This window comes from Mobula birostris, chromosome 20, assembly GCF_030028105.1.
Source record: "Mobula birostris isolate sMobBir1 chromosome 20, sMobBir1.hap1, whole genome shotgun sequence".
In the NCBI taxonomy this organism is placed as follows: Eukaryota; Metazoa; Chordata; class Chondrichthyes; order Myliobatiformes; family Myliobatidae; genus Mobula; species Mobula birostris.
The window spans coordinates 7,642,133-7,714,220 of record NC_092389.1 but is presented as its reverse complement, the minus strand read 5'-3'; the positions used below and the strand labels follow the sequence as shown (position 1 = coordinate 7,714,220).

The window sequence follows — 72,088 nt, the reverse complement described above, 5'->3', positions numbered from 1 at the left end:
TGTGGGCGGCTAGTTTGTCTTGTCAAGATTTCCCTGGGAGCAACCTGCTGGTGGAAGGCTAGAGCAGCCACTTGCCATCCTTAGGCTGCGTTGGAGAACCATTGCTTCATGAAGCCTTGCTGTCGGTAGTCGGAGCTGTCTTTGTGGTATGGATTCGGCTGTTTACTGGGCCAGCTGAGTGGCTGTCAGCCACTCTGAGCTAGGTAGGGATCCGGCTGTTTCCATAGCCAGCTGAGGTTGCTAGCTGTAACTGTGACTTGGAGCAACCCCAATGCAGATGTGGAACTGTCTGTCATTCTTTGGTGTTTGTCTCTTCTTGTCCTTGCCTCCATGGGGTAGGTCAGGCCATTCTGCCATTACCCTACGGTTGGATCTGTCCCCTCTTGTCCTCGCCTCTGTGGGGTAAGTCAGGTCATTCTGCTGTTGCCCTGTGGGGGGATGTCTTGTCTTTGCCTCTGTTGGGTAAGTCCTGCCGTTCTGCTGTTACCCGACGGATGGACCTGTCCCACCTTGGTGTGGAGATAAAGTTGAATCCTAGCTTGTCTAAGGATAAGTCCCGGCTCTATGTCTATGCACTGTCCAGTCTCATGTTGGTGTCGTGTTAAAGATGAGTCCCGGCTTTTCAAAGGATAAGTCTCGGCTCTATGTTGATGTACAGTTCCCAGTATGTCTCCAAGCTCCAGTCTTGGAGTTATCAGCCTCCGCATCCCAAGACCCCAGCCTGCAGCCTCGTCCAGTCCCATAGCCGTGTCATGTCCTTGCCTAGTTCTGGGGTCCGAGCCCGAGGCAAGACCCAGGTTCTGGGTCCTTGTCCAGTCTCTGGCTTGGAGTTCAAGCCAGGCTCTGAGTTCATAGTTCCTTGTCCAGATTCCCTGTTTCTTGTCCATGTCCTAGCCCAGGTCCTTCATCCTAGTCCTGTTCCTTGTACTTCAGTGTCCGTCTTGCATTTGGGCCCATTCCCAGCACACACCTTGTGACACCTAACAGGCTTTCCTGGACTATGAACGACCTAGGCAGGTGGGGGGTATTCAACAGGATGGCGAGAGTTAAATGACAGTGTCTGCATCACTGGGTCTATGTAGGACTGGGTTGTTCTGTCATAAGGGGGCATTGGGAGCAGATCCAAATGCAAGACACACACTGAAGTACTAGGAACAGGACTAGGTTTATTGAGATAGCAAGGTGAGTAAGGAAGAAATGACACTGGGCATTGAGACAGGCCCTGGACAAGACAGGGACACTGGGCCTGGGCTAAGACTAAGACTAGGAAAGCAGGACCAGGACAAGGAACTTGGAACTAGGAGCCTGAGCTATGACTCCGAGCCAGAGACTGGACAGGGACCCAGAACCTGGGTCTTGACTCAGGCTCAGACCCCAGATCTGGGCAAGGACAAGACATGGCTACAGGACTGGACATGGCTAGGCTACAGGACTTGACAAGGGACTCCTGGACTGGACAAGAACACAAAGCCTTGACTTGGACAGGACTGGAACACACCACCTGGAACTTGGAACACACAACACAGAGCCAGATCCCCTCCTTGGGAACAGGACTTTACACAGGGTTAGGACCCCTCCTTGGGAGCAGGACCTAGGGCCAGGACTCTTCTTTGACACAGACACTAAACACAGGGACACAAAGAGATAGTTCCTTATCTTGGTATGGCAAGGCTCCAGCCTCACTCCAGCAGTTGACAGAGATGCACGCAAGGCTTCAGAAGGGTAGGGAACAGGCCAGCAGGGAATCCTTGGTTTGAGAGGTATTTATGTGCCAGCCCAAAGCAAGAACCAGGTGCCTCAATTAAGGCACCCAATGGAACAAAGGAAAACAGGAAAACCCGAAATAAGGAATCGACGGACCAGACCGTGAACTGGAATACGATCTTCACGGAGCAGATCATGACAAATATAATGCATCATGTTAGCATTCATTTCAAGGGGTCTGGAATATAAGAACAAGGATGTGATGCTGAGGCTTTATAAGGCACCGGTGAGGCCTCACCTTGAGTATTGTAAACAGTTTTGGGCCCCTCATCTTGGAAAAGATGTGCTGGCATTGGAGAGAGTCCCAGAGGACGTTCACAAAGATGGTTCCAGGTTATCATATGCGGAACGTTTGATGGCTCTGGGTCTGTACTCGCTGGAATTCAAAAGGATGAGGGGGGATCTCATTGAAACCTTTCGAATGTTGAAAGGCCTAGACAGAGTAGATATGGAAAGGATGTTTCCCATGGGAGGGTCTAGGACAAGAGGGTACAGCCTCAGGATAGAGGGGCGCTCTTTCAAAACAGAGATACGGAGAAATTCTTTAGTCAAAGGGTGGTGAATTAGTGGAATTTGTTGCCACAGGCAGCTGTGGAGGCCAGGTCGTTGGATGTATTTAAGGCAGAGATTGATAGGTTCTTGATTGGACATGGTATCAAAGGTTACAGGGAGGATGCCAGGAACTGGGGTCGAAGAGGAGAAAAATAGGATCAGCCATGATTGAATGGTGGAGCAGACTTGTTGGGCCAATGGCCTAATTCTGCTCCTATGTCTTATGGTCTTGTGGTCCAAGTTATGTGCATGCCATATTGATGCCAGAAGCATGCAACATTTGCGGGCTGCCCCCAGCACATCTCAGACTGTGTTGGATATTGATGCAAATGATGCATTTCAATGCATGTGTGACAAATAAAGTTCAGCTCTAATCTATTCAGTACTGGTACGAAAAGTAGCCAATTGCACAATGTAAACTTGTGAGTGAACTTGACTCTCCATTGCCAGAAGAGACATCCTGAGACTCACATTGTGGAATTGCAGATCACTGAGAGATTTAATGTTCTTAAATGAATTAGTCTCAAGAGTGAAATCATTCTACAAGGCTCTGAATCTTAATCTGGATTGCAGCTGCAATTTTACAAAACGCCAAACAATTACAGCGTTGATTGCGCTGGAAACAAGATACACACAGGCTAAGCAACTTTCTTTCTATATTGTTTGCCTTGATAGATCTGCATCTGTGGTTGGATGCTGATTAATATTTAAATAGATCATCATCCATTAGTTTTAAAGACACTAAACATTTGACCTAAGAGATTTCATAAACTGTCAAGAAAACAGAAATGTTATCTCGTTGAGATGGTCCCAATAGAAACAGTGAGTCACTTACCAGGAGACTTTTAATGTGAAGCGGATGAGGTACATGATTGCAAAATCACCCCTGACTGAACCTTATTCTGGCATTGCCTAAATCATTCTTCAAGGACAATCTGAGTATATGGCTAGTTGTCGAGTGTTTCTGAGATTGTCAGAGGTATTTGAATTCACTACCTGTTGGATTCTGATGTAGAATAGTTATTTTTCTTGTATTTTCTATGCTTGCTTGTATTTTTGTGTAATCATCTATTTACATGCAATTGTTCAGTGAATTTTCTGGCAGTTACAGTACAGTTACTTCTATATTTTTCCAAAAGCTCCTTGGTTTTCAGTAGCAGGTGCCACGCCACTTGAATCTGGCAATTTTTTAGGTCAAACAACAGGAATTCTGCAAATGCTGGAAATTCAAGCAACACACATAAAAGTTGCTGGTGAACGCAGCAGGCCAGGCAGCATCTCTAGGAAGAGGTGCAGTCGACGTTTCAGGCCGAGACCCTTCATCAGGACAATTGTTATCTCTAGTCTGAGTTTGAGACAACCACGACTGATTTTTCCTTTATCTTTTCTTTGTACTCTCAGCTCCTCTTTCTTTGTTTGTTCTTTGTTCTTGTAAAACTTAAAATGGACAAAAGCAACAAGTTAAGGTCAAGGGTGGTTGAGAATAATGATGTTTGTGTGAATGTACCTATAAGAACCGTGTGTGTATCATGATATGGCCTTTCTACACTTTTTTTTAACCAGAATTAGTTTGAGAAAGGCTGATCTGATAAAGGATTGGTAGATGTGTAGAGTCATGGTCATGGCAAGTGAAGCAGCCCTTAGGAAAGCCAACAAGCGTCTTACTGGAAGACTTCCATTCACAGTAGCAATGGTTAACAGATATCAGCTGGTTGATGTATGATGGAAGAGAATTCTGAAATGAATATCCACAGAAGTCCTCTGTGCATTACCCCCACCCACTCAATCTAACAAAGTTAACTCCAACAACTGAAACTCTTGGATGTGTGGAGAGCTAGAAGACAGCTCAGATTCTAAATTGACTGAAGGCTAATGGTGGTCATAACGGCAATATCTATGATCTTTTATAAAGCATAGAATACATAATTCATTGAAAGAGGCATCACAGGTAGATAGGGTCATAGAGAAAGCTTTTGGCACATTGGGCTTCACAAATCAATGCATTGAGTACAGAAGATGGGATGTTATGCTGAAGTTGTATAAGACATTGGTGAGGGCTAATTTGGAGTATTGTGTGCAGTTTTGTTCACTTACCCTCAGGAAAGATGTAAACAAGGTTAGAAGAGTGCAGAGAAAATTTACAAGAATGTTGCTGGTTCTGGAGGACCTGAGTTATAAGGAAAGATTGAATAGGTTAGAATTGTATTGTTTAGAGCATAGAAGATTGAGAGGAGATTTGATAGAGGTATGCAAGATTATGAGGGGTATAGATAGGGTAAATGCAAGCAAGCTTTTTCCACTGAGGTTGGGTGGGACTATAACTAGAGATCATGACTTAAGGGTGAAAGGTGAGAAGTTAAGGGGAACATGAGGGAAAACTTCTTCACTCAGAGGGTTGTGACAGTGTGGAATGAACTGCCATCTCAAGTGGTCCATGTGAGCTCGATTTCAACGTTTAAGAGAAATTTGGATAAGTACATCTATAGTAGAGATATGGAGAGCTGTGGTCCCGGTGCAGGCCATTGGGAGTAGGCAGTTTAAATTACTTTGGCATGAACTAGATGGGCCGAAGGGCCTGAATCTGTACTATACTTCTCAATGATTATGATAGAGGAGTACAATGAAAAAAAAATCAATAGGTTGGTTCCAGGGAGGAGAGAATGTTCTTTGGGTAGACTGAGAAGGATGATTCTACCTTCTCCAGATTTAAAATAGAGATCATCTCAAAGAAGATAAAATCCTTACAGAGATTGATGGTTTATGATTTTCTTGCCTTTTCTGTTTTGATGAATTCCTTCATTTTTTTAAACATTGAAGAAGTTAAAGAGCTTGTTTATTCTTTTGATGGGGAAAAATTGGACATGTAGTGCATTTTTGGTATTTGTGCTGGGTTGGGATAACTGCAGATTTGTGATGTTCCTGAAACAACAGAACATAAATGTGCTATCTTATGTTATCAATATTGTTTCCAGAAATATACAAATGTTTATTTATTTATTGAGATACAGTGTAGAATAGGCTTTATGGCCCTTCGAGGCACACCGCCCAGCAACCCCCGATTTAACCCTAGACTGATCACAGGACAATTTATAATGCCCAATTAACTTACTAAGTGGTACGTCTTTGGACTGTGGGAGGAAACCGGAGCACCTGGAGGAAAACCATGTGATCATGGGGAGAATGTACAGACTCCTTACAGGTGACGTTGGAATTGAACTCTGAACTCCAATGTCATGAGTTGTAATAGTGTTGTGCTAACTGCTACACTACATCTTTAGATGTAAGCTTTGGAAATGTGGACAGTCCAGGTTATTATATTATTTTGAAAGTTAGATCAAGTGCATCTTTCTTCTCAATTACTTATTATTATATGAACAAGGCCATTCGGGCCATTGGGTGCTGCTGACTCACAACAGAGTCATCCCATCAGTCCCAGTCTCTCTTCTATCTTTTTACTTCAGTTGATTATGGAAATCAGAAGATTCATACACTTGGTGGCCACTTTATTAGGCACACCTGTACACCTGCTCATTTATGCAAATATCTAATCAGCCAATCACATGGCAGCAACTCGATGCATTAAAAACATGCAGACATGGTCAAGAGGTTCCGTTGTTATTCACATCAAACTTCAGGATGGGGAATAAATACGTATCATCTAAGTGACTTTGACCGTGAAATGATTTTTGGTGCCAGAAAGGGTGGTTTGAGTATCTCAGAAACTGCTGATCTCCTGGGATTTTCATGCACAACAGTCTCTAGGGCTTACAGAGAGTGGTATGAGAAACAAAAAACATCCAGTGAGCAGCAGTTCTGTGGGTGAAAATGCCTTGTTAATGAGAGAGATCAGAGGAGAATGGCCAGATTGGTTCAAGCTGACAGGAAGGTGACAGTAACTCAAATAACCACACGTTACAACAGTGGTGTGCGGGAGAGCATGTCTGAGTGCACAACATACCAAATCTTGAAGTAGATGGGCTACAGCAACAGAAGACCACGAACATACGTTCGTACAATCATTGTCCATTTTATTAGGTACCTCGTGTACTTTTCTAACCGAGTGTATTTCTTTAACTTCAGCTAAGGTTGTTAAAAGAAAATAAAGTATTTCAAGATGAGCTGAGGGAAACCGACTGCAATCCCTGTGTTTTATTTGAAGTTACAAACAGGTTTCAGATTGGAGAGGGAACATCTTAGACTTTAACAGTATCAGGTAACAATCTTAAATGTCCTTTGCATCTCAGTAGCATGCTAAAATAGAAAGCCGCACAAAATATCCAGTATCTCATCTTTCAACTTCCAGGAAAACACCACAAGATATGAGATTACTTTTAAGATGCAGCAGATCTATTTTTTCCTTCCTTGCTTACCTGAGTTAATATATTGGGTTAATATATTGCAGGTATCATCTGGCATTGTGGTGAACTGGCCACTTGTCATGCACTCAAGTAGACTGGCAGACTCCACTGTCTCTCCCCTCCAACCGATTTGCCACAGACTGATTTGATGGGGGAACAGTTATAATGAGGGGCATTGTTTAATTCCCCTCCCAATGCTCACCTGACATTGAGCTACTTTTTGGAGCTGGTAAATAGGCTAACCAGAAGTCTGTTCTCTGGATGCCAGTCTAAATGTGTTGGAAGTCTATCCCTGCGTGTGAGTGCGGGTTGGTGGGAGGGAGGGAAAGTGGCTTGCTTTGCTGTTGTTGTTGCTTGTGTTGTTCTGCCGAGCATTGTGGGCATGCTGTGTTGGTGCAGAACGTGTGACAACACTTGTGGGCTACTCCCAGCACATCCTTGGGTGTATTGGTTATGCTTCAATGTTAGATTTAGATTTAGGTTATGAGGACACGCAGTCCTCTTTTATTGTCATTTAGTAATGCATGCATTAAGAAATGATACAATGTTCCTCCAGTATGATATCACAGAAACACAAGACAAACCGACTGAAAAACTGACAAAAACCACATAATTATAACATATAGTTACAACAGTGCAAAGCAATACCGTAATTCGATAAAGAACAGACCATGGGCACGGTAAAAAAAAGTCTCAAAGTCTCTCGAAAGTCCCATCATCTCATGCAGACGGTAGAAGGAAGAAAAAAAACTCTCCCTGCCATGAACCTCCAGCGCCGCAAACTTGCTGATGCAGCACCCTGGAAGCGCCCGACCACAGCCGACTCTTGAGTCCGTCCGAAAACTTCGAGCCTCCAACCAGCCCTCCGACACCGAGCACCGAGCACTATCTCTGCTGAGCGCTTTGACCCCGGCCCCGGCCACAGGCAATAGGCAAAGCCAAGGATTTGGGGCCTTCCCCTCCGGAGATTCTCGATCGCACAGTAGCAGCGGCAGCGAAGCAGGCATTTCAGAAGTTTCTCCAGGTGTTCCTCCATGTTTCTCACAGCTGTCTCCATCAAATCAGGATTGTGCACAGCCCCTAGTTAACACATACGATATCATTCGGAGCGGCCGCGCGCATTGCGTTGCACCGCCATCTTTTCCTCCCCCTTTCATGTACACGTGATAAATAAATCTGAATCTGAAATATGCAGAGGAGCCTTGAGCTCACGTAAAGCTTACCATCTCCCCACTACCAACACAGTCATAGATCCCTGTTGCTCCTACCCTGCTCTCTGACCACTGCACCAACCACAGTTTGGACAGCTTGCCACCATTTAAAATTGAGTCTCGAGTGTCCATGAGCTACTTCTCTGTGACAAGCAGTAGGATTGGTCTGTAGAATTGTTATTTTTCTTGTAGTTTCACTTTCTTATGCTTATTTGTATTTTTACGCAATCACCTACAGTACATACATTTAATTGTTCAGTAAACACGAGGAATTCAGCAGATGCTGGAAATTCAAGCAACACACATCAAAGTTGCTGGTGAACGCAGCAGGCCAGGTAGCATCTCTAGGAAGAGGTATAGTCGACGTTTCGGGCCAAGACCCTTCGTCAGGACTAACTGAAGGAAGAGCTAGTAAGAGATTTGAAAGTGGGAGGGGGAGGGGGAGATCCAAAATGAAAGGAGAAGACAGGAGGGGGAGGGATGGAGCCAAGAGCTGGACAGGTGATTGGCAAAAGGGGATACGAGAGGATCATGGGACAGGAGGCCCAGGGAGAAGGAAAAGGGGGAGGGGGGAAAAACCCAGAGGATGGGCAAGGGGTATAGTCAGAGGGACCGAGGGAGAAAAAGGAGAGAGAGAGAAAGAATGTGTGTATATAATAAATAACGGATGGGGTATGAGGGGGAGGTGGAGTATTAGCGGAAGTTAGAGAAATCAATGTTCATTAACGGAAGTTAGAGAAGTTTGGAGGAACAAGAAGCCACACACAGATTGGAGGAATAACACCTTGTATTCCGTCTGGGTAGCCTCCAACCTGATGGCATGAACATTGACTTCTCTAACTTCGGCTAATGCCCAACCTCCCCCTCGTACCCCATCCATTATTTATTTATTTATATACAAACATTCTTTCTCTCTCTCTCCTTTTTCTCCCTCTGTCCCTCTGACTATACCCCTTCCCATCCTCTGGGTTTCCCCCCCCTCCCCCTTTTCCTTCTCCCTGGGCCTCCTGTCTCATGATCCTCTCATATCCCTTTTGCCAATCACCTGTCCAGCTCTTGGCTCCATCCCTCCCCCTCCTGTCTTCTCCTATCATTTTGGATCTCCTCCTCCCCCTCCCACTTTCAAATCTCTTACTAGCTCTTCCTTCAGTTAGTCCTGACGAAGGGTCTTGGCCCGAAATGTCGACTGTACCTCTTCCTAGAGATGCTGCCTGGCCTGCTGCGTTCACCAGCAACTTTGATGTGTGTCGCTTTAATTGTTCAGTGAGTTTTTCGGTGGTTATAGTTGCCTCTGTATTTTTATGGAATCATCTTGGTTTCACATTACATAAATCTGGCTATCCGATTGGTTAACATTATCAATGGAATTTACAGTTATCAATTGAACAAAGGTGGTCCAGTATAAGAAGACCAGACCATCTTTGTTCTCTCTCTCTTTTCCTTAGGCTCTTTCTCTGCATGCTCTTTCTTCATTCTCTCTCTGCATGTTCCTCTCTAGTGTCTTCTTTGTTCTTGTTACACTTTCAGATTGGCTGCAGGTGACTAGTGGCGCTCTGCAGGGTTCAGTGTTGGGACCACTTCTTCTTACGTTGCATGCCAATGATTTAGATGACAGAATTGATGGCTTTGTGGCCAAGTTTGCAGAGGATATGAAGATAGTTGGAGGTCCACATAGTGTTGGGGATGTAGGGAGTCTGCAGAAGGACTTGGACAGATTGGGAGAATGTGCAAAGAAGTGGCAGATAAATATAATGCAAGGTCATGTATAGTCATGCATAGAAGGAATAAAGGTGTAGACTATTTTCTAATTGGGGAGAAAATTAAAAAAATTAAAGGGACTTGGGGTCCTCATGCAGGATTCCCTGAAGGTTAACTTGCAGGTTGAGTCAGTGGTGAGGAAGGCAAGTGCAATGTTAGCATTCATTTCAAGAGATATAGAATACAAGAGCAGGGATGTGATGCTGAGGCTTTATAAGAAAACACTTGGAGTATTGTGAGCAGTTCTGGGCTGCTTATCTAAGTAAAAATATGCCGGCATTGGAGAGGGTCCAGGGGAGGTTCATGAGAATGAAAAAGTTAATGTACGATGTAAAGAACATTGGATGGCTTTGGACCTGTACTTGCTGGAGTTCAGAAGAATGAGAGGAGATCTCATTGAAACCTACCAAATATTGAAAGGGCTAGATAGAGTGGATATGCAGAGAATTGTTCCTATTGTGGGTGAGTCTAGGACCCTGGGGCACAACCTCAGAATAGAGGGACGTCCATTTAGCAGAGATGAGTTGGAATTTTTTTAGGCAGAGGATGGTGAATCTATGGAATTCATTGCCACAGACAGCTGTGGAAGCCAAGTCGTTGAGTATATTTAAAGAGGAGTTTGATGGGTTCTTCATTAGTTAGGGAATCAAATGTTACAGGGAGAAGGCAGGAGGATGGGTATGAAAGGAATAATAAATCAGCCATGATGGAATAGCAGTGAGACTTGATGGGCCAAATGGCTGAATTCTGCTCCTATGTCTTATGGCCTTATGGTCTTAATAAAACAGGTTTTATGCCTCATTCTTAACTTCTGAAGAACCTTTGGATCCAACAAAGCCTTGTTGTGTGATGACCTCCTGCATGCATCCTCTCTGAAATTTCTGACTTTGGAGGACTGTTTCTATCCCCAGGCCTAATGTAGGAACGTTGGATCAGTTTCAGGAATTTTGGGAATGGTCCCTGTCCACATTATTCTACACAACTCATTTTAAACCTTCTCAACAATAGTGCAGGATCAAGCTTATCAACCGGTGCTTTTTGCTCATCTGACCAAATTTTATCTTTGCATTTGCATTTGCATTTGCTTTACTCTAGTGGTTGAAGATCATTCATAGCACAACACATCTTTGGTTAGGTATGTTGAGGGAGAAGGTATGCATTTAAACCCAATCTCCTTTCGCTGAAAGGTCTTAGATATGTGTAGCCCCCCTGGCCAGCCTCAGGGTCGCTCAGCTCGCTGTCGTCTAGGGAAACAGCCCTCGGCCCCGCCAAACTGGGTAATTAGTTTGTGTGGATGCTGTGTGAGGTACCCCACCCCGCTCAAATAACAGACAATACACCAGATACGATTAAATGATTTACAGTTTATAGATATTACCGGAACTATAAAATTAATAGAGAATAAACTATAAAAGGAAAATAAAAGGCGCCACACTTATCAAAGTTCAATCTCTTCGTGCACAAACAGTTGGAGCTCAGGACCCTTCTTCTTCACCCTGTGACCCCTCGGACCACCTCAACCGGCCGCCTGGGACCAACAACGGTGGTCGACCAGACGCTCCACACGAGTCCGTCTCCGTCTCCTCTCCTTGCCAAACACCTTGCTCGGGGTCCAACCCCGTTAGCAGACTCACAGCACCCGGTCCATCCTCTGTCTCTCTCTCCCACCTTCTGCCCCGAAACCTCACGCATACAATATCATCAGATACACAAAAAACATAACAACTATCCCAATTGGTTTGTAACATCTTCTTATCATAGTCTAACCCAAAACATCTGCTAGCGCAAGAACTTTCTCAGCGTTTAACATCACAAAGAAGCATTCCCAAGTACAACATAACAAAGAAGCCATTTTAATTAGCCTACGCAGTAGCATAAAAGACGAAACCCCCTTACATATGCTTTGACAAAACCTAGAATCTCATATAAAGCGTGGATAGAGAAGAGCAACAAAAATTCAATAGATTGATTCCAAGTAGGAATGGGTATCCTATGAGGAAACATTGAGTAGAATGGCCCTATCTTCTCCTGACTTCAAATAAGGAGCAACACACGCAAAATGCTGGAGGAGCTCAGCATGTCAGGCAGTATTTATGGAAAGGAATGAAGAGTCAACATTTCAGGCTGAGAGCCCTTCATCAGGACTGCTGTCTGACCTGCTGAGCTCCTCCAGCATTTTGTGCATGTTACTCTGGATTTCCAGCATCTGCAGAATTTCTTGTGTTTAGAATAAGGAGAAATGGCCTCAAATAGAATTTCTTGGAGGGAATAACAATTTAGATTCTGCCTTCCTTAGCTCAAGTGTGCTCACTAGAGTCCCTAAATGTCTGGGTGAGGAGTTCATGCAAAATTTAAGAAACTCCTTTGCTCAGACGAATGTTAGTCTTTGGAAGTTTAATCAAATTGTTGGCTGCTAAGGTCAATAAGTTCTTGGGTGCTATGAGATCTGGAGGTAGCTCAAGAAGTAGGTTTTGAGGAGAAGTTCAGGCATGGTCTTACTGAGTGATGCAGCAGGTTTGAGGAACAGTTTGACCAATTCCTGCAGATAGATTTAAATCTAGAAAAGTATAAGGTGATTCACTGTGGAAGATTGAACTTGAAGGCAGAGTACAGGATTCTCAGCAGTGTGGAGGAACAAAGGGATCTTGGGATCCACATCCATAGATCCCTCCATGTTGCCGCACAAGTTGATGGGGTGGTTAAGAAGGCATATGTTGTGTTGGCCTTCATTAGTCAGGGGATTGAGCTTAAGAGCTCAGGTAATGTGGTTAAACCACACTTGGAATATTGTGTTCAGTTCTGGTTGCCTCATTACAGGAAGATGTGGAAGGTTGAAAGAGAGCGCAGAGGAGATTTACCAGGATGCTGCCTGGACTAGAGAGCATGTCTTATGATGATAGGCTGAGTGAGCTAGGGCTTTTCTCTTCGGAGTGAAGGAGGATGAGAAGTGACTTGCTAGAGGTGTATAAAATGATAAGAAGTATATACACAGTGGGTAGCCAGTCATTTTTCCAAGGTGGAAATTACTAATACAAGGAGGCATAATTTTAAGGTGATTGGAGAAATGTGTAGAGGGGATGTCAGAAGTACTTTTTTTGTACGTAGAATGTATTGCTTGTGTGGAACACATTGCCAGGGGTGGTGGTTGAGGCTGATACATTAGGGACATTTAAGAAACTCCTAGATAGTCAAATGGATGATAGGTCTATGTGGGAGGGAAGCGTTAGTTTAATCTTGGAGTATGTTGAAATGTCAGCACAACATCAAGGGCTGAAAAGCCTGTACTGTGTTGTAGTGTTCTATGGTCTCTTAAGTTGTGCATTATGTTTTGATTTAACTGATTCCCAAGAAATAATAAACAGTGGGTTGGATGTTGCATCTAGCTGGTTTTTATATTCATTAACATTTATATATTCGTTTCTGGGATGTGGGTGCTGCCGACAAGGCCAGTGGTCATTGTCAGTTGGTGAGCTACCATCTCTAGGGCAATAACTATATTCCCACATGCTCGCTGTTCTTGCCTTTCTTTGTAATAGAGCTTGCAGGTCTGGGAGTCCTGTCGGAGAAAGCTCGGTAAATAACCAGAGCACATTTTGTAAATGATAGCAACTACAGTCACTGTGCATTGGAAGTAGATAAGATGAATGTTTAATGGGGTGGATGGAGTCCTAATCAGGTGGATTGCTTTGGCCCAGGTGGTGTGGAGTTCCTGTGGCGTTGCTGGAGATGCATTGATCCGGGCAAGTGGAGAATGTTCCAATACACTTTTCACTTGTGCCATGAAGAGGGTGGAGTACCAGATAATGAGTCACTCATGACAACTTTTCAGAGATTGTCCACTTAGCGTCAATGGTTGCGTAACCAGGACTTGTGATATGCACCAACTGCTCATACGATCACCCGTCATCTTCTCCCGTGGTTTCACATGACCCTGATGGGGGGGGGGGGGGTGAGGGGGTGGGAAACTAAGCAGGTGCTACACTTTGCCCAAGGTTGACCTGCAGGCTAGCAGAGGAAAGGGAGCACCTACACCTCCTTTGGTAGACACGTACTCCACCATGCCACCCGAATGGACCATAGCTGCCGAATGAATCATATGGAGGAGTATCAAAATACATATTTTAAGCAAAATATTAGTAATAATAATTTATTTAAAATGGCATTGTGGAAGAACATAGATTTTTGCTGGAAAATATTATAAGCAAGTTTGCAAGAGATTTCTTGATGCCTATCAAGTATATTTTTACTAATAGATTCTGAAAATTAGTTAATAGCATTTCCTTTCCTGCTTCAGGTAATGAAACAAGATTTTTCTTTCTTATTCTATGCAATAAACAGATGTCAACAGACTGAGCAGATTTAATCTTCACTGGTCATCAGCAGAGTTCTTAGAGTAAATACCAGAAATGAAAAATATTCAAGAAAAGATTGAACTAGATAACAGTCTCACTGCTTTATCAAGTTTATTTGAAACAGCATTTAGGGTGAATAAAAATAAGTGTTTATTCAGAATGTCCATCCTAAATTTAATAATGCTGCAATCCATCCAGAACATAAAGAATGATGTCTTTGAATTTGGTATTAAAACATATTAGAGGAAAAGACACTGTTGCTGCCTCGTATAATTAAATTATTGTTCATCTATTGTCGACGTCGATGAGGACCTCGACACCATTATGATGATGATGGTGTCGAGACTAGCGCGTGATTTGGATTTAAGTGAGGGAAAGTTGCGCAGCGTCAGCCTCACTCTCTCTTCCCAATTCCCATCTGGATCCAGTGGCAAGACAGAGTCTAGACGGCTGGAGATGGGACTAGGCGCAGTGGATGACCAGGACGTCTTCTGTGTCTTGTCGTGCTTTACACGTTCCACGACGCTTGCAGAGACCGCCTTCTTGACCGTTGGACCTTCCATTGGTCTCGTCCGCTCAATCCGCCGGAGTCTGTCTTCACATGCTGGGATAGACAACTCCCTATCTCACCGAGGGTTTGAGACCCGTCGGCTACCCTCACCTGGTTTAGCCGGCTTGTCGAAGCCGTTGCCCGGGGTATGGCCGCTGTCGCATGCAAACAGTTACGGAGAGCCACAGGTGAGAGCTGAGTGCCAGGTGGGGACCAAAGGTGGACTAACTGCCTTGAAAAGGACGCGACATGTTCCCCCACCAGAGGTGCTACCCCTCCCTGACACCCCATACACCCCATTATTATTAAATTATAAACACACATTCAAGTCAGACCCCTCTGAGCTTTCCATCTCTCTCGCTAATTTATATTGCTTTAACTCAGTAGAATTCCAGGATGTTCCAGAACTCAGGCGGAGGGATCCTGACATACAGTAACTCCACCAAAGGCAGTCTCAAGCTCGGCTGTGAAAGGAGGAGGGGTTGGGCATGGGGTAGCAACCCCATCCCATAAAAACCCAGTACTACAGAAATGCCAACGGAAGCTCCAAAGGCTTCATCCCTGGGAGAGGAAGGAGAAGATGGATTACATCTGGTGACAACCTGACAGACTGACTCAGGATAGAGGACTCTGGTGAGCTGCTGTTGGCGGCCTATGCCCTGGTAGGGGTGATGGGCTGAAGTAAATAATCCTGATTTACCTTGTTCCTTTACAAAAGAAATTTGATTCACTGAACCACTTTTGCTGAAGACTTTCAGTCCAGTTTATTGAAGCAGTTTTAGGAATGTATACTAGTACAATCACACACTCGCACTGTTGTGCACGGGCGCAATAGTACACCAACCCAATGGTGTAGGAAAAGCAGGAAACGCAGTAAACGCTCAGCAACTCAGGCAGCACCTGGGACAGAAAATCCATTTCAATTGGACGCAAAGAGCACCTAATAAGAGTGGTTAACTCTGCTCCTCCTTCCTCTACAGCAGTTTGATTTGATGAATGATTCCAGCATTTTCTGGTCTTATTTAAGATTTCAAGCAGCTGCATTTTAAAAAACTCTGCCTCAATAATACATATGCTTAACAGTACATCTGTACTACAGAGCATTAATGTGCTTGCCCATCATCCTCTTGTACTAAAGTAGAGAAATGAATGGTGCATTAACCCAGTTATACACTAAAGATTAGCTTTATTTGTCATATGTACACTGAAACATACAGTGGAATACACCATTTTGCATCAACAACCAGCATAGGCTTGTGCTGGGGGCAGCCCACAATGTTTGCAGCACTTCCGGTGGCAACATAGCGTGCCCACAACTCACTACCCTTAACCATACATCTTTGAAAAGCGGGAGGAAACTCACGCAGTCACGTGGAGAAGTTGGAAACTCCTCACCGACAGCAGTGGGAATTGAACCCTGATCGGTGATCGCTGGCGCTATAAAGCAATTGTGCTAACCGCAATGCTACTGTACCACCCCAGGATGCATTAGTCACATATCAGGCCAATTGTGAGATAATACACATATTGGTCAATTAAAAGACACAAACCCAGTCCAAGATTCAGTTCCAGCTGAGGACTTGACTAAGTTTTTGAGAAGGTGATGGAGGTGATTGATGGAGGTAGAGCAGTGGATTTTATACATGGCAGGTAGTAAAGCTTTTGACAAGGTTCCTTATGATAGGCTGATCCATAAGATTAAGACACATGGGATCCATGGAGACTTAGTAGACAGGTCTTAAAATTGGCTTGGTTACAGAAAACAGAGTGTTGTGGTGGAGGGGTGTTATTCTGTCTGGAAGTCAATGACCAACATTAGGGTTCTGCAAGGGTCATCACAAACAACACTGCTGTCCAGACTAAATGACACCCCCATGATATGGATGAAAAAGTACGTGGGCTGATTAGTAAATTTGAAGTGACACAAAAACGATCAGAGTTGGGGATCATGAGGGAAGTTGTCAAAGGATTCAACAGGAGAAAGACCAGTTGGAAATGTTGTACATTGGGAGGTCACAGACAAGAGGAATGTATGCGGTAATTGGCATTGGGAGCATTGATGTACAGAGAGATCTTGGGGTGAAAGTCCATAGCTCTCTGAAGGTGGCAACGTAAACAGATAGGGTGGTAATGAATGTGTACGACATACTTACCCTCATTTGTCAGTCTGTATCACACTAAAATTGTATAAAACTTTGGTTAGGCCACTTTTGAAGTATTACGTGTACCTCTGGTTGCTGCATTAGATTATGTGCCGGCTTTGGAGAGGGTGCAGCAAAGGTTCATTAGGATGTTGCCTGGTTATCCATAAGGAGAGGCTGGCCAAACTTGGAGATGCTAGAAAGTACGAATGCTGGAATCTGGAGCAAGTGACAAACTTGTTTTCTCTGGAGCACCAGAGGCTGGTAGATCTGGTAGAAGTTATAAAATTGAGAGATATAGAGAGGGTAGATAGAGACCTTTTCCCAGAACTGAAATATAAAATACTAGAGGGCATAGCTTTAAGATGAGAGGGGAGAGTTTAAAGGAGATTTACAAGGTAAGTTTTTTTAAAAATACAGACATTGGTAGATACCTAGAATGCTCTGCCAGGGAAACTGGAGGAAACGGATACAATAGTAATGCTTACATAGTCATTGTCATACTTTATTGATCCCGGGGGAAATTGGTTTTTGTTATAGTTGCACCATAATTAATTAAATAGTAATAAAACCATAAATAATTAAATAGTAATATGTAAATTATGCCAGGAAATAAGTCCAGGACCAGCTTATTGGCTCAGGGTGTCTGAGTCTCCAAGGGAGGAGTTGTAAAGTTTGATGGCCACAGGCAGGAATGACTTCCTATGACGCTCTGTGTTGCATCTCGGTGGAATGAGTCTCTGGCTGAATGTACTCCTGTGCCCACCCAGTACATTGTGTAGTGGATGGGAGACATTGTCCAAGATGGCATGCAACTTGGGCAGCATCCTCCTTTCAGACACCACCGTCAGAGAGTCCAGTTCCATCCCCACAACATCACTGGCCTTACGAATGAGTTTGTTGATTCTGTTGGTGTCTGCTACCCTCAGCCTGCTGCCCCAGCACACAACAGCAAATATGATCGCACTGGCCACCACAGACTCATCGAACATCCTCAGCATCGTCCAACAGATGTTAAAGGACCTCAGTCTCCTCAGGAAATAGAGACGGCTCTGACCCTTCTTGTAGACAGCCTCAGTGTTCTTTGACCAGTCCAGTTTATTGTCAATTCGTATCCCCAGGTATTTGTAATCCTCCACCATGTCCACATTGACCCCCTGGATGGAAACAGGGGTCACCGGTACCTTAGCTCTGCTCAGGTCTACCACCAGCTCCTTAGTCTTTTTCACATTAAGCTGCAGATAATTCTGCTCACACCATGTGACAAAGTTTCCTACCGTAGCCCTGTACTTCAGAGGCATTTAGAAAGGTACGTGAACAGACAGGATATAGACCATGTGCAGACAGGTGGAATTAGCTTGGAATGGCATCATGGTCAACGTAGGTGAAGGGCCTGTTTCTGTGTTGTCCTGCTCTATGATATACACATGGCTTACTGCCATTCATTATGTTGTGCACATCCCTGCAAAGGGACCAGTGGTTGTGTTTATTACTGCACTCTCCCACCCCAACAAAAAAACACAAAGTCAATGATGAGATGAAGTGTTGAGCTCATTACCAACAAATTGGTTGAAATTTGTGCCAGTTAAAAGGACAATGTAACATCATACCAAATGTGACATGACTGGACACAGAGTCCACCTCGTGTGCCATGTTGTAAAGGTCAGTGTGAGTCTGCAGCTGCACTTGTCACTCTCGAGTACATTCATCACATTTTACTCATTGAGGTGTAACCACACCAGGCCATGATTTAAAAGGAAATGTTTCATTGCTAAACACCCAGTGGGTGCCATGTTCAGCGTCAAACCTGGGTAGTAATTTACCTCCTTCAACCAACCGGTTTTGCTCAAGTTAAAATACTGAGTCTATTACCTTAGCTTGTATGGAGTGTCAACCCTGGTGTCCTGAAATCTGGCCAAAGCCCTCGATCTCCTCAGTCAGAAACAAATGCCCTAACACTGAATCTTATATTTAATCATAGGTTCATATTCCACTTGAGTAAAATATCTACGTTAAGACTCTCATGCAGTACTGAGAGATTGTCACATTGTCAGGGATGCCATCTTTTAGATGACACATTCAAATGAAGCCCTCTTGGGGCAACTATTCAAAGAAGACCTTCTCACAATCCTCACAATTATTTATCCTTCAACCAAGCAACACCATTCTCCTCCTCACTTTGCTGTGCTGAAAGTGGCTATTAAGTTCCCTGTGTTGTGACAGGAAATACATTTCTAAAGTCCATCACTGACTGTAAAGTGCTTTGATATTCTAAGACTGTGATGGGTTTTAGAAATTTAATGCTTCTTTCCAATAATAAGCATCAAATACAAAATGTTGGCCAATTGACTGCAGGATCTCAAAGGTCTGCCTTTTAGACTGGCTCATCCTTCAGTCAGGAACTAACATATTGTTGGTTAATCAAAATAGCTAATAACATTCACAAAATGCTGGAGGACCTCAGCAGGTCAGGCAGCATCTATGGAGAGGAATAAAGAGCCAACACTTCTGGCCAAGATCCTTCATAAGGATCTGAAGTGTCAATTCCATAGATGCTGCCTGACCTGCTGAGGTCCTCCAGCAATTTGCATGTGTCCCTCTAGATCTCCAGCATCTGCAAAATCTTTACTGTAAGTCAAGAACATTTCTTGATGGTCATTGAAGAACCAAAACTCTGCATTTAAAATGAATTAGAATTATCTAGTATGATCAAAACCAACTAATAATTCATTCAAAGTTAATGAATAAAAATAAATCTCACTCAGCTTGGTGTAAGTTAACTTGATGGTACCACTTGATGTCAACCAATGAGTTGCAAGCTGGACTTATTGATTCTTTTCTTTTCAAGACACTTCCCAGCCTCACCCCTCTTCAAATATCTCTTGTCCTACAACTATCAGGGGGTCTGCATTCCCTCATTCTGTTTTCATGCACTTAGCTGATTGACTTTGTCATGCTATTGGCAGCTATATCTTCATCAGTCTGAATTCTCACCTCTGGTAATTTATCCTAAACCTCTCCACCTCTATCTTTTGATCCTCCTGCAAAAATAGTCCCTCAAATAAATAACTTTTAACCAAAGTTTTAAACACCAATCCTAGTAGCTCTTTGTGTGTGTCATGATCAAATCTTGTGAGATGCCTTGCAATTTGTTTTCTAAAATATACTTTATTGATAATGTATAGTAAATACAATCAGGAAATAAAGATAAAGATTAGCATTATTTTTTCACATGTATATTGAATTATCAAAATATAGAGAAATGCGTTGTTTTGCATCAACGACCAACAAGGTCTGAGGATGTGCTGGGGGCAGCCTGCAAGTATCATCATGCTTTTGGTACCAACATAGCATGCCCACAACTTACTAACCCTAGCCATATATCCTTGGAATGCGAGAGGAAACTGGAACACTCAGAGAAAACCCACACAGTCACGGGGAGAACGTACAAACTCCTTACAGACAGCAGTGGGAGGTAACCTCGATCTTTCGATCACTGGTACAGTAAAGCGTTACGTTAACCTCTACACAACCATGTCGCCCAGGGAAAATGTCTTTCTTTACTTTCATTATACCATCAATTGAATACATTCTGTTAACACCACTTGTGTTGATCTTTAAACTGTGAAACTTCCATAGGGCCCAATGCCCCGAGGCTGTAGGATCCTATAGACTGCTCGTCCTCCACACCACCCCCACAGAGCAATACATAAAAACATATAACTGTTGATGTTGATGGAAAAGGAAGGAGTCACATCAAGCCTGTCACTTTACAGCAGAAAGATCACCATGAGCTGCTGAAATGGAATTCATGATCAAAGTTATATGGCTATTGTTTGATCGATTAATCTTACTAACCCAGCAAAATGTAGCCAGCAAAGGATGGTTACACTATAGAAATGATGTAAATCATAAGCTTCCTGGATCAGAGCCCATTTTCTCTATTGTGCTCAGAACTAATGCTAACACCATTCAGCCTTAAATTCATGAATAGCCGGTACCATGTCAAACATTTGTAATGACATTGAATGATCTCAGAGTTGCTAATGCAGATGTTTATGATTCCTGGTCTAATTCTCTACCAGTGATTCTAAGTCTGGTTTGTTAATTTTTCCCTTGCCATCATTATTTCTCGTAAACTGGAACCGTAGAGGTTTATTTTTATTCCCAGCAATTTGCTTTATGTGAGTGGGATGAGGAAGAGCTCACAACTTGTTCCCTTTAAAGTTATGCATCCTATTCTCACAATATTTATTTCACTGATGGGATGGATACTAGAATAAGGTTAATTTAAGTTAAGTGATTAAAGGTAAGCTTTTAATAGCCCTCCATGTTGAACAGAAGGCATAATTTTGTCCATCATAACCCAGAGATAAAACTCTTGCACATCACATATGGTTCCATTAGAACTCTGTTATTCCTGTGGCCAACAACATCACAAGCAATTGAAATAACATTGAAGGGCATTGTTTACGCTTGTCCGAAGGCATTAGGCTGATTTCAGAAATGCTGTTCTGATGTCATGTTTCTTCAAGTTTGGTATCCTTGAAGACTTGATCACTTTCCATTGAGTTGCAGTATTAAGGTCATTTATGTTAAACTTGAATCTGTAGTCACCTTGGAAAGAACCTCTAGAATATTTATAGTGTCACTGCTTAATTGGGCTCTGAAAACATATACTTGTTCCTCAATCACACTTTATTAACTTGTGTACAAGGAGAACAGTGTGACCCCTGTCACCAAGCTGGTCTAAGGTTTGAACAAACAACCGCCGTTTTTATATAAAAATTGACTAGTTGGATAGAGATATTGACCAATTACTAACCTTGTGAATGTTCAGATTCCTTATTTGCATAATCGGTCACTAATCACACTACAATAATACAAGCATTAATAGCCAATAGAATCTACATGGTAAAGGCCAATAATAAAGTGCGTCCTAGAATCCTCCATTTGCACTCTTGCATTGGTAAGTCAGATGGCTTTGGTCTCCTGCTGTGCAAAGAAGAGCTATTGTCCCAAGGACCTTTCTTGCCTTAGCTTACGGCACATTATCTACCCCTTGCCTTGTCACGACATCCACAGCAGTCTTTTGTATCGACCTCACTAAGTGCTGGTCCAACACATCATTGGACTTCTATTTGGTTGTCAGTTTGTCAAAGTAGTCAAGCTTGTTGGCAAGATAAACACAACTCCATTTTTGCCATTTATTTACAATGGGTGGAAACTAATTGGAGACCAGGCCGTTTAGCCTGAAAGGGGATGTGAAGGGGTCTGTGCTCTGTCATAGAGGTGGGGCTGCTTTGGAAAGATTCTCTCCCAGTGTTGAAACCATTTGCTGAGAAACACAGGATTGAGTGTGTTGTAAACATTTTTACACTTCATAATCATCTCTGAATTACAGTATATGCTAAGCATTCAGAGTTAATTTCATGAAGTAATCTTTGGCAACTTTCCTTTAATTGCATTGTCAGTGCAGTGAATAGATGTTAGGTAATGCATGTATTGGAGGTAGAATCAATGAATAGTCATGCAGGTTATTAATGTGCCTTGTAATTGAAAGTATGACTTAAGTACTACACAGATAATGGAATTTTGATGCCTTCATTTGTTTTGGGGCTTAATTTATATCACTTTCTTTTGCTGAACACTTCTTGCTTTCTTATGGTGCTCTCTGATGAGGGTCATCACTCCAACATATATGCTGATCTTGAAGATGATTGAACCTCAAAAATATTTCAAGCTTTCAAAACTCTTTAAGTCTCAGAAAATGTCTTGAAAGATATTGACAACTCTGGAGAGTAGTGAGGATTTCGGATAAATGGGATTGGAACGAATACAGTTACTCATAGAAAAATGGAGGGCTATGTGGAAGGAAAAGGTTAGGTCAGGGGTTCTCAATCTCGTTTTATGCCATGGACCAATACCATTCAGCAAGGGGTCCGTGGGCCCCATGTTGGGAACCCCTGGGTTAGATTGATCTTACATCATGAGCTGAGGGGCCGGTAATGTGCTGTAACAGTCTATGTTCTATGAGTGACGGCCTCTACTGAAATTGTAAGATAAATGTTATTCAGATTCTCCATACTATCACAAAGATGAGATCTTAGATCACCTTTCAAATTACATAACTTATTTTACATTTACACAAACTGGCATGAAGATCTGCTTCTTCCATATTTCTTTTCACATCCTGGTTGCCATTCTGACTAATAGAGGGGGGGAGAGGAGAGGGATAAGGAGAGATAGAGCGAGGAAAAGTGAGAAAACATTGTGTTTTAAATAGCAGAAAGTGCAAAGGGTGCAGAGGACAGAGAGAATATCTATGGTAGGGTGTAGACCAATTTTCATGGGAATCATTAAATACATACTAGCAGTTAGAGACAGAAGAGAAACAAAGGAAGACATTGAAACTGAAATATAAATGGCTGTTCATCTGAAATAATTGGATTCAGTATTGATACACAAGGATTGCAATATGCCCCTATGGAGGATGGGGTGTAGCTTGAGCTTACATTGGGCAGCATTGGATCCGTGCAGAAAGCCAGAAGTAAAGTGAGAGGTGACTGGAAGCTTGTTGTCACCCTTGCAGCATGGAGGAAATGGTCACCAATGTTCAATGGATTCTCCAATCTAGAAGTTATAATTAATCACGTTACTAAGCACTGAGCACCTGCTTGCAGGCTGTTGGTTGTCCGACGTATTCGATGATGACAGGAAACCTATGTGGGAGAGTTCTTTAAGTGGAAAGAGCTGTTGCATTAGGGAAGTTCCACTCTCTTGACCTCAGACATCTGGGTCCAGTGGTACGAATAATCATCACAACTGGGGTCTTGCAGGCTATCAGTGGGTGGAGGTTGACAGGTTCTTGATTCACCAGGGCATCAAAGGTTGCCAGGGGAAGGCAGGAGAATGGGGTTGAGAGGGTTAATAGATTGGCTATGATGGAATGGCGGGGCAGACTCGATGGGCCGAGTGGCCTAATTCTGCTCCCAGGTCTTATGTCTTAAGGTGAAGATGTTAAATTCTAGACATTCATACGGCTCTATTTGCTTGCATTGGCTTGTGTTACTGTAAGAGTTGCCTCGCTGATCATTCAGTGCAGCACAGCTTGTGCCTCAGTAAGGCTAAATCGGGAAGGATGTCAGAATCAGAGTCAGGTTTAATATCACCGGCATATGTCATGAAATTTATTGATATGCAATACATAATAAAAAAACTGTAAATCACAGTAATAATATATATAAATTTAAAAAGTTAAATCAAATAGTGCAAAAAGAGAAAAAAAGTAGTGAGGTAGTGTTCTTGGCTTCAATGTCCATTCAGAAACCTGATGGCAAAGGGGAAGAAGCTGTTCCTGAGTTGCTGAGTGTGTGTCTTCACACTCCTGTACCTCCTCCTTGATGGCAGCATTGAGAAGAGGGCATGTCCTCGGTGATAGGCAAGAAGCTGTCCCCAAATCGCTGAGTGTGTGTCTTCAGGCTCCTCTGCCTCCTCCCTGATGGTAGCAATGAGAAGTAGTTAAGCAGAGGCAAAAATGCTTTTTAAAAGTAGTTAGTTAATGGAGAAAGTGTTACAGCTCATACAGAGGAAGTGATATAGAACAACTTGCTTTCTTTTCCTCTTTCTTTCTCTCTCTCCTCCTTCTCCTTTCTCTCTCACTTCTTTTTTTCCTTCTATCTTTATCAGGCGGAAATGAATAGCTGGCATCATACTCGAGTCTGTTAACCATCTTGACAGCTCCATTACCGATGTGTTGATGAGGACAGTGTTCCAGTACTAGCTTATTGTAAAATATCCAAAGCCTACTCAAATCAAATTACCTTTCGATCACAGTATCACTGCATGGAAGTTCGATGTCACTGTAATTGTCTTGATTCCTTGATACAGTATTTTTTCCTTATTCTCTCTGTTCTCTACTTGTTTAAAGATTAGCTTTATTTGTGACATACACATCCAAAGATACAGTGAAATGTGTTGTTTTGCATCAACAAACAACACAGTCCAAGGACGTGCTGGGGGCAGCCTGCAAGTGTCGCCGTGCTCCCAGTGCCTCCATAGCATGCCCAAAAATTACCAATCGGTACATCATTGTGACGTGGGAGGAAACCGGAGCACCTGAAGGAAAGCCACATAGTCATGGGGAGAATGTACAAACTCCCGTGGCAGGCATTGAACCCTGATTGCTGGTGCTGTAAAGCGATATGCCAGCCATTTCCTCTGATGTTTTTACAATATCATAATGTTCCATTGTGCCAATGAAAGGAAATAAATCTCTGTTACTATTGTAATGCAGTAATGTTAGCTGTCAGCTTGGACACAGCAAGCTCTGACAAAAGAAAATAGAAATAAATTATAAAATCAATTATTTGTTTTCCCCAGGGTAGGGGAATCTAAGCAAGCGTGCATGGGTTTAATATGAGAGGGAAGATTTAAAGGGAAGCTGAGGAGCAAATTTTCACACAGAGGTTGTTCGGTATATGGAGGAAGTGGTCGAGGTGTTACTTATTTTTTTTGTAAGTTCTAGTAATTTTTATGTCCTGTACTGTACTGTTGCTGTAAAACACCAGATTTCATGACATATGTCAGTGATAATAAACCTGAATCTGATTCTGATTCAAACCTAATTGCAACGCATTTCACAAAGGGACAGCACAGTGGTGCAGCTAGTAGAGCTGCCTCACAGCTGTGGTGATCCAGGTTCAGGCCTGAGCTCTAGTGCTGTTTGTGCGGAGTTTGAACGTTCTCCATGTGGGGGATTGCGTGCATTTCCACTGGTGATCTGGTATTTATTTTTTTTATTGAGATACAACACGAAATAGGCTCTTCTGGCCCTTTGAGCCACCCAGCAACTCCCGATTAACCCTAGCCTAATCACGGGACAATTTACACGACCAATTAACCTACTAACTAGTACGTTTTTGAACTGTGGGAGGAAACTGGCACAATCCTTGGGGAGTACATACAGACTCCTTGCAGACGACATTGCAATTGAACTCCAAACTCCAACGAAGCCTCGAGCTGTAATAGCGTTGCGCTAACTGCTACACTGCCATGGTGCCCCAACCTCTACTGTGGCTTCCTCCCACGTCCCAAAAATGTGCAGGTTGGAAGCAACGTTCCCTCTATTTTGTAATGACCAGCATGCGCAAAAATCTTGTGCCGTGCAATTTTTTGCCCAGTGACAACAACATGTGCTCTGAATGTTATATACAGAGGTATTCATTTTAATAGCTAGCAAAACACTGTCAATAAGAACTTTGATCTCCTCTGGGTTTGATCGTTTACACTTTCATTCATTTGCACTCTCACAAAATATACATAGCAGGCCTGTAGCAGGTAATGAAATATTTTATCACCGGAGCTTTTGCAAACTGTCCATATGTGACTTGCTAGCTAAATGATGCTTTAAAAAGTCAAGTTTCTAAATATCACTCCACTTCTTACCACCTGCAAATTCTTGAACAACTTTTGCATCACGACAACACACACAGGCAACACCAGTTTCTGTATTGTACATAAATATTTCTCATAGCTGTACGTTCCTGACCTCATGAGCTTTCAGGGTAGCAGTTTCTACTGTTTCATTAAGCCATTCCGCTTTAAATGAACTCGCAGTTCTTTTGCGCTTCATGCCCTTTGCTTCTTTGGAATTCGACATAGTGAATCAATAATTTCTTCAATAGAAAACAGTATAAATAAGCCTGTTCTAAAATCTGCAGACAAATCATCGCAAACTCCACGTTGTCAACACTGTCTGCATCAGAAACCAGAAAAGGAAATGTGATTGTGTAAGATTGTGAAATATACTTAATATGCCAACGAGGTAGAGGGTGACAACCTTTTGTGCGCAGTTTAAATTCCTTTGTGCGCTAGCAGCAAAAGATGCGTGCGTGTGCACATGCGCACACCTTAGAGCGAACACTGGTTAAGAGGTTAATTGTTCCCTTGTATAGGCGAGTGGAGGAATCCATGGGGAGCTGATGGGAACACAGGAAGAATAAAATGGATTAAGGTAGGGTAGGTAAATGGATACCCGATGTTTGGCATCGAGTTGATGGGCCAAATGGCTTGTTTCCATGCCGCATCTCTCTATGATTCTAACATCTACAACAGTTTCTCCAAAAGGAGGACAAAAGCCACCTGTGATCAAGTTTTTCATCCCCTTTATAAAATGCGTAGTGTGCGTACCTTGGGTGAAGGCAGGATCAGGCTGGTCCAAAATCAGAATCAGGTTTATTATCATTGACAAACGTCTTGAAATCTGTTATTTTTCAGGAGCTGTTCTGTGCAATACATAAATAAATTACTATAATTTACAATAAGGATATATTACAATGTATATAAATAATGCAAAAAGAGGGCAAAATACATGTGTTCATGGGTTCACGAACTGTCAAAAATCTGACTGCATTGTTCCTAAAATGTTGAATCTGTGTCATCAGGCTCTTAAAGCTCCTTCCTGATGGTAGTAATGAGAAGAGGGCATGCCCTTAATGATGGATGCTGCCTTTTTGAGTGATCTCCGTTTGAAGTTGTCCTTGATACCGGGGAGGCTAGTGCCCATGATGGAGCTGGCTAACTCTACAGCCCTCTGTAGCTTTTTGCAGATCCATTGCTCGCAACCCTTTGCATTCCCATGCAGCCCTTGTGACGCTCACTGTTGAGAATCAGTGAGGAATGCAAACAAGTGCAAAATCTAGACAGTGACTGTACCCAAGATCAGATAGTGCCTGTGAGGGGTGAGTATAAAAATAAATTCCAACACCACAAGGATTTATTTCAATCACATTTACTTTATTTTTAACTATGTTACAACTAACAGGTATCCAGAATCCCTGACAATCCTTTCTGGCAATACTGAAAACCTCCAAAGGGGAAAATACCATGAAAAAGATATAAAAAACATCATCAATTCTCAAATGCAACCCAACTTGCCCAGCAAAATAATTTGTAGTGGGTCAGTCCGTTAAGGAAGGTGACTGTTACACGTGTGATCACATGCTCACCCTGTGGAAACTCATTCATATTTCTGCTAGAAATCAGAGGGGAAAGGTATCTCATCACGGTAGGTAGCGCATCATGGATCCAGTAACAAGGAGGGTTACACCACTGACAGAAGAAGTTCATTGGATTAGCCGAATGTGTGTGTTTGTCAGCTCCTCCAGGCTTGTCCTGGGACCTCCAGATTCACCTGCTTTACAGTATTAAATGGCCAACAGTCTCATAGTGGGTAATTTGAAGGGCCTTTTTTTCCAATGGGATAAAAGGTGGACAACTGTGACAATGGATGTGTGAGGCACCAATGGTGGGGACCTAGGGAGGGGCTAGCCAACTTATAGATCATGCGACAAAACCTCCTAAAATATGCAAAAGCAAAGTTGGCAATCTAACTGAAGTTAAATTGTCAGATTGATGTCAGGGTCGGAAGCTGAGCCCACAATACAATATGCCTCCAAATTATCTCTTGCTACTTTCACACTGGTCATGTTCTCTGTGGACTTGGAACAACAGCAGGCTGAAACAGGAGAGCATTCCCATTTAAAAAATAATGCCCAGCTAGGAATAAATTCAGGTCCTTGGACAAGGAAGACTAATAATAGGGACTTAAGCAAAGCAACTTAGTTGTTGAAAGCTTAAGCATTAGTTAAAGCGTTAAACCTTGAAGGAACAATGCAGGTAGGGCAGTGCAAGGAAGGTGAAAGATCCATAGACTAGTAATGGACCTCATCAGTGTTAATCTAGACATGCTGGCTTGACATAAGGGATGGGATGTTGCCATGGTAAAGCAGAAGGTTGCTAGGCTGTATTAAAACCCCAGTGGAGGTCAGAAACACAGAGCTGCTATATCTGGTTTGATCACAATGCATCCTGATCACATTTGATTACATACAATACCTGATAATGTAATCTTCAATTCCATGATAATTTACAAAATAATCAAATATTAACTCATTCACTTTGAAATTGTATTTTAGTCTACACCTTAATAGCCATATGTAGTGCACTGCCCTGTGATTCAATAGATCTTGGTTAAAGGACCCAGCTCCTCATTGCCCTCTTATTTCAACCAGCTCAGAATCTTTGGTTCCCTCTTTCTTCACTCCTTACCTTTCACTGTTTATCCATGGGAAGATCATCGGGTTTCACTCCTCCCCTTCATGCCTTCCCCGCCGGGGGCTATTCTCACTCACCATCCTGTTCCTTCTGATCCTAAAAAATCAGAATTTGACGAAAGGTCTCTGACCTAAAACAGTAACTCTGATTCTTTTTCCTGACTCGCTGAGTTTTTGATTTCCCTTCAGATTTCCAGCATCTGCAGTTTTTTAATTCTCATTGTCCCCTTTCCAGTTCCTACAAACTCACATTCTCATAAGACACAGGAACAGAGTTAGGCCATTCAGCCCATTGAGTTTTCCCTGCTATTCCATATTATCCCTCTCAACCCCATACTCAGGCTTCCTCCCCATAATCTTTGACACACTTACTAATCAAGAAGCTGTCAACTCTTCTTTAAATATACTCAAAGACTTGGCCTCCACAGCTGTCTGTGGCAACAATTTCCACGGATACACCTCCCCAAGATCCTGTTTCCCTTCTCTCTTTTACACCAATTGGCTTCTTTCTCTTCCCCAAGCTATAATTTCCAAGTCTCCCTCCCTTCCCTTCTTACTCCATTCCTCCAATAAAGAACCTACCACCCTCCCAGAGAGTTGTGGCTCTCAGAGCGATAACTCTGAACTGTTCCCCGAACTTAGTTCTGAGGCTCAGATTGGGAAAGTCATAGAATCATGGAGTGAGAGGTACACAGCACAGAAACAGATTCTTCAACCCTACGAGTCTGTACTGTCAAACATATACTTACATTAATCCTATGCAAGTCCCATTTTATTCTCTCGACTTTCCTATCATCTCTCCCCAGGCTCCACACACGCACACACATACTCTGGCTAATTAACCCAACCACCCACACGTCATTGTGAAGTGGAGGGAAACCAGAGCATCCAGAGGAAACCCATGAATTCACAGGGAGAGCCCATAAACTCCACAAAAACAGCACCAAAGATTACAAATGAACCCAGATCACTGGTGATGAGAGGCACCAGGCCACCAAGGTCTTTTAATAAGTGCCCAATTCTAACTCCAATGGCTGCGAGTCAAGCCATTATTCACAGGGCTTTATCTCAGTGTTTGTTGCCCACGTCAGTGACCTATATCACCAGTTCCCTGGGTTATTGGAAATATTGCCCAGGATAGACATCCTCAATTTGAAAATTTCAGGTTAGTTTTGAGAAGGTTAGGAACCTTACCAGGAAACCTCTTGTCAGCCCCAGTGTTTAGAATAACATGTTTATTCCATTGTTGGCAGTGTGGGACTTCAGCTTGTGCTCATATGTATAAAGTTTTTATTTTATTTATGAAAATAAATCCTCTTCCGGTCCATAGCAAGCTCAATTTCTAATCACAAAATTACCTCACATTTAGCACACAGGAATTGGATTTAAAAAGTAAGCCATTTTGTGCTGTACAAAACCAATGTGTCTGGAATGTTCCCTGCCACTGATTGGCAGATGTGTTGTAACTACCTCCTTCCTTGAGGGAAAGACACAAGAAGATATTTCAGAATGGTCCTGTCAAAGCCTCCATTTTGAGAATTCCCCTGATCTTGGATAAATTGGACAAGAAGTATCCTGTGATATATTCAGGATTCCTTAGGCACACCCTACCAAGAAATTGGAGTCTTCCAAATCATTACAATGGATATTTTGAGGTGCTATTCTTTCCTTAAAAACAAATACATACATACGCCTTCAGCAATTTTAATTGAACCTGCCTGCTGGAAAATGTACGGAATTGGTTGCAACATTAGTTTTTTTTCTATCACATGTGATTTACTCACTACTGAGGGACAGAGTCAAGTGGGAATATGAAGATGGTAATCCACCTTCTTTGGTGGGACTCCTACTCCACAACAGTGCGGGATCAACTACAGCAGAGGGACAATAGTGGTTCATGAAAGCAGGTCACCAAAAACTTCTCAAGGGCAATTAGAGAAGGGTAGTAAATACTGGTCTTGCCGGCAATGCTAACCTCCCAAACAGTGAATAAGCAAAACAACTACATTTACGTTCCCCTGAATGAATAACAAAGCAGGGTGCATATTATTTTTACTTGTAATGTGCCACCTACTCACTGACGCTCAGTTAAAGCGTGCACAATTAACACCCTAGTTATAATTCACCACATTCATATGGCACTTGGCATGATAATTCGCATTGTATTTAAGCTGATGGTGTGAAGCTAGTGCTCGCGTTGAATACTGCCATGTTCAGTGGTATCACTTGCGCGCAGTTTGGAGGTTGACGGCATGCACGATGAATCGAACGCGGTTTTGCGGCGCAGTGGAAGGTGGGCACATCAGCACTTGTGTTTAATGTAAAGCAGCATGGAGGAGAATCGGTAACATCCCGTGAAGCATGAAGATCAACAGTCGTCAGCAGAGGCAGGTCATCCTCAGCCAAGTTTCACTGTCCCTAGTGCTGCCTACAAACACAAAACTCAGTTAGAACAAAGCTCGAATGAACTGCAACCTCAATGCCAGAAACAATTGGGTTCTTTGCTTCCACATTGTTTTACAATTAGCAGGAAGGAGTGAACAAGCTTTTGCACCAATATAGAACTTGGTCCTCAAACTCACTCTATGTGTTCATTAAATTATGGCTGAACTGATTGTATTCTCATCTGCCTATGGTAACTTCCACCTCTTTGCTTATGAAGTATCTATCTTCCTCTGCCTTAAAAGTAGCCATTGACTTGTCAGAAGAAGGTCCAAAGACTTATGATCATCTGAGAGAAAAACAGTTGCATTATTCAATGGGTGATTCTTATTGGTAAACTTTGACTCCTAGTCCCAGATGCTCCCATAAGGGGCGCCATGGTAGCATAGCAGTTAGTGCGACAATATTACAGCTAGGGGCTTCCGAGTTTGGAGTTTAATTCCGACACCGTCTGTAAGGAGTTTGTACGTCCTCCCGTGAACATGTGGGTTTCTTCCAGGTGCTCCAATTTCCTCCCACAGTCCAAAGACGTACCAGATAGCAAGTTAATTGGTCACGTAAATTGTCCTATGATTAGGCTAGGGTTAAATAGGTGGGTTGCCGGGCCGTACAGCCTGTTAGGCTGGAAATGCCTTTTATGCACTGTATCTCTAAATAAAAATAAAAAATAAAGAGAAAATATCTTCACATTCACCCTGTCAAGACCCTTCAATATTATCTTTGTTTCAGTCAATTCCTCTTTATTTCTACTAAACCCCAGCAACAACTTCTCGAGTGTAGAAGAATTAGAGAGGAATTAACTGAAACAATCTTATTCCATCCAAACTTTCTTCATAAATAGGTCCACCCATTCCAGGTCTTTGTCCAGTTTACCTTCTCAGAACAGTTTCTAACATATTAATATTCTTCCTTCTATAACAAGTCCAATGTTGTGCACAGTACTCCAGATGTAGTCTTTTTCAAGTCTGACATAACTGAAGCAGAATCTCCTAACTTTTGTATGCAGTTCCAAAAACAATAAGCTATCACATTCTGATAGTTTTCCTAATTTTTGGGGTGGGACGGTAGTATAGTGGTACGCTTTACAGTACCAGTAACCCGGGTTCAATTCCCACCGCTGCCTGTAAAAAGTTTGTACATTTTCCACTGTGACCATGTGGGTTTCCTTCCAGTGCTCTGGTTTTCTCCCACAGTCCAAAGATCTACAGACTGGTGGGTTAATTGGTCATTGTAAATTGTCCTGTGATAGGCCAAGATTAAATCGGGGGGTTGCTAGGTGCAGCGGCTCAAAGGGCCAGAAGGGCCTGTTCTATGCTGTATCTCTATATAGAAAAAAATAAACAAACAAACAAATGCTTACTGTACCTACATGCTTACTGAATCGCAGACTAGATCCCTCTGCAACCATTTATATAATATAGTTCTTTTTTTAATTCTTTGCTTCATTATACTTCATTTGCCAGATCATTGCCTCATTTAATCCATCTATATTCCTTGAAATCTCCCTATGTCCTCTCTACAGCTTACTTTCCTACCTATCCAAGTGTCATTAGGAAGTTTAGCAACTGTAACTTTTGTGCCCTTATCAAAATCACTTGGATAAATCACAAAAATTAAAATCCTAGCATCAATCCCTTGGCACTCATTACATCTTGTCAAATAGCAAAAAAGACCTCTTTATGCCAACACTCCAAGCAATTTTCTATCTGCACCAATCTGAAGATAAAGTCCACCGTGGATGGTCCCAAGCCCCGCTGTGAAAGGAGGAGGGTTGGGCATGAGGCTAGCAATCCCATCCTGTAAAAACACAGAGCTACAGAAACGGCAACAGAAGCTTCAAAGAGCTCATCCTGGGAGAGAAAGGATCTAAGACGAGGGACGATTTGAGAGACTGGTCCAGGACAGAGGACTCTGGCGAGCTGCCGTCAGTAGCCTCTGACCCAAAAAAGGGTGATGGGCTTAAGAAGAAGAAGAAGAAGGGGAAGAATCGAAAGATAAAGATTAGATAACGATTAGCTTTATTTGTCACATGTACATCAAAACTTGCAATGAAATGTGTTGTTTGTTTCAAATTGAGTCAGCGAGGATTGTGCTGGGCAGCTCTTGAGTGTCACCACGTTTCTGGTGCCAACATAGCATGCCCACAACTCGCCATTCCTAACAATACATCTCCTGGAAAGTGGGAGGAAAACAGAGAACCCGGATAAGACCATGGTGGGAATCAAACCACAGATGGTGCCATAAAGCGTTGCGCTAACTGCTACACTACAGTGCCACCCCTTAATCTGTCACCCCCTGCACCATGCGCTTCTATTTTCTGTACTAAAGTTTGCTGCAATGTCCTATCAAATGCATTCTGAAAATCTAAGGATAGTACGTCTACTGTTTCTCGCTTATGGACGTTGGGTTTTCAATGAAAAGATCAATTGTAAAACCACATTAACTTTGTTTGATGACTTTGATTTGCCCCAGCTTTAATGACGTATCTTTCAAACCAACCTCCTAAGAGCAGCATGATAATAACAATCAGATCATTTGCTTTTTGGTCATATTGTTTGAGGAATATGCAGTATGTTGGTCTGTTATTGGGGGATCCTCTCCTCTTTTCATTAAAATAATGTTCTGGGATCTTTTACAACCACCTAAGATTCCAGTAAGAAGTTTGACATCATCCAAGACAAAGCAGCCGGCTGTGTTAGCCTCTCATCCCCCATCTGAAATGCTCATTCTGGCAACACACACAAAAAATGCTGTTTCACCAGCATTTTTTGTGTATGTTGCTTGAATTTCCAGCATCTGCAGATTTCGTCGTGTTTGCTCATTCTGGCCCCTGCTTGCAGATTATAGCTTAGAGTGTAACATTGACAAAGATGCTCTGCATTTGCTCAGCTAAAAGATTAACTTTATTTGTCACATGTACATTGAAACAGACAGTGAACTGCGTCATTTGCATCAAATCAAATCAGCGGAAATTGTACTGGGCAGCCCGCAAGTGTCACCACACTGCCGGCGCCAACAACTCACCAACCTTAACCACTTGGACTGTGGGAGAAAACATAGAAAACCTACAGCACAATACAGGCCCTTCGGCCCACAAAGTTGTGCCGAACATGTCCCTACCTTAGAAATTACTAGGCTTACCCATAGCCCTCTATTTTTCTAAGCTCCATGTACCTATCCAAAAGTATCTTAAAAGACCCTCTCGTAACCACCTCCACCACCATTGACGGCAGCCCATTCCACGCACCTGGAGGAAATCCATGCGGTCACGATGAGAGTATATGAACTCCTTACAGGCAACGGTGGAAATTAAACCCTGATTGGAAATGCTGAAAAGCAATCCGCTGACTACTACGCTACCATGCTGCCCTATGATTAGCTAAATTGCTCTAACAAGACTTCTTAAACATGGGAAATCTACTATCAAGGACAAAGGTAGCAAAGACATGGGAATAACATAATTTGCTGATTCCTCTTCTGGTTGTACTCTGTCCTGACTTGGAAACAGAGCACCATTTTGTCATTGACTCAAGAGATTCTGCAGGTGCTGGAAATCCAGAGCAACACACAAAAAATGCTGGAGGGACTCAGCAGGTCAGACGGCATCCATGAAATGAATAAAACGTCAACATATCGGTCCGAGAACCTTCATCAGGACCGGAAAGGAAGCGGAGCTTGATGCCCCCCCCCACCCCAACTTCTTATTCTGGCATCTCCCCCTTCCTTTCCAGTCCTGATGAAGGGTCTCGGCCTGAAATGTCGATGGTTTATTCCTTTCCATGGAAGCTGCCTGACCTGTTGAGCTCCTCCAACATTTTGTGTGTGTTACATTGTTGGTGGGTCCAGATTCAGGACCTCAATGCCTAAGAGGGTATCATCAGAAGGACTGAGGTGGTTGAACAGGGCAGCTCACCACCACCTTCTGAAGAGCAATTAGGGATGAGCAGTAAACATTAACCTTAGCAACCACCCTACATCCAATAAAATAAATAAAATACAATACTTGGAGAGGCTGTTGAACCTGAGTCCCAGCTGACTCCATGAGCCTTACTTTTCCTCTTCTTCCTGATTGCCTTCCCCGTCTGTTTTTCCTTCTTCTTCAGTTTTCTGATCTTCGGATTGGTTATCTTGTTTCTTTTTCCTCCTCACGCACTTCACTATTACTAAAATCAGAATGACGACAGCAAGGAATCCACCAACGGAGGCGCCAATGATTACAGCGACGGTGGAGTCACGCTCAGGAGCCACTGAAAGAGAGAGCACCTGTTAGTAACTGTCTACCACAGAGTTACAAGAGATTCTGCAGATGCGGACACTTCCCAACCTGGATACCCCCTTATCCTTCGCTTTCCTTCTCCCACTTTCATGTCCATCACCTCCCTCTGGTTCCCCTCCCCCTTCCCTTTCTTCCGTGGTCCACCGTACTCTCCAATCAGATTCCTCCTTCTTCAGCCTTTTACCTCTTCCACCTATCAGCTCCCAGTTTCTCACATCATCCCCTCTCTCCCTCCCAGCCGTCTTCCCTTTCATCTGGTCTCATTTGTTACCTGCCATCTTGTATCCCCCTCCTCCCCCATGTTCTGATTCTGGCTTCTGCCTCTTTCATTTCCAGTCCTGATGAAGGGTCTTGCCCCAAAACGTTGACTCCATACAAAATTTTCCTCCATAGCTGCTGCCTGACCGGTGGAATTCCTCCACCTTTTTGTGGGTCTACTCCTTCAGGCATGGGGCATGAAAATGGCAGCAACAGTGGAATTTCCTCTCTAGACAGAAGGTGGTGGAGGTGAAAAGCATTTAAAAAGCAAGCGGATAATTATTTTTTAATTTATGGAATTTTGGGGAAATGGCTGGAAGAAGGAGTTGAGGCCTATGGTAGATCAGCCATGCTCTTATTGAATGACAGGACAGATTTAAGGGATCAAGTAGCTAACTCCTACTCCTATTTTCTCGTGCATCTTTTCAGGGAAAGAAGCTGCTTTAGAGTTTGTAAATACCCACCGCTCGCCCCACCCCACAGGCAGATGTATGGGTCTCCCTCTTTCTGTGGAAAGGATAAAGTGGGATTAGCGTAAGATTAGTGTAGATACAATACTATGCAAAAGTCTCAGGCATATATACTGTATATAATTAGGATCCTTAGACTTCTTCCCAGTACTGTATTTGTCAATGTGGAGCAGAGAGCAAGTTTGTAAATTTGACGGGAGCAAACGATGTTAAGAATGGTGAGGGTGCAGTGCCGTGGGTTGGGTATGGGATGGGTGGCAGAGAAGGAGTGCTAGGGGTACGGGGTGGCATGGATGCAGACACACCCAACCCTGAGACACCAGGCAAGGTCATTTGATTCCAAACAATTGATTTATTGATCATTACAGAATGTCCCTCTGGTGCTTCCTGCTCCCTCCATTCTCCCCTCATCTTTTCCCAACCATGATTCCCCTCTCCCTGCCCCCTTCCCACTCTCAGTCCACAATAGAGACCCATATCAGAATCAGGTTTATCATCACTCACATATGTCATGATTTTTTTTTGCAGCAGTGCAGTGCAATACATAAAATTGCTGAAGTACTATACAAAAGCCTTTGTCACCCTAGCTATATACATGTGCGTAAGACACAGCGCTGTAGGTGCTGGGTTGTTGTTGTGCACTCGGCAGGCCAAAGAGCCTGGCTTTGTGCTACGACAAATGGTTAATGGGGAAAGGTGGAGGGATATTGGTACTGACGGGTGAGAGGTTTTTTTGATGATACCTTCTGTGACCACGCTGAGATGAATGGTTCCCAATCCTTTATGTCGGTCAGGAGGGTTTAAGACGTAACACTTGTAAATGCCCTCATCACTAGTCTGGATGTCATGAATAGTGACGGAGACATCTTTCCTTGCCAGGTTGCCGGACCACTCCACACGACCCAAAAAGCGGTCTGTTTTGGAGATGATGACCCGGCGGCGGAATTGGACAAACTATAAAATCAGAGTGAGAATCAGGATTATTATCGCAGGCACATGTCATGAAATCTGTTTCTTCGTGGCATCAGTACAGTGCAACATATCAAAAATTACTATAAGCTACAATAAAAATATAAAATAAATAAGACCATAAGATATAGGAGCAGAATTAGGCCGTTTGGCCCATCGAGTCTGCTCCACTATTCAATCATGGCTGATCCAATTTTCCTCCCTGCCCCAGTTCCCTGCTTTCTCCCTGTATCCCTTCATGCCCTGATCAATCAAAAATCTATCACCCTCTGCCTTAGTATACATACAGACTTGGCCTCCACAGCTACCCGTGACAAAGAATTCAACAGATTCACCTCTCTCTGGCTCAAGAAATTCCTCCATATCTCCGTTCTAAAAGGATGTCCCTCTATTTTGAGGCTGTGTCCCCTGGTTTTAGACTCTCCCACCATAGGAAACATCCTCTCCACATCCACTGTATCAAGGCCTTTCACCATTTCATAGGTTTCAATGAGGTCACCCCTCATTCTTCTGAATTCCAGTGAGTACAGGCCCAGAGCCATCAGACATTCTTCATATGACAAGCCATTCAATCCTGGAATCATTTTTGTGAACCTCCTTTGAACCCTCTCCAGTTTCAGCACATCCTTTCTAAGATAAGAGGCCCAAAGCTGCTCACAATACTCTGTGAGGCCTTACCAGTGCTTTATAAAGTCTCAACATTATATCCAATCTTCCAGAAATGAATGCTAACATCACATTTGCCTTCCTTACCAGAGACTCAACCTTCAAATTAACTTTTAGCGAATCCTGCACAAGCACTGCCAAGTCCCTTTGTGCCCCTTTTTTTGTATTTTCTCCCCATTTAGAAAATAGTCTACCCTTTCATATCTTCTGCCAAAGTGCATGACCAAACACTTCCCGACACTGTATTCTATCTGCCACTTCTTTGCCCATTCTCATAATCTGTCCAAGTCCTTCTGTAGCCTCTCTACTTCCTCCAAACTACCTGCCCCTCCACCCATCTTCATATCATCTACAAACTTTGCAACAAAGCCATCAATTCCATCATCCAAGTTATTAACATATAATGTAAAAAGATCTACCCTGTAGAACACCACTAGTCACTGGCAGCCAGCCAGAAAAGGCTCCCTTTATTCCCATCCTTTGCTTCTTGCTAGTCAGTCACTGCTTTATATATACTAGAATCTTCCCTGTAGTACCATGGGCTCATAGCTTGTTAAGCAGCCTCATGTGTGGCACCTTGTCAAAGGCTTTCTGAAAATCCAAATACACAACATCAACCAATTCTCTTTTGTCTATCCTGCTTCTTGTTTCTTCGTAGTATTCCAACAGATTTGTCTGGCAAGATTTTCCCTTGAGGAAACCATAGCAACTATGACCTATTTTATGATGTGCCTCCAAGTACTCTGAGACCTCATCCTTAAGAATCAGCTCCAGCATTTTCCCAACCACTGAAGTCAGGGTAACTGGTCTATAATTTCCTTTCTTCTCTTTCTCTGCATTTTTGAAGAGTGGAGTGGCATTTGCAATTTTCCATTCTTCCTGAGCCATTCCAGAATCTAGTGATTCTTTAAAGATCATTACTAATACCTCCACAATCGCTTCAGCCACCTCTTTTAGAACACTGGGGTGTACACCATCTGGTCCAGGTGACTTATCTACCTTCAGACCTTTCAATTCCCCAAGAACCTTCTCCCCAGTAATGGTAACTTCACACACTTCATGACCCTGACATCTGGAAATTTCACCATACTACTAGTGTCTTGCACAGTGAAGGCTGATGCGTAGTACTTGTTCAGTTGGTCCTTCATTTCCTTTTCCCACATTACTACCTCTCCAGTATCATTTTCCAGCGGTCCAATTTCCACTCTCACCTCTCTCTTACACTATGTATCTGAAGAAACTTTTGCTATCCTCTTTAATATTTTGTCTAGCTTACATTTGTATTCCATCTTTACCTTCTTAATGACTTTTTTAGTTGCCTTCTTGTTGGTATTTAAAAGCTTCTGAATCCTCTAACTTCCTACCAATTTTTGCTCTACCATATGCCTTCTCTTTGGCTTCTCTTATTCGCTACAGTTATGTCTTTCCTTTAGAATACTTCTTCCTCTTTGGGATGTATATACCTTGTGCCTTCCAAATTGCTTCCAGAAATTCCAGCCATTGCTGCTCTGCTGTCATCCCTGCCAGTGTTCTTTTCCAATCAATTCTGGCCAACTCCTCCTCATGCCACTGTAATTCCCTTTACTCCACTGTAATATTGATACATCTGACTAGTTTCTCCAGCTCAAAATTCAGGGTGAATTTGATCATATTATGATCACTTCCTTCTAAGGGTCCTTTTACCTTAAGCTCTCTGACACAGGGAGAATATTTACCAACCGAAATCAGAGTCACAGTCACACAGTAAGGAGTAGATTAGGATTCAGATGAAGATTCATTTATTTATGTGGAGGTTGGTGAAGTTCTGGAATTCTCTACTCCTGCTCTTATTTATTAAGGTCTATTTCAGGAAGTTTGTTCCAATCTTCTGGTCCGAACAGATCTGAAAATCTGCTGCCCACTTCCCAATTTTTGCTCCCATCTCCCACAATGATTTTACCATCTCTACATCAACTCCTCTTTGTTTTCAAATTCCCTATGACTCTCATCCTCCCAGACTCTGCAACTACCACCGAGTAAGACTGTAAGACCATAAGTGCAGAATTAGGCCATTCAGCTCATTGAGTCTGCTCTGCCATTCCATCGTGGCTGATCCCTATTTATAAATAATAGGCATCCATTAGTCTCATGAGACCATGGATTTGCACCTTGGAAGGTTTCTGCAAGGTCTTGTATGGAAGACTGGCAGTTGCCCATGCTGCAAGTCTCCCCTCTCCACGCCACCGATGTTGTCCAAGTGAAGGGCACTAGGGCCGATACAGCTTGGCACTGGTGTCGTCGCAGAGCAATGTGTGGTTAAGTGCCTTGCTCAAGGACACAACACGCTACCTCAGCCAAGGCTCGAACTAGCGACCTTCAGATCACTAGACTGACACCTTAACCACTTGGCCACACGCCAACACACACACACACACACACACACACTTTCACCCACATTCTCTCAGCCCTGCTAGCCTGCTTGAGATGGCTCTCCCTCAATATTCCTACCTCCCTTCCCTTTACTATTTCCCTCAGACTTTTGCGCCTCTTTCCCTCAACTCCCTCGTCCTACATTCAGACTATGTCCCAGCCCTCTTCCTTTTCCTTTCTGATCCTCCCTCTTCCACTTTCCAGCTGGTTGCTCTTTCCTAGAGCAACGTTGTTCAATGGCTTCTGAAGCTCAGCTTCGTTGGGATCGTCTGTGCTTTGCAGCCATGTTCCTCCAAGGCCAGCGGCCCAGCCCAGAGCCCCACACACCCCCAGAAACAATCAGCTTGTTGGTCAGTGCTGTCCAGTGGCAGCAGATCATAGCCTCTTGGTCCTTTGTTTGTGGCTTGGTGGTTTCTGGTGAATCATTTCTAATTTAATGGATGTAGATACATCCCATGGAAATACAGTCATGGTGACCATGGTTTCATACACATCCATATGCATGTTTTTATCAATAATTTAGTCAGATGATCCCACCGAGGGATGGGGGGCTGCTGCCTCACACTTTCAGTGACCCAGGTTCGATCCTGGCCTCAGGCTCTATCTGTGTACAGTTTGCCCATTCTCCCTGTGACTGAATAAATTTTTCTCCAGTGCTCCAGTTTCTTCCCAATGCCAGGCAATATGCCTATTTAATCCTATCCAAATCATGGGACAATTTACAATGACCAATTAACCTACCAACCAGAACGTCTTTAGAATGTGGGAGGAAACTGGAGCATCTGGAGGAAACTCACGTGGTCACAGGGAGGAAGTACAAACTCCTTACAGACAGTGGCAGGAATTGAGCCCAGTCACTGGCGCAGTAATAGCTTTATGCTAACTGCTACGCTACTGTGCTGCCCCATATGCCTATCTACGAGTCTCTTAAATGCCCCTAGTGTATCTGCCTCTACCACCACCCCTGGCAGTGCTTTCCAAGCATCTACCACTCTCTGTGTACAACAAACCCCACCTCTAAACTCTCCTCCACTCAGTTTAAAACAATTTAGCTTTAAGCCCATTACCCATTACTGGGGCATAGGCCGCCAACAGCAGCTCCCAGAGTCCTTTGCCCTAGGCAGGTTTTTTAAGTTGTCCCCGGCTGTAGCCCATTTTCTTTGTATATCCTTCCCCTCCCAGGAGTGAAGTCTTTGGAGATTCTGTTGGTGTTTTGTAGCACTGAATGTTGTGTATTTAATAGTTCAGTAACATTTGAGTAATATTGTAAATATGTGATTGATTAAGCTTTCTTTGTTTGTTTAAGTAATTCATTGCAGGTAATATGTAAAAGTACGTGAATGGCATACGTTGTTATGTCACCACGTCACAAGTGCGCGCTTTGCTTAAAGTAAGAAGACAAAACTAAGACACACATTCCTGGCTCCGTTTTGTTTGCTTTCAATTAGTTTCATGTTTTGGAGTTACCAAACATAACACTAGGTTTTTAATGGGATGGGTTTGCTAGCCCCATGCCCAGCCCTCCTCTTCCACAGTCGTGCTCGTGACTGTCCATAGCAGAGCTAAAAAGACGATGTCCTTTGGTATTAGTCACTGACAGCCTGGGATAAGGCTTTGATAGGAATATGAGGAGAACAAAAAGGGTTCAGGTAAGATTGTTGTAAAAATGGATCTCTATGTCTCCATGAACTTGGTGGGGCTCAGAGGCCTGTTTTTCTATGGTTCCATGTGTTTAGAATAAAATTCAATAAATGTGGATTTAAAAGCTAGTAGCAGCAACAGTGACTGGGAAATTACTCATTTTCTGCAAAATCCTGTCTGCTTCACTGATACCCTTTAAAGTATGAAATTAGGGTGTTCCCCTGGTGTGGAGTTGTGTGTGCCTGCAGACTCTCAGTAATGTAGTCAACTTTTAACTACGTTCAGAAATGGCTCAGTAAGTAAAAGCAGATAATTACAACTGATACTGAAAATCTGAAATATAAACGGAAAATGCTGGAAACTATTACATAAAGCAGCATCTGTGGAAAGAGAAACAGTTTACTTTTGCTGCCAGAGATAAGTACAATTGGAAGTGGCTGAACAGGTTGACAAGGTGGTTAAGAAGGCTTATGGAATGTTTGCTCTTGTTAGTCAAGTCATTGAGTTCAAAAATCAGGAGGTTATGTTGCAAATTTATAGAACTCTGGTTAGGCCTCATCTGGAGTATTGCGTACAGTTCTAGACACCTCACTATAGGAAGGATGTTGAGGCTTTGGAGAGGGTACAGAAGAAGTTCACCAGGATACTGTCTGGTTTAGAGGGTGTGTGCTATCATGAGAGGTAGACAAACTTGGGTCATTTTCTCTGAAGTGGCAGAGGCTGCGGGGAGATCTGATAGGTTTATCAGATTATGAGAGGCGTAGATAGAGTAGACAGGGAATATCTTTTCCCCAGGGTTGGTATGTCTAATTCCGGAGGGCATCCATTGAAGGTGAGAGGGGGTAGGTTCAAAGGGGATGTGAGGGGTAAGTTTTTTACTCAGAGAGTCATGGATGCCCGATATTGTGGTGGAGACAAATACATTAGAGGTTTTTAAGAGATGTTTGGGTAGGCACATGGATGCAAGGAAGATGGAGGGATATGGAGATTGTGTAGGCTGGAGGGATTAGTGTTTGGGTTTTTAAAACATTTTCTTTCTAGCTGGTTCAGCAGAACATTGTGGGTCGAAGGGTATATTTAAAGCAGAGGTTGATAGGTTCTTGATTAGTCAGGGCATCAAAGGTTACAGGGAGAAAGCAGGCGAACGAGGTTGAGAGGGATAATAAATCAGCCATTGTGGAATGGCGGAGAAAACTTGATGGGCCAAGTGGCCTAATTCTGCTCCTTTGTCTTAAGGTCTTATTTTCCATGCTCCCTGAGTCTTTGTCTATGTCTCTGTGTCTAAATTCTGGCTTTGCAACTTCCTCTGAATAATTAAGAATTTACATAAACTTCACCAGAGAAGTAGGCCATTTTGATGAAGCTGGTGACACACCACTTTTAGTACATTTACTAATAGACAATATGTTAAAGAAATTTAATTTATCTTTTAAAATATCAAATTTCCTCTTTTATGCTTAAAAATCTTACCAAATTCTTCATCTGGTGAGACAACCTCTTTCAAACTTGAAGGCATCAATAAATACTGCCTTAATCTTTGGACACACAGGCAAGAATCCTGCCATTGGTCGACTGAGCACAACACAAGTAACTAAACAATTTACCAAGATTCCACTTTGATATTAATACTTCTTTATCATTGATTTTTATGTGCTGAAACAGTAAAGTTTGGCAAATTTCTGTTAGTTCCTTCCATAAATCTTACAAATTCGGGAATTGGATTAATTGAGCAAATTACCACCAACCCATTTATTGGTGAAGTGAGGAATTCTTGACATCTGACTGTGCAGAATGTTGATTCAGCTGAAGGAGAAACATTGCTATCATTCTAGGTGTCCTTCAGTGAGTCCTCGATCACTTTAAGTAGCTGTTGGATTCAGTAATCTATCTCACTGTGCCTCAGCAATTAATCCAGCCATGTTTACTGTTCAGCACTTTTGAATCAAATACTGAACCATAAGATACAGAACACTTACGAGATCTTCTGAGCAGTTATTACATTCTTGATAGGTCCAGTTTAAGGAGAAGTGCTTGTCACTGGCATCATAACATGAGTTAAAGGTGCAGGTCAGTTTGGCTGATGTCCCATTCAGCTTGACAACGTTGGGAGTAACCATGACTTCCATCCCAGATCCGAAGCGGACTACAGGGAGCAAAAGTAAAACAAGCAATCAAAAACCAAATCTTTCTTTTCACTTCTAACTGCCGAACAAGGACAGATTTCTTAACAAAGAGGAGATTTGAGTGACAATTTAATTATGAGCTTGCTAACATCCTTTCAAATTATTTGAAATTGAAAAATGTTAATTATCTTAAAATAAACAAACGGTAAAGTCTGCCCCCAAACACAATGTCATCAAGTTGCATGCAGCTCTCCTAGCACTAGAGTTAGCAGAAACATTCCCTGCTCTCATCACGTGTCCAAAGTCCATCTATACTTCCCACTGCCTCGGCCAGGTAGCCTTCATAATCAAGGACCCTTCCCACCCTGGTTGTTTTCTCTTCTCCCCTCTCCCATCAGCCAGAAGATACATAACAACACACAAAAATGCAGCAGGTCAGGCTGCATCTATGGAAATTAATGAACAGTCAGTATTTCGAGCAGAGACCCTTCATCAGGACTGAAGAAGGAAGAGGGAAGACGCCAGAATAAAAAGGTGGGGGTAGGGGAAAGAGGGAAGCTGATAGGTGAAGGCAGGTGGGTGGGAAAGGTCAAGGACTGAAGAAGAAAGAATCTGATAGGAGAGGAGAGTGGACAGTAGGAGAAAGGGAAGGAGGAGGTGCCCCAGGGGAAGTGATAGGCAGGTGAGAAGAAGCGAAAAGTCAGAATGGGGCTTCTTCCCCCTTCCTTCACAGTCTTTTAGGAGCGTCTCGACCCAAAACATCGACTGTTTGCTCGTGTCCACAGACACTGCCTGACCTGCTGAGTTCATCCAGTGTATTGTATTTGTTGCTTTGGATCTCCGGCATTGGCAGACTTTCTCGTGTTTGTAGAAGATACAAAAGCCTGCAAACACGTACCACGAGGCTCAAGGGCAGATTCTATCCTGCTGTTATCAGACTCTTGAATGGACCTCTTCTACTCTCAAAGGTGAACTCTTTATCTCCAAATCTACCTTATTATGGCCCTTGCTCTTTGTGTCTACATGCATTGCACTTTCTTTGTAACTGTAACACTTTATTCTGCGTTGTGGTTCTATTTTCCCTCAATGTACTTATGAGCCGACTGGTCGGTATGGAAACAAAAGCTTTTCACTGTATCTCAGTACATATAGCCATAGAGTCATAGAACACTACAGCACAGAAACAGGTCCTTCGGCCCATCTAATGAAGGCAAGGCAGTGGATGTTGTCTACATGGACTTTAGCAAGACGTTTCACAAGGTTCCACATGGGAGTTTGATCAAGAAGGATCAGTTGCTCAGCCTCCAAGATGAGGTAGTAAATTGGAAAACTGGATTAGACATAGGCTTTGTGTGAGAAGCCAGAGAGTGGTAGTAGATGGTTGCCTCTTTGACTAGAGGCCTGTGACTAGTGGAGTGCTGCAGGATCGGTGCTGGATCCATTGTTGTTTGTCATCTATATCAACAATCTGGATGATAATATGGTTAACTGGATCACCAAATTTGTGGATCACATCAATATTGGGGGAGTAGTGAACAGCGAGGAAGACTATCATGGCTTGCAGCAGGATCTGGACCAGTTGGAAAAATGGGCTGAAAAATGGCAGATGGAATTTAATGCAGACAAGTGCGAGGTCCCGTTGATCATACCTAGACAATACCTCTTCCATCCACATACTTATCCAAACTTCTCTTTAAGGTTGCAATTGAACCTGCATCCACCACTTCCACTGGGAGTTCATTCTACACTCATACTACCTTCTGAGTGAAGAAGATCCCCCTCATGTTCCACTTAAGTATTTAATCTTAATCGCTGGCGGGATCCCTCCGTTGCCACAGAGAGGAAGACCTGCTGCTGTACCCAGAGAATGTTGCCCAGGTTTTCTGCTTTTTGGATATGGACGTGGACTTTTCACTTTTTTTTAGTCTTATAGTTTTTTATATTCTGTGTTTTTTGCCTGATCTTTCTTGTTTTTTGTGAATGGGGAGGAGGGGTTTTGGGGTTGATGATGGTGCTGCAGTTCTTTTCTTTCTTGGTTTTCTTGGCTATCTGGAGAAGAAAAAATTCAGAGTTGTATACTTTGATAATAAATGAACCTTTGAACTTTTGAATTTTTTAACCCATGCCCTCTAGTTCTGGTCTCATCCAGCCTCAGTGGAAGAAGCCTCCTTGCATTTATCTACACCCCTCATAATTCTGTATACCTCATTCAAATCTCCCTTCATTCTGCTGTGCTGCAGGGAATAAGTGACATGTAAACCTATTACTTATGTTACAGGATAGTCTGGTGATTGGACTCTTTTCAAAATGATGTCTATGACAAGGCAACAAAAAATTAGCTTTATATAGTTCCTTTAAATGTTCCTTATACACCACCAAGGCATTTGACCGTGGAAATTACTGAGACATAAGATGTGATTATTGCGCCTGATGACAAATGTTTGTTCAAAGTAAATGTATCATCAAAGTACATATATGTCACCATTTACTACCCTGAGATTTATTTTCTTGTGGGCATTTACAGGAAAATAAATAAATAGAAAATAATTTATGAAAATCTATACATAACAAAGATTGACAAACATCCAATGTACAAAAAAGGACAAATAGCACTAATAATAATAATTTTTAAAATAAATAATTAATACTGAAAACATGAGTTGTAGAGGCCTTGAAAGTGAGTCCTTAGGTTGTGGAATTGAGTGAAGTTATCCACACTGGTTCAGGAGCGGTTGAAGAGTAATAACTGTTCCTGAACCTGGTGATGTGAGACCGAAGGCTCCTGTACCTCCTGCCTAATGGTAGTAGTAATACTTAAATACCCAAGTTAATAATAAACTTAATATTTCTATGTAGGAGACAGAAGCAGAAATGTCTGGGATCTGGTTGGTAGACCACCCTTTCTGAAAAGGCCTCTGGTATGACCAGCCCTGATGATGTAGGTTTCATTCAGCTTCCTGAACTGCACCAGTTTTTCTGCTTCTGTCATCTTGCAGTTGTGCCTTTTCCCTTTGCAGTTCTATTTGCATATTGCTGCACTTTAAAAAAAATCTATATCTCCAATCGCTGCATCAATCAGAGGCCAATGCAGCGAGCTGGAATGCTGACTCGGCAGGACTCTCACTGAATGATGCTAAGTTGGGCCTATCCCAGGGGATGCTGCATTAGAACAGGATCCATTCCTCACAAAATATTTAACGGAATCGCATCCTGTCTTTACAGCTCCTCCTGTTTAATGCCTGGTTTACATCTTTACTGTTATGCTGTATGTATTTCATTCAGCAGTTCTGTAAGAGCAGTCTGTTCTGCTTTCAGCCTGTTTGGGTTATTGTTGAAGATAAGGTATGAGGAGGAACGTGTGCCATCCAATTAGGATGGTGGAACTGGGGGGAGGGTTTTTTGGTGAGGGACACTAAGGTCGGTCTTGGGTCTTTTCTTCGGCGGGAGATGAAGAGAGAAAACACTGGGGAGAACCAATTTTAGCCTACGATCCGGTGGGAGACCCGTTTGTTCGAGATGGATTGTGAGCGACGTTCGGAAGGTGGTGTGTGCTTTCATGCAGACTAAGGACCCAGCACGTGAGTGAGAGAGACGCTCGAGATGAACTCCAACTTGTGCACGTTTGACTCTTTAATTAGAATGGGCCTTTTTTGTTTTTTCTTTCCTTTCTTTACTAACCCTTTAGTTAAGTAAGATTCATAAATATAATTCCTTTAGTTGTATGCAGTGTGCTGTCTGTTATTTCTTGGTACTGATTTGTAACAGGGTAACAAATTACACAGCATCCACGCAAACCGGGGTTTGGGGTGGGAGAGCGTCTCAACCTCACGGGTTTGGCAGGACCGGAGAGTGTCTTCCCTCGACTTATGCAGCCAAGGAAACCAGCGGGGTTTCATTTGTGGGGGTATTGACCGGGATTGATTTCGTTGGATGCTGTGTGATTGCCCTGAGCATTGATCCAGTGGGTTGTGTGTTTAAGTCTGTGCTAAACTATTGTCCGGTAAAGTGATTACGATACAGGGGTTGAGTGGTGGTGCGAATCCATGGGATTACCAGTAATTAATGCGTGTGTGTTGAGTGGGGTAGACACTCGTAATCCCGATGAATTGTTCATTCAAACTTTAAGTACCGTTAAAGCGTTAGGCAAAGTTACGATTGTGGAGTGGAGGTTTGATGAAATGGCGGGCAAAGACTTTGTTTTAGTTCAGACTAGCGCTGACGTAACGGCAGTGGTACTGCCTGGCACTGCTAGGCCCTGGGAGGGGTGGGGGGGGGGGGTCCGTGGGTTGTTCATACTTTCCGGGAGGAGGAGAGTGTAGGAGAGGGGGCCGAATCGCAAGTCAAGTCTCCCGCAGCTGGGGATGAAGACTTCAAAGACAGGTTATTCACATTTCTGCCGAGCGAGGGAAAGGAGTGGTCTGATTTGGAAGGTCTAATGAGTTCTCCAGCGAGTGGTGAGCATTCTGAGTTGGTATTGGCCCTTACCACCTTGGCAAATAAATGGGAAAACCCCCAGGTTCAAAGTCCCAGCTATCGTAGGCTGAGAACGTTCTCAGTAATGAAGCCCACCCCTAAAGGGGAGGAGGAGTATGAGACTTGGGCGGAGCAGACCTCTCAGGTGTTGGATGGGTGGCAGTGCTCTGATGACGTAAAAAGACAGCGATTGGTAGAGAGGGTGAGAGGGCTGGCTGCTCATGTACTGAGATCCTTAAAGACACAGAGCCCCTTTGCTACCTCTGCAGGCTACATGCAAGTGTTAGAAAATGCTTTTGGCGTGACGGGAAGCCCAATGGAGTTCGTGACGGGGTTTCAGAACATGTTTCAGGAGAAGGGGGAGAAGCTTTCCGCCTACATTTTTCACCTAGTAAGGCAGCTGAGTTTCTTGCGACGTAGGGGGGCCACCCAGACCACTGAGGTGAATCAGTTAAGAATGGGCCCAGTGGCGAAAGGCACCCAGTCACCGGACTTGATCACTTGGGGTCTCCGACAGTCTCGTAAGACGCACCCCCTCCTCCCTTGTTTGTTGAGCTGATCAGAGAAGTAAGAGAGGAGGAGAATGCATCGGATGCGTGGGAGGCCTCCATTAGCAGGGTACAGTCCTCGGTAGTAGCCCCCTTGGCTGAAGTGACCACAGATAGCCCACCCCGGGGAGTGGTAAAGGAGCTCGTGGCAGAGTTTAGGTCTGAGATGCCCCGGTTGTTATCGGCGAGCGTGAACACCCCGCATAAGTGAATGGGGGCCCACGAGAAGGGGAGCGACCGGTATTGTCTGATGTAACTGTGATGAAGATGGACACTTCAGGGCGAGAAAACCTTTGGAGAGTACCTAGCTGGAGAGACCCACTGAGGGAACGGCCAGGCGTCTCAGGAGAAACACATTCCCAGCAATATGTCAAGGAACAGCTGAAAGCAAAAACACCTTTTCCTGAAGGCTTAGTGGGGCCAAGCTCCAGTGTATCGCTACAGATTGTGAGTATTTATGCTCGAGCCATACTCGACACCGGCTCTCAGGTTACTCTGCTGTACCGTTGTTTTACAACCGGTATTTGACACATTTACCATTGACATCACTCAGTGCGCTAGAGATCTGGGGTCTTAGTACAGATGACCATCTGTACGATGGTTACTTGTCTTTGAAGCTGGAGTTTTCAGAGGCAGATCTGGGAGAAGATGAGGTCCTTAGTGTTGGTTTGTCTGGACCCAGTTGAGAAGGGCAAAGCTTCAGTTCTTGTGGGGACAAATACCCCTATTGTGAGGAGACTAGTGGGAGCCTGCAAGGAGAAGGTTGGAGCGATCTCTGAAAACATTGTTCTTTCACCCTGTGCTCCAAGCTGTTTTTGAGGAAGTGCATGGCCGCACTGGACTGAATGATGAGCATAAACGAGGGACTGTGTGGTTCACCTCATCAAAACCAGTCGTGTTACGGCCTGGGGAAGTAGCTAGAATGACGGGAAACCTCAGATTTTCCTGGAAAGCCTGATGCTGAGGCCCTCTTGGTGAATACTCCGGAAGGCCATGGAGAGGAGTCAGGCTTACCTGCTGGGGTACTGGTGAGGCCTGAGATGCATAAGCCCTCGGTTGTACAGGTGACAGTGAGTGTCAGGAACTCTTCGGAGAAGGAGGTCACCCTCAGGCGGGGGATGCCACTGGTACACTTCTTTCCGGTGACAAGAATGTCTAGTATCCCTGTGAGATAAGCTGGGGAGAAACTCTCTCTGAAAACGGGAAAGTTGACTGCTGAGTCATTCAACTTTTGGGACCCCCCAGTTCCTGCGGTTTGGAAGAGGAGGTTGATAGAGAAGATATTGAAGCTGGAAGATGTCTCTTCTACTGACAAGTTTGATGTGGGTTGTTCCAAGAGCACTCGCCACATCATTCGGGTGACAGAGGACACCCCATTCAGAGTGAGGTTATGCAGGATGTTTGGCAGCATCTGCGGAAACTGGGACCATCACTGAGTCCAGAAGCCCCTATGTGTCCCAGAAGAAGAATGGGAAGGTACGGATGTGTGTGGACTATCGGACTCTGAGCAGACGTACCGTCCCCAAACAATATATGGTCCCAAGAATGGGGGACACACTGGCCTGCCTGAGTGGTGCGAAGTGGTTCAGTGTGCTGGACTTGAGGAGTGGTTATTATGAGATCCCCTTGAGTGAGGCTGACAAAGAGAAGACGCCATTCATATGTCCACCTGGATTCTTTCAGTTTGAAAGGATGCCCCAGGGCATATCAGGAGCCCTGGCTATTTTCCAGCATGTCTTAAAGAAAACGGTGGGGGATATGAGCTTGCTTGAGGTATTGATGTACCTGGATGATCTCAATGTGTTCAGGTCCATCTTGGAGGAACATGAAGCAAGGCTACTGAAGGGTTAAAACTTTCCCTGGATAAGTGCCAGTTCTGCAAGACATCTGTCAACTGTGTTGGGCACATAGTCTCACAGTTTGGAGTAGTTACGGATCCGTCTAAGATGGAGGCAGTGACCATGTGGCCAAGGCCCCAGACTGTGAGCACCTTACGCTCATTCCTTGGATTTTGTGGGTACTATCGAAGGTTCGTGAAGGACAACTCTAAAGTAAGTCACCCTCTAAATCAGCTTCTGTGCAGTTACCCTGCCTTGGGGAAGAAAGAGAGGACAAAAGGAGAGGAGGGTAAAGATTATCTTAACCCTTCAGAGCCTTGTGGAGTGAGATGTGATGCAAAATGTGAAGAGGCCTTTCAGTTGCTGAAGGAGCTGCTGACACAGGCACCTGTGCTGGCTTTTACAGACCCACGGTTGCTGTAAGTACTGCATATGGATGCCAGCAGAGAGGACTTAGAGGGTGTCCTGTATCAGGATCAGGGACAGGGTTGAGACCTGTTGCATTTGTCAGCTGGAGTCTGTCACCCTCTGAACTGAACTACCTCATGTACAAATTGGAGTGCCTGGCATTGAAATGGGCTGTAATAGATAAGCTAAGTGACTGTCTATATGGTGCCAAGTTTGAGGCGAGGATGGACAACGACCCATTAACTTATATCCTGACCTCAGTGAAGCGGGATGCCACAGGCCAATGGTGGTTGTCTGCCTATGATTCGTTTTGATAATCCAGAGAAGTATGGATAAATAAAGGATGAGGCCAAGGAAGGCAATACAAATGACCTTAGGTAATGAATTATCTGAAACTGGGAGAATGGAGATGGGCAAGAAAACACATAGGCTGTTCTCAACACTCAGATTCAAAAAGTGAATGCTCAACAAGAAGCCCACAAGAAACTATCTGAATGATGAAATGCTGTCACAATCCACTTCCATGTCTGCTGGACTAAGAACTACCAACAGAATTAATTGACAGTGAACGCAGAACTCCTCCACCAAGGAAATTATACCGCCAGTGAAAGCTGAGTCACGCAACAGAGGGACTCACTTTCCTTGTCTTCGCTTCCAGTGCAGTCGAACCAACCTTTGCTGACTGTGGAAGATTGATGTCCCTCACCTTAAATAGGTAGTGGGAGAGCTGGACGTGGAGACATTGCCAAAAAGCCTAAAACAACATTAATAATAATAAATAATAAAGAGTTATGAAGTCTTTTGCAATGATCTCTAAACCAACAATATGCTTGGATGCTCCACTACGGGGTTGTTTCAGAGGACATTCAGACAGAGATTTAGCACATAATGAATGGTAGTAACAAGGGGCTGTAGATAATCAGAGTTAAGAGGAGGGAGATGCTGTTCCCACCCTGGAAACATTTAATTTCGTCCATGGTACGCTGTCCTCTCCTATCAGATTTCTCCCTCTTCAGCCCTTTAACTCTTTCACCTATCAAATTGCAGATTCTCACATCATCCCCTCTCCCCCTCCCAACCACCTTCTCTCTCACCTAGTCTCACCTGTCACCTGCCAGCTTGTATGTGTTTTCTTCCCCACCCCCATCTTCTTATTCTGGCTTCTGTTCCCTTCCTTTCCAGTCCCGATGAAGGGTCTTGGCCTGAAACATCGACCGTTTATTCCCCTCCATGAAGAGACTTGCTGAGATCATCCAGCGTTTTGTGTGCATTGCTCAAGGTCTCCAGCATCTGCTGGATTTCTTGTGTTTGTATATTGTGTATGTTGCTCAGATATCTAGCACTGTAGATGGAGCTTCAGACTAATACTGGGGGCACGGCAGAAGTGAGTGGGTTTTTGAGAGCTGTAAAAGGTAGAAAGTTAGGTAGATAAAAGAGGTGAGAGTAAAATATATAACAATAACCAAATTGGATCAAGAAGGTACAGTGTACAAATATATGGGGAGGGGGGAACGTCGACTCAGACCATGAGAGGCCTGCGTCGGGCATTTTCAGGCCTTACAAGGTGCAGGCTGGAAGTCTGTGTGGGGCGCCACTCCTCATATGAGTACACCTAAAATAGGGTTAAGGTTGGAAATGCAAAATGATAGGTTCTTCATATGAATGTAAAATGTGGAAAAAACTGATCAGGAAGTAAGCCATCAGCTGCAGTGAGCTATGACATTCCAGACACAAGCATGTACATGTCATGGACTGTCTGGTAAAGAGCTAGTGTTCCTGCAACTTGGTTCCCGTGCACTGTTATCCAGCTTCCCCTGAGCCTGCTGATCACCAGGATTATTTCCTGTGGGCGCAGGTTCCACATTCTCACCACTTGCTGGATAATGAATTGTTCTGAACTATATTTATCAGCGATTCCTTTATATTTCAGGCCAGCGACATATCTGGGAGCATTGCCAAATGCAGACTATGACACCTTTCTGATTGCAGGAGCGGCCTGTAATTGGTGCACTCGCTGCCTCCAGTACGAAATGCTCAAGATATGATTTGGAACCTCTGGAGCACAGACTTAAATATGACTTGGGAGCAGGTAACCTAGATTGCACAGAAAGATCCCAGAGTTTCAGGAATCTTCATAAGTAACCAGAGATTCCAGGGCAAACCCAGACTGTTTCCGCTCCAAGCCACCAGAAAATTTCCACAAAATCTCTCAGTCAACCTTATCCAACTCACTCATAATCGACAAGATCTCCATCAGGTCAGTCTTTAGTCTTACCCCAGGATCCTATGAGCAACAGTGCAGAGATCCAGTCTGTATATCATCATAGCTTAGAGGAGGGAATAGATCTAAAGTGAACGAGTTTGTGAATACGATAGGGTGAATTGTTAGGGCAGTACAGTGGCATGCTACTGGAGCCAGTGCCTGACCGCGATGGAGACCTGGATTCAGTTCTGACCTTGAGTGCTTATCTGAGTAGAATTTGCACGTGCATGGGTTTCTGGTTCATATTTTATTCATTTAGAGATAGAGCACGGTAGCAAGCCCTTCCGGCTCAAATAGCCCACACCACCCCCAAATACACCCATGTACCATATTAACCAACTGTTGTGACTGTGAACAAAGTTACCGGTGAGACACTGAAGCTGGTGATATAGAAGTCTTTTATTCAGCAAAAACAAGCAGACATCATTCTGGAGACACTCTTGGAAGTGGCTGTCTGATCCAATATTACATGACATTTTATATGCTAAAGATTAAAGGTAACAGCAGGACAATTCTATACTTACAATGCATTCCTAATGCTTCCTTTGCATTGCAGATAATTTCAAACACCTGGAACTTCACACCTACACATCCCAAATGAGTGTCAATCAGTGCTGTCTCCGAGCTGCATTCATGCATATGCAGACATCTCAGATGAATGGGTGTTTCCTGGTTTGCAATCAACCCCAGCCTGCAGCTCCAGGAAGACCATTGTTCTGAGCTGCATTTTAAACTCAATCTACAATCCACATTCAGATCTGAAGAAAATTAATATTTGGTATATTCCACAGCTCCAGAATACACCCTAACAACTACTAACTTGTATGCCTTTGGAATATGGGAGGAAACCAGAGCACCCAAGAGGAAACTAGAGCAAAGTAAAACCAAACATGGCCACAGGGAGAATGTACACTCTTTACAGACAGCAACAGGATTGAACCCTACAGTACAGTAATAGAGTTAAACTAACTGCCACACTACCATGCTGCTCACGTCATGAAGACATACAGGATGGTAGGTCAACTAACTGCTGTAAATTTCCCCTAGTACACAGGTGAGTGGTAGAATCTGGAGAGATATGAAATGAATAAAGATTGGGATTAATGTAGAACTTGTTGAAATGGGTGACTGACGGTTAGCATGGCACTCAGTGAGCTGAAGGTCCTGTTCCCCATGTTGCAGGTTTCTATGACTCCTACTGTAGGAGAGAGAAAATCGATATGGGAGGTAGATGGAGGGAGTGAGTGTGATGGAGTTCGTGAGAATAGGAGGGAGGGAGGCAAATGAAGTGTGGTGGGATGAGGAATGAGACCAAGGGTGCACGGAGAGCCAGATGGCTGAAGTGAAGGAGTGAGTGTTGGAGCAAAGTTTGGGGTCGTGGTAGTGGAGTGAAGGTGTGAGGATTAAAGAAGGCGGGCATCTTGGAGCAAGAGAACTGGGGCAGGAGTGCATGGAGAAATGAGAACGAGGAAAGTGAGGCTGACTGTAGGGTCCAACTGAGCTTGGCAGAAGTGGAGAGGGAGGGAGGGAGGTCAAAGCAACTCTGGCCCTCACTCTGCTCGCCTTCAGTTCTGTTTATCTCCCTCCAGCAGTTGTCACTACCTTAACCCTCCTCCCACCCCTCAACTTCTGCCCCTTTCTCCTCTTTTTTCCTCTCTGTCCTCATCTACCATCCACCCACCTGTCTCCCAACCACACCCCTCCCTCTCTCCTAGCTGGTTTCATCTGCCCCTCATTCAACCCCCTCCCTCACAGTTTATCAATCATCTTCACTCCCTTCACCGCTCTATACTGGATACCTCCTCTCTCCACTCTGTCCTAATGTAGGTCTTGACCTGAAGCATCAACAACTTATCTCCTTCCCATGAATGCTGCTCAACCTGCTGAGTTCTTCCAGCAGATAGTTGTTTCAAATTTGAAGCATCTGCAGTCCCTAAGGTCTCCCCTCATTCTGTGGCTAAACTCCAATGCAGTAGCAATCAGCGTTTATTTTTTGATTCCAGCACTGGACTAATTATATCTACATCCTGTTTATGTAATAAAAGTAGTGGCAAATGTCTCACTTGAGAAAGGCTGGGGTGGGGGTAGGTCTGAAGTTGGAAAGTCCAGCATGGAGCAAGTAACTTCCTTGTCCGGTGAGTTTCCGCTATTGGAAGGCAGTGTGAGCTAAACACAGAAGTCTGAGTTAAGGGTTTGGCTGATCACGTGGGGACCTGCAATAGTGTCATGCAGGACAAGCAGTAACTGCTCAGTCAACTCTGAGCGTAAGTTTTAAAAACCTGCAGCAGAAGGAGTAATGCTAATGTTAATAATGGTATTGGCAGTTGTAGAGGCAGCATGGTGGTGTGGTGGTTAGTGTAACGCTTTACAGTGCCAGCAGTCCGGTACAATTCCCATCGCTATCTGTAAGGACTTTCCGACTGAGTGAGTTTCCTCCCACATTCCAAGCACACAGATTAATTGGCCAAATAGGTGTAATTGGGCGGCTCATTGTTACTGTGCAATATCTCTAAATAAATAGGTACATTGCACTCTATAATCCACCTGTTCCCTAGCAACTGGGTCATCCTCTGACTTCCTGTGTCTGTAACTAAACACTTCCATGTCTGTGACTGCCTCACAAAACAGGATCCCTCTGTTCCTCTGCAACTATTGCATAGAGTAACCATCAAATGGTTATACAGCATTAGTAAAGATTCAGAATTTGTTGGAGAGGGAATATTGTACTGAAGGAAGAATGCCTCATCACAGGCCCCCAACATGATTCATCCACCAGTCTCTTAAAATTAAATTGACTGGTCAACTTTGATAGTCAGAGGCTTTTTCCCAGGGCTGAAATGGCTAGCACAAGAGGGCATAGTTTTAAGGTGCTTGGAAGCAGGAACAGAGGAGATGTCAGGGGTAAGTTTTTTTTACACAGAGAGTGGTGAGTGCGTGGAATGGGCTGCCGGCGGCGGTGGTGGAGACAGAAACGATAGGGTCTTTTAAGAGACCCCTGGATGGCTACGTGGAGCTTAGAAAAATATGGGTAAAGCCTAGGTAGTTCTAATGTAGGGACATGTTCAGCACAGCTTTGTGAGCCAAAGGGCCTGTATTGTGTTGTATGTTTTCTATGTTTCTAACTTTTTTGAACTACGTTCCTCAACTGTGGAATTCAATACCTAAAACTATAAGGGATGCAGACTCAGTTGACATTTTTAAATGCCAGCTCAAAACCTATTTAATTTACCTTTCTTTTAATTAACATCTTTTTGTCTTCATTTTTACGTTTGCACTTTTTTCTGTTCAACAGCACTGTGGACTACATCGTCTGTATGAGAAGTGCTCTGTAAATAAGTTATTACTATTATTATTTTATTTTTTCTCAGTTCAAGCTGGTAAAACCTGAGGTATGGGCATAGCCAAGCACACTCATTTCTCAATTGTTAGGAACTTCTGGGGGAAGTTCCTAACTAATACTAAACATCACTATTCCAGTGGTGTTTAGTATTGTGGCTTTCTGAAGATTTACATAAATATTGCTGTGTAGGCCTAATTGTTTAACGCTATTCTCTAGTGGCTTTGGGATGATACCAGTTGTAGACATTACTATTGGGACAATGTATACCCTGTTCATGTTCCAAAGTCTTTCAGCTTCCTCTTTTAGTTGAGCAGATTGCTAGTGTTTTTCACTTAGTGATTTCTGTATGTTATGTACCTGTATGTTTGGAAAGGCTATATTTATTATGTAAGTTGTTCTTGCTTGTTTGTCCTGTAACATTATATCCAAATGGTTATTATGGATTGTCCTATCTGTAATAATGGATCAGTCATAATGTAATTTGTAGGACTCTGACTCTAAAACTGGATCAGGCTTGTATTTATAGTAAGGTATGGAGTCTTTTATGAGTTTGTATTTTAAGGCCAGATTTTGGTAAATGGTGTTTGCCACTTGATTGTGCCTATGTAAGTAATCAGATTGGGTTAAACTGCTATAGGATCCTGTATTGTGTTGGATTGTTTCTGGTTTCTCTTGGCATTTTCTGCCTTTATTGTCTTGAATTTGTTGGTCTTTTATTATTATATTATGATCATTTTTATTATTATTTTCTGGAACCTACAGAAAGTGACAAGGGGATGAGTTTAATTAAAAATACAGTAACACGTAATATAATGCATAACAAGCAATATGCTACTATTTATCACTCAACTTGTTTATTTTCATCCTAGGTTCACTTTTCATGAGTTTTACCAGATCCTGATGTTTCAAAGTAAGTAACTCTTTTGTGTCTCCTGGGGAGGGGAAATGAACTGTCAATGTTTCAGGCCGAGACCCTTCATCAAGACTGGAAAGGAAGGAGGATGAAGCCAGAAAAAGAAGATGGGGGGGGGATGAGAAGGAGTACAAGCTGGCAGATGATAGGTGGAACCAGGTGAGGGGGAAGGTAGGTGGGTGGGAAGGAGGCGATGAAGTGAGAAACTGGGAGATGATAGATGTCATAGGTAAAGGGCTGAAGAAGGAAACTGACAGAAGAGGAGAGCGAACTTTTGGAGAAAAGGAAGGAGGAGGGGCAGCAGAGAGAGGTGATTGGTAGGTGAGGAGAAGGAAGGGGGTAAGAGTGGATCCAGAATGGGAAATAGAAAAAGAGAGATGAGGGAAAGGGGAGAAATTATAGAGAAATCAATATTCATGCTGTCTTAATTACTTCTTCATGCTGGTGTGAATTATTGATAACTCCATCATAAACATAACAACATTTTTTCTTCAACTCTTGATCTAGGCTATCATTCCACAAGAACTTCCCAACCCCGCTGCTTTATCCAAGAGGTCAACTCTTGGACAAAGAGTGGGAATAGGAAATTTCACTATGGGGGTCATCAGCCAAATGAACCCAATCCTGAGGCAAGGATATTCACACCTCCAGTGGGAAAGTGGCATTTCGAATATCAAATGTGTCAAGATTTATGGCCAATCTTCCCTCCTTTGTCTTTTTGAATATATTCTTTGTTTGGTATCTGGGTAAGTACAGCAACTATTTATCAGCCTTACATATCCTTCAAGCACTGTCATCCTAACCGACATCTTCTCTGATTGTTATTGAAGAGGAAGTTACATGATTTAGATCCAGCAATAATGAAAGAGCGACATACAACTTCAATGTGCATTTGGAGGTAGTGATTTCCCATGTGCTGGAAACCCTTGGAGTAGAGGTCACAGGTTTAGAAGGTGCTGATGCAGTAACCCAAATGAGTAAGCATAGAGCATTTTGCAGAGGATTCAAATGACAGCCACTATATGCTGCTAGTAGAGTTAGGTTGATGGTGTGGAATCTGTTGAGCAGAGGGCTATCTCCTGGGTGCTGCTAAACTGTTCTCATCTAGGTAAGTGAAAAGTATGCCATTGCACTTCTGACTTGTGCCTTCTGGGTGGTTGAAAAGCTTTAGGACAGGGGTTCCCAACTTTGTTATGTCATGGACCCCTACCATTAACCAAGGGATCTGAGCACCCCGGTTAGGAACCCCTGCTTTAGGGAGTCAGGAGGAGAGTGGCTCACCACGGATTACCAGTGCTTTGACCTACTCTTATATGTCCCATATTTATGTGGCTGGTGAAGTTGGATGCCAGGATGTTGATGAATTCCGTGTTTGGAATGGCTGTGAACTGTGGATGGTCGTTGACGCGAACGATGTGTTTCACTGTATGTTTCGATGTACATGTGATAAATAAATGTGAATCTGAATCTCTCTTGTCCACATTCAATATTATGCTCTTTTGCTGACTGATTGTGAAGGAAACTGAACATTGTGCATTTATCAGGGAAAATCCCCACTGCTGACTTTATGATAAAAAGGCCAGTAATGAAGAAGATTATTTTCAGAAGCAACAGGTAACGGTTGGGTGTAGGGCCTGAGAAAGTCTTGCTGCAATATTCTAGGGGCGAGAATTATTAATCATATCTTCTATTCAGGAAAAGTATAATTCCAACCACCAGTCATTAGCCCTTTGGTCCCTACTGGCCAGTTTTATCAAAGGTCCTTGATGCCACAGTTGATATCAAGGACAGTCACTCTTATTTTCACTTCTGGGATACAGCTCTCTGATTTGTCCATTGGTGAAGGTGTCAGAGGTTTGGAGTTCAGAAGATTGAGTGGAACTCAAACTGGGTACTGGTGAGAAGTCTCTAGTAAGTTGGTGCCACATAAGAGCACCAGATAATCTGCTGGAAGAACTCAAAGTTCGAGCAGCATGAGGAAAGGAATTGTTGACATTTCGAGTTGAGACCTTGTATCAAGACTGATATCACTGTCAATAGCTTGTTCTCTCAGACAGTGGTGACTGAGAGTGGACTAACTGGGCTGCAGCTAGATAGTGGCTGGCTCCATTATGGAGCCAGAGCTGGTCAAGAAATCCCCAGGGTGATTTGAAAACATCCTTCACATTCTTTCACTTCTGTCCTTTCCAGTAATTTTAATAATTCAAGCATTGATGACCCTACCTTTGGTTATCAATGCTCTGCTCTAGAATCTTTCCAAAAAATTCTTTGTCAGTCTATCTATTTCCCTTTCTTTTTCTACACTCTTAAAGAGTTGATTAAAAATCAGCCTCTGAACAACTTACTGATACCATTGTTCCTTCCATTGGTGGTGGGTGCCACTGCATTCCCAACATTTATTGGCCGTCCCAAATTGTCCTTGAGAATATGGGGATAAATTGACTTCCTGAACCACTGGTGGTAGTATAGTGACAATTATCCCACAGGCCTGATAAGCAGGAAATACAGACATGGATACAGTGCTAGTACAGGGTCAACAACACAATTCCAAATTAATGGTGGGCCACGAGGAGATGATGCCATTCCCATGCACCTGCTGCTCTTGTTGTAAAAGTTACATGTTTGGGAAGTGCTGTTGAAGTTATTAGACTGCATATTTAGATAGCACGTACACTGCCCAGAGGAGTGGAAGCTCAGAACGGTGTATGGGTTGGCAAGCAAGTGGGCTAATTTCCTCCGGATTGTATCAAGTTTCTTGAATGTGTTTGGAACTGCACTTCATCAAAGAAGTGGAGCGCATTCACACACAATTCTGACTTGCCAATCATGAAAGATAGCAAGTCTCCAGGAGTAAGGATTTGCATCACTCATCATACCATACTCAGCCTCTAACTGCTCTTGTAACCACTGTTTTCATCCTTCTGTAGGCATTCAGTTCTTTGTGCAATTTTATTCTTGTAAAGAGGCTTGGGGCATTTTTTACTATGATGAAGGTAGTTTATAAATGTAATAAGATGAATGGAAGACAACTTTGCCATCTATTATTCCCCAATGTACCTTGTAAATGAGTTGTTACCATCTATTATAAGAGCATAAGACCATAAGACATAGGAGCAGAATTAGGCCATTTGGCCCATCGAATCTGCTCCACCAATCATGGCTGATCCTTTTTTTCCCTCTTCTGCCCTACTCCCTGGCTTTCTCCCCATAGCTTTTGATACCGTGGTCTAGTCAAGAACCTATCAATCTCTGCTTTAAATACACCAATGACCGGGTCTCCACAGCTGCCTGTGGTAACAAATTCCACAAATTCACCACCCTCTGGCTAAAGAAATTTCTCCGCATCTCTGTCTTAAATGGATGCCCCTCTATCCTGAGGCTGTGCTCACAACACGCTGGAGGATTTTTGAAAGATCATTACTAATGCTTCCACAATCTCCACCTCTACCACTACCTCTTTCAGAACCTAGGATCAAGTTCATCTTGTCCGGGTGACTTATGTACCTTTCGGTCTCTCAGCTTTTTGAGCACCTTCTCCCTTGTGTTAGTAACTGCACTCACCTCTCTTCCCTCACACCCTTCAACACCTGGCACACTGCTAGTGTCTTCCACAATGAAGACTGATGGAAAATACTCAATTAGTTCATCTGCCATCTCCTTGTCCCCCGTTATTATTTCTCCAGCCTTATGTTCAAGCGGTCCTATATCCATTCTCATCTCCCTTTTATTTTTTATATACTTGAAAAAGCTTTTTCTACCCACCTTGATATTGTTGCTAGCTTCCTTTCATATTTCATCTTTTCCCTCCTAATGATTTTTTTAGTTGCTCTCTGTAGGTTTCAAAAGCTTCACAATCCTCTATCTTTCCACTAATTTTTGCTTTGTTGTATGCCCTCTCTTTTGCTTTTACATTAGCTTTGACTTCCCATGTCAGCCACAGTTATACTATATTACTGTTAGAGTATTTCTTCATTTTTGGAATACACCTATCCTGCACCTTCCTCATTTTTCCCAGAAACTCACACCATTGTTGCTCTGCTGTCACCCCTGCCAGCATCTCCTTCAAATTTACTTTGGCCAACTCTTCTCTCAAACAACTGTAATTCCCTTTACTGCACTGAAATACTGCTAGGTCAGACTTTATTTCCTCCCTATCAAATCTATCAAACCCATTCTCCAAGGAGCCTTGTAAATGAGTTGTTTGATCAGTAAAAATGGTTGCTTTGGATTGAAAGAATGCCACAACCAGGAGTCTTTGTTGTCCCTGACAAGCACAGCCAAACGTGGTTGTATGAGCGTGGGCTAGGTTCATTCCCTTAGTGGATAAGTATGTTGAATGGACTGTGAGAAAACAAAACTGGGTAAGGAAATGGATTCCAACTCTTGATTAGAAAGATTGGTTCCCAAAAGGTACGTTATTGAGGCTTGGAGTGATACCAGTAATTTAATTCTGGGAAGGAAATGATGAGTGTTAAAGAGAGCTGATGAGATCAGAATATATTGAAGGTGTTCTTTCACAGATAGCCGGCTGGTGGCATAGTGGCATCAGCGCCGAACTTTGGAGCGAAGGCTCCCGAGTTCGAATCCAGCTGGCTCCCTTGTACGTTTTCCATCTGTGCTGGGTTGAGCGTCGAGCTAGCAACTCGTAAAAATAAGAAAGCCTGCTAAAAATACGCCAGCACGACAGCGTCCCGATGACTCCACTCGGAGTTAAGGGCTTTTTAAAAAAAATTATTTCACAGAACTTTAACCAGTTTGCTCTCTATTGATGCTGCAGAGTACCCCTAGCCCTTTATGCTTCTGCATAAGATTGTTGCTATAGTTTTATTATTGATTGACATGATTACTTCCTGGGGAGGAGAGATGTAGGGAGGTCTGGTGTGTAAGTGAAAGTCAGAGAAGTATTAATAGATGAATTAGTACGGCTTATAAGTTACTGAGGGTGAAGGAGAGAGATCAATAGATCTGATGATTTCTGGGAGGAAATGGAAGACTGTCATGAAGATATCAATATATAGATTAGTCCCCAGAGGAAAAATATTGTGAGTTACAGAGGAATCAAAAGATCAGTTAATTTCCATGCTGGAATCATTGAGGGATAGAGAAAGACCACTTGGTTAGATTATTTCTGGGAATGAAATGGTTAAAGAGATATCGTTAAATGCCAGGTGAGTGACTGGAACCAATTTATGTGGAATGTGGAAGGAGTTTAGATTAATGGCTGAGTGCCTAATATTTATTTTAAGCTTTCACAAATCTTTATTGAATTACCATGATAATTATAATCAGATTCTACTTTCACAATCCAAACAGCATATGGAAAAAGCATGCAGACAATTTAGCAATTCTGAGTGCAAATTCCCTTTTATTTATTGAATTTTTGGGACTGACGGCAGTCAATGAAAAATTTCATTGCAACATTTCTCAATAAGACCCTTCACTAGAATTTCTGCTGTGTGGATAGCTGCACAAAAAGGCAACATCGGTCTTCTTCTTGAGTTACTGAGTTACTGTTGAAGCTGGCATTCTCATAGTGAGCAACACAAACAAAATGCTGGAGGAACTCAACAGGTCAGGCAGCATCGATGGAGGAAAATGTGTGTTGACCCAAATTTCCAGTAAGTGCGGTCTCTCGTGTCTTTGTACTCTCATAATGATGGCACAGCAGTGTAGCATAGCGGTTAACACGACAGCGATCACCATTCCGGGTTCTGTTCCCGCCACTGTCGGTAAGAAGCTTGTACATTGTCCTGTGACTACAGGTGTTCCTTCCACATTCCAAAGATACGGGTTAGGGTTAGTAGGTTGTGGTCATGCTATGTTGGTAGCAGAAGTATGGCGACCCTTGTGGGCTGCCTCCCACCCCAGAACAACACATTTCACTGTATGTTTCAATGTGACAAATAAAGCTAATCATTAAATCTCTATGATGCCAAAAGGTTCTTTTACAGCTTACTGTCAAATAGGAGTTAAAATTGCAACTACTCTCCCAGACCAGCAGATGGAAAGCAAAAAAAAAACCTACAAATGCTGGAAAAGGGCAGCACAGTAACATAGTGGTTAGCACAAAGCTTTACAATACCAGTGACACATGTTCAATTCTTGCCGCTGCCTGTAAGGAGTTTGTACGTTCTCCCTGTGACGGTGTGAGTTTCCTCCGGGTGCTCTGGTTTCCTCCCACAGTCCAAAGCCATACAGTTTGGTAGGTTAATTGGGCATTGTAAATTGGAAACATAGAAGCATAGAAAACCTACAGCACAATACAGGCCCTTCGGCCCACAAAGCTGTGCCAAACATGTCCTTACCTGAGAAATTACCTAGGGTTACCCATAGCCCTCTATTTTTCTGAGCTTCATATACCTGTCCAGGAGTCTCTTAAAAGACCCTATCATATCCACCTCCACCATTGTCGCTGGTAGCCCATTCCACGCACTCACCACCGTCTGTGTAAAAAAAACTTACCCCTGATATCTCCTCTGTACCAACTTCCAAGCACCTTAAAACTATGCCCTCTCATGCTAGCCATTTCAGCCCTGGGAAAAAGCCTCTGACTATCCACACGATCAATGCCTCTCATCAACTTATACACCTCTATCAGGTCACCTCTCATCCTCCATCGCTCCAAGGAAAAAAGGATGAGTTCACTCGACCTATTCTCATAAGGCATGCTCCTCAATCCAGGCAACATCCTTGTAAGTCTCCTCTGTACCCTTTCTATAGTTTCCACATCCTTCCTATCATGAGGCGACCAGAACTGAGCACAGTACTCCAAGTGGGGTCTGACCAGGGTCCTATATAGCTGCCACATTATCTCTTGGCTCCTAAACTCAATCCCACGATTGATGAAGGCTAATGCACCGTATGCTTTCTTAACCACAGAGTCAACTTGCACAGCAGCCTTGAGTGTTCTATGGACTTGGACCCCAAGATCCCTCTGATCTTCCACACTGTCAAGAGTCTTACCATTAATACTACATTCTGGCATCATATTTGACCTACCAAAATGAACCACTTCACACTTATCTGGGTTGAACTCCATCTGCCACTTCTCAGCCCAGTTTTGCATCCCACTGTAACCTCTGACAGCCCTCCACACTACTAAACAACACCTCCAAACTTTGTGTCATTAGCAAATTTACTAACCCATCCCTCCACTTCTTCATCCAGGAAATTTATACAAATCACGAAGAGTAGGGGTCCCAGAACTGATCCCAGAGGCACACTATTGGCGATCGACCTCCATGCAGAATATGACCTGTCTACAACCACTCTTTGTCTTCTGTGGGCAAGCCAGTTCTGGATCCCTTGGATCCCATGCCTCCTTACTTTCTCAATAAGCCTTGCATGGGGTACCTTATCAAGTGCCTTGCTGAAATCCATATACATTTCATCTACTGCTCTACCTTCATCAATGTGTTTAGTCACATCCTCAAAAAATTCAATCAGGCTCGTAAGGCATGACGTGCCCATGACAAAGCCATGCTGACTATGCCTAATCATATTATGCCTCTCCAAATGTTCATAAATACTGCCTCTCAGGATCTTTTCCATCAACTTACCAACCACTGAAGTAAGACTCACTGGTCTATAATTTCCTGGGTTATCTCTACTACCTTTCTTGAATAATGGGACAACATCCATAACCCTCCAATCCTCTGGAACCTCTCCCGTCCCCACTGATGATGCAAAGATCATCACCAGAGGCTCTGCAATCTCCTCCCTCGCCTCCCACAGTAGCCTGGCGTACATCTCATCCAGTCCCAGTGACTTATCCAACTTGATGCTTTCCAAGAGCTTCTGCGCATCCTCTTTCTTAATATCTACATGCTCAAGCTTTTCAGTCCATTGTAAGTCATCCCTACAATTGCCAAGATCCTTTTCCGTGGTGAATACTGAAGCAAAGTATACATTAAGTACCTCTGCTATTTCCTCCAGTTCCATACACACTTTTCCACTGTCACACTTGATTGGTCCTATTCTCTCATGTCTAACTTCTTGCTCTTCACATACTTGTAGAATGCCTTGAGGTTTGCCTTAATTCTGTCCGCCAAGGCCTTCTCATGACCCCTTCTGGCTCTCCTAATTTCTTTCTTGAGCTCCTTCCTGCTAGCCTTATAATCTTCTAGATCTCTATCAGTAGCAAGCTTTTAGAGCCTTTCGTAACCTTTTCTCTTCTTGTTGACTAGATTTACAACAGCCTTTGTACACCACGGTTCCTGTACCCTATCATCCTTTCCCTGTCTCATTGGAATGTACCTATGCAGAACTCCACACAAATATCCGCTGAACATTTGCCACATTTATCCCGTGATTAGGCTAGGATTAAATCAGGGGTTTGCTCAGTGTCGCAGCACCAAAGGCCAAAAGGACCTATTTCTGCACTGTATCCCAATAAAATTTAAAAAAATAGAAAATAAGTCTGAGCACCTTCCACCTGGTGTTTTTTTTTCTCCGCAGATGCTGATTATGTCCAGCAGATGGAGCTGCTATCAGCTTCTGCAAAAGTGTCTCCATTTCTATGGTACTTTCCTTGACCTCAGGAGATTCCGAAATGCTTGATGGCTTGCAATATAATTTATAAGTGAAACACAGCAGCTAATTTGCACACAGCAAGGTTATGTAGACATGAGTGTGATAATAATCAAATAGCCTAGATATTCATTCCCAATGCGTTGGAATTGCTACATGGTTACTTCCCTACTTCCAAAATTAGATTAACTACCATAGACTAACCAAATAACTGGGTATAATCTCTAAACGATTTTGTTTTATTGCTGCTAGTTAAGATATAATGATTGGCCAGGAACCATGGAACGGACCTCTGTGCTCTTCTCCAAAGAGTAAGTGGAATTTTTTATATTCAGCTGTGAATTACTATCTCTCTGGAAAGACTGCAAGACCACATGATTCCCTGAGTACTGCACTTTGAGCATCAAATTAGATTATCTCAGACCTCAGACCTGAACCACTTTGGAGACAGATTCATGGGGACAAATAGTGCTTCTTCCTTGGATTTTTTTTCAAAATGTTCATATTTTTATACTTTAACATTAAGAGTCACAGAATACTACAGCACAGGAATAGGCCCATTGGCCCATCTAGTCCATGCCGACCTGATCTTTTGCCTAGTCGCATCTACCCATACCTGGACGATACCCCTCCATTACCCTCCCATCCATGTACCTATCCAAATTTCTCTCAAATGTTGAAATCGAACCAGCATCCATCACTTCCGCTGGCGGCTTGTTTATCTATTTATTAAGAGATACAGCACAATAACCAGGCCCTTCTGGCCCAATGCCACACCACCCATTATGCCTATGAAACCAATTAATCCACTAACCCGTCCTTTGGAACGTGGGATGTTATAATTGAAGTACATCTATCACTTCCACTGGCGACTCGTTCCACACTCGTGAACCAGTGTGGAAGAGTGAACCAATTTACAGTGACTTGTTTTTATCTCATCAAGTTATTTATAAAAGCTAATTGATTAATTGGATAGCCAGGCAAACCTAGTCACAAGCTGCCTGTTAATAGGACAGATAGATTTTTAGCAGTGATGCACATATTCCGTTAATTCCCAGGGGCTTTGTCAAATATTTGACACAATTCCACAGAAAGAAATACAAGGACAAATAACCAAAAGCTTAGTTAAAGAGGAAGGATGATGGAGAGGTTTAGGGTAAGTGCTTCAGGTTTAGACTGCAAAAAGCATGATGAAAACTGTGATTGCAGTGGAGGGCAGATTTGAAAGTTCAAATCATAAACACGAGAACACACAAGTGCACCGACAGCAGATGCTGGAAATCTTGAGGAACACACATGAACTGCTAGAGAAATTCAGCTGGCCAGGCAGCACCTATGGAGAGGAATAAACAATTGACATTTTGGTTCAAAACTGGAAAGGAAGGGGAAAGAAGCCAGAATAAGAAGATTGAGGGAAGGGAAGGAGTACAAGCTGGCAGGTGATAGATGAGAGCAGCTGAGGGGGAAGATGAGTCGGTGCAGGAGGGGGGATGAAGTGAGAAGTAGGGAGGTTGTAGGTGAAGGAGGTAAATACCTGAAGAGGAGGGAATCTGATAGGACTGGAGAGTGGGAAGGAGGAACAACCATGGGAGAAAAAGGAAAGAGGAGGGGACCATTTCCTGTCTATCCCTCTCCAGTCCAGAAGAACTCACTATATGCAATGAGTCAGTAAAAAATAGAACATCTTCAACTGGCCCATAGACTCAGGGCACATCAACTCCACTGCATGTTAAATCCTCCCCATTTCAAAAAGGTCTTGGTAGGACCTGATGTAACAACCCCACAACTAAATTGCCACACCCAAAAACACTGAAGAAAGCCACAGATGGGTAATGATTGTAAATTCCCCTGAAGACCCATAAAAACTGTCCCTGCCTTTGAAGCTACAAGATACTGCAGATGCTGGAAATGTGGAGCAATCACAAAGCAATGGAGGAACTCGGGGTGCCTTTGAAGACTGGATTGCACATATAGCTCAATAACATTTACCACAGATGGTTCTGTAACAATACTATCTCTCTCTCCTGGATGGGCCACAGAAGGGTCTACATTTGAAAACATAAACAGGCATTTCGTTTCCGGGCCAGTTTCCCAAATATAGAAACACGGGAAAGGAAGAAAGTGATGGCGAGGATAGAAGCTATACTTAATTAACCATTTTCCCTCTTCACAGATCAATTTGGCATTTCGGCGCTTTTTTCTTGCACAAATTTTAGCAATGGTACAGGAATTAATCTTTCATTCCTTCTGTAGAGACCCTGTCAGAGCATGTAGTCATTCACGGCCAGTCAAAGGAAGATTCAAGGAGAAGAGTTAGTGTGCGTTTGCTTTTTTTTATTGCAGCTGACTGCAGCACTAGGTAGCTTTCCTGGAGAAAGGCTGGTGACTTGGATGAAGACAGTTTTTTCCTATCAGCCGGAGCAAGCACAAGCTCTCCATTTCATCCCATGTCTGGGTGTACGCAAAATAATCTAATTTCTCACATCAACAGTCTCTCAGATAACAGAATCTAAAAAGGTATTACATATACAACGATCTAAAAATAATAAAAATGTAAATATGGCAAAAAATGAAATAGAAACGTAACAATTTAACTAAGATATTGCGAAGCTATATGGACCAGGCTATTCGCAAATTTAGATATTCCAACATCAGACAGAAAACGTTTTTAATATTTATTTTTGCTGATAGATTGCAATTTGGTAATATCTAGTTTGCTTGTTTTTTCTTCTCAGATCCCCTTCTCTATACACTCCCACCACCCACCTACTCGCACCCCTCTCTTCCTCCCAGATCGTTCTTTTTTTCGAGAAAGCTTATAAAATGCATGGTTCGAACTTACCCAAGCCGTTGGACAGCAGCATCAGCCCGGCCAAGCCGAAATGGAGGAAGGGTAGAACGGGTCTGGTTTTGACTTTCATTGTGAATTTCCCAAAGATGGAGACAGCGGAGATGAAGGAGGCAGCGGTGGAGAGAGGTGCGGAAGTGTGAGCGTTAAGCTGCTCGGCAGAGGATGTTTTTGTCCGTGTTCAATATGGCTGGATGTGTGTCGGCAAGGATGGGAAAGGGTTCATTCTGAGCTGTGGAAGAGATGAGGGGGCTGGAGGCGAGAGGCAAGAACGATTCTATTTACCAAGCAACGAATGTACCGCAGGTCGCGGGCTGAAATCACCCGGGTAGCAAGCAGCACATGTAAACTGGGTCCGCTTTAATTAACGGGAAAATTGCCAGCGTGAACTATTATTGTTTAACTCTCCACATATTTTATCTCCATATTTGGGCTCTTGAGTGTGCGAAAAAAAACTAACAAATTAACTATTTAAACTGTACCAGCATCGATAAATGCCAGAATGTGCACAATTACACGGGAGGAGAAGAATGAAAGGGTTAAATGTAGGGTGCGGTTGAAGGGACTATTACTGTATCATGTTTAATACATTATAAAGATAAGACATACACAAACTTATTTTCCATTCAAAGTTTATTTTTATATAATCGTTTATAATCCCTCCTCTCAGCTCACTGAAGATAAGCTGGTTCTTCTTGCCTGGGAAGCCTATTTCCTACTTGCTTTCTCTCCTCCCTGCCTGGAATCCTCTCTCCTCTCCCCCCATCCCCGCCACCCGCCACTACCACTAGCCACAGTGTTCCATCTTCTATCGCCTTCGCCTATTAATTCTATCAAACCCTCCTTGCGGTTTTGCAGATGCCTGTCGAACTTGCACAGAATTCTTTGCTGACATGCAAATAATCGCAGTAGCGGATAAGTATTGAATATCTGACTTGCTTCCATTGCATCATCCTTACCCGTGCTGTACACAATTTATGTTTTTAATCAATGCACACAGAAATGCTGGAGGAACTCAACAGGTCAAGCAGCATCCATAAAGGGAAATGAACAGTCGACATTTCGGGCCAAGTCTGATGAAGGGGCTCGGTCCGAAACGTCTCTGATTATGTTTTTAATGTTCGGTCTAATGAGATGCTAAAGCCTGGACGCATTGACTGCTGAACAAGAGAAAATCTGCAGATGCTGGTAATCTTGAGCAACACACGGACAAAATGCTGGAGGAACTCAGCAGGCTGGGCAGCATCTATGGAGGGAGACGAACAGTCAACATTTTGACACCCCTATTTACTAAACATTTAATGAATAACTACCCATATTCTCATCTTTAGCGACTATGTGTATTGTGTTGACTATCCCTTTTCCCTTTAATGGCTGCTCCTCATTACCAAGTTTCCAGCCCAAACTGTCCTATTTCCCATATCAATTTGCATCTTCCCCATCTGCCATTTCAGTAACATCAGTGTGAATGTATCTTTCCCCATCCACCGACTGCCCACAACAGGTGATTCAAAACAATGCTCTTTATTCCTGAATAGAGTGCAGAGACATAGAAAGATACAGCACAGAACCTTTCCAGAAAATCCAGAATGCTGGAGAAGCTAAGGTGATTGGGCAGTATCTGGACAAACAAGTCCAGACAGACTATCACTCAACCACTTACACCACTCCTATAGTAATCCCATCTTATTCTCCCCAAGTTCCCATTCTCTGATTTTTTTCATACTATCCTCTGTAAACTCTAGAGACTGTTGTGCCTGAAAATCCCAGAAGAATGCCAGTTTCTGAGATACACTAACCACCCCGCCTTGCACCAACAATTATTCCACAGTCAAAGTCACTTAGATCAAAGTTTTTCCCCAGTCTGATGTTTGGTCTGAACCTGTCCTGCATGTAAGTGCAATTACGAAGAAAGTTCAACAGTATCACTACCTCCCTAGGAGTTCGCGACGATTCAGCAGGACATCTATAACTTTGACAAACTTCTATAGATGTGTAGTGGAGGGTATATTGACTGGCTGAATCACAGGCTGGTATAGGGACACCAATGCCCTTGAACAGAAAATCCTACAAAAAGTAATGGATATGGCCCAGTCCATCATAGGTAAAGCCCTCCCCACCATTGAGCACATTGTCGAAGAAAATCAGCATCCATCATCAGAGACCCCCACCACCGGGACATGCTCCCTTCTCGCTGCTGCCATCAAATAGAAGGTACAGGAACCTCAGCACTCACACCACCAGGTTCAGGAACAGTTACTCTTGAACCAAAGGGGATAATTTCACTCAACTTCACTTGCCCCATCATTGAAATATTCCCACAACCTATCGACTCACTTTCAAAGACTCTTCATCTCATGTTCTTGATATTTATTGCTAACTTATTTATTATTATTCCCTTTGTTTTGTATTTGCACAGTTTGTTGTCTTTTGCACACTGGTTTAACACCCAAGTTGGTACGGTCTTTCATTAATCCTGCTATGGTTATTATTCTAGAGACTTGTTGAGTATGTCCACAAGAACATGAATCTTAATGTTGTATATTGTGACATATTTGTACCTTTAATAAATTTACTTTGAGTTTTTGAACTTTGAACAGCTGAACCTCTTGACCATGTCTGCATGCTTTAATGCAATGAGTTGCTACCACATGTTGGCTGATTAGATATTTGCATTAATGAGCAGGTGTACAGGCGTACCTAATAAAGAGGCCACTAAGTGTATAGCTCCCCTCTGTGTAAAAAAAAGTTGGCCTTCAATTTCCTATTAAATCTATCCCCTCTTACCTTCAATTTATGCCCTCTAATTCTTGATTCCCAAACCCTGGGGGAAAAACTGAGTCCTATCAATGCTCCACACAATTTTATACAC

The 72,088-nt window shown here is 43.2% G+C and overlaps 1 protein-coding gene across 2 annotated transcripts; it reads right to left on the bottom strand.

The window, feature by feature from the left end:
• Positions 1-27,506: 27,506 nt before the first annotated feature.
• LOC140185442 (sodium channel regulatory subunit beta-2-like) lies at positions 27,507-69,516 on the bottom strand. 2 transcript variants are annotated; one of them, XM_072238779.1, is made up of 5 exons: positions 69,211-69,516; positions 43,910-44,076; positions 36,992-37,202; positions 35,296-35,491; positions 27,507-31,230 (listed from the first exon to the last, which is right to left on the bottom strand). In XM_072238779.1, exons 1-5 carry the CDS (start codon positions 69,287-69,289, stop codon positions 31,221-31,223), a joined length of 663 nt encoding a protein of 220 aa, XP_072094880.1. In that variant the 5' UTR covers positions 69,290-69,516; the 3' UTR covers positions 27,507-31,220. The 2 variants fall into 2 exon arrangements, with proteins under 2 accessions (XP_072094880.1, XP_072094881.1); XM_072238780.1 differs by lacking the exon at positions 27,507-31,230 and having other exon boundaries at positions 35,292-35,491.
• Positions 69,517-72,088: the final 2,572 nt, after the last annotated feature.

What these genes read in the sequence shown, in the direction of transcription:
- LOC140185442 (XM_072238779.1), bottom strand. Translation starts at nt 69,289, where the DNA reads ATGAAAGTCAAAACCAGACCCGTTCTACCCTTCCTCCATTTCGGCTTG. An exon ending in GCTGCTGTCCAACGGCTTGG is followed by an intron (nt 44,077 to 69,210) that starts GTAAGTTCGAAC and finishes TGCTCCCTGTAG; the next exon opens with TCCGCTTCGGATCTGGGATG. An exon ending in ATAACTGCTCAGAAGATCTC is followed by an intron (nt 37,203 to 43,909) that starts GTAAGTGTTCTG and finishes CTGATTTTATAG; the next exon opens with TTTGTCCAATTCCGCCGCCG.